The 72089-nt window shown below is 40.9% G+C and overlaps 1 protein-coding gene across 1 annotated transcript; it reads right to left on the reverse strand.

The window, feature by feature from the left end:
- Positions 1-4919: 4919 nt before the first annotated feature.
- Positions 4920-28521, reverse strand: LOC311508861 (uncharacterized protein; the record flags this gene model as incomplete). The annotated part of the gene is made up of 6 exons (XM_084573851.1): positions 4920-5081; positions 5186-5286; positions 5398-5569; positions 5697-5849; positions 6946-7052; positions 24405-28521. 6 exons carry the CDS (start codon positions 28519-28521, stop codon positions 4920-4922), a joined length of 4812 nt encoding a protein of 1603 aa, XP_084429977.1.
- Between the last annotated feature and the right edge of the window lie 43568 nt (positions 28522-72089).

A 72089-nucleotide genomic window follows, 5' to 3' on the forward strand; every position in this document is an offset into this window, starting at 1 on the left:
AAGTCTACGATGATCTCTGTAGTTTTTGAGACATTCAGGATCAGGTTGTTGGTCTCACACCAGTCCACCAGATGTTTCACCTCCTCTCTGTAAGCCTGGTCATTATTATTGCTGATGAGGCCCACTACTGTTGTGTCGTCTGCAAACTTCACGATGTGGTTAGTAGTGAACCTAGCAGAGCAGTCGTGGGTCATCAGTGTGAACAGCAGTGGACTCAGGACGCAGCCCTGGGGGGAACCGGTGCTCAGGGAGATGACACTGGAGACGTTTTTTTCCCACCTGCATACACTGAGGTCTGTTGGTGAGGAAGTCCAGCAGCCATTTACACAGGTGGGTGCTGAATCCAAGGGGGGCCAATTTGTTTATCAGGTGCTGTGGGATGATGGTGTTGAACGCAGAGCTGAAGTCCAGCAACAGCATCCGCACATGTGTGTTTCTCCCCTCCAGATGCTCCAGGCTCCGATGGAGTGCAGAGGAGATGGCGTCCTCTGTGGAGCAGTTGGGGCGATAAGCAAACTGGTACGGGTCGAATATTGAGGGTAGCCTGGAGGTGATGTGGTCCTTTACCAGCCTCTCAAAGCACTTCATCATGATGGGGGTGAGTGCGACTGGGCGGTAATCATTGAGGGAGGAGGTTGTATTCCTTTTGGGTATTGGTACAATTGTGGCAGTCTTGAAGCAGGTTGGTACCACAGCCTGGTGCAGTGAGGTGTTAAAAATGTCTGTGAGAACCCCCCTCAGTTGGTCAGCACATTCCTTAAGCACCTTTCCTGGTATGTTGTCTGGACCCGCTGCTTTCCGGACATTGACCTTCCTCAGGGAGGGGAGGGGAGGGACACACAGCAGTTAACATGCTATATAGTAATAGCACAGAATTGCATGACTAGTAGTAGATAGGAAATTAAAGGGCAAGAGCTCTGTGCCAGAGAAAAGAAAGTGGAGGATGCGAGAGAGGAGAGAGAAGAAAGAAGGAGGACATGTGTTTGGTGCATCGTCCCCCAGCAGCCTAGGCCTATAGCAGCATAACTAAGGGATGGTTTAGTCCAGCCCTAACTATAAGCCTGATCAAAAAGGAAAGTCTTAAGCCTGACCTTAAAAATAGAGAGGGTATCTGCCTCCCGAACCCAAATTGGGAGCTCGTTCCACAGGAGAGGAGCCTGATAGCTGAAAGCTTTACCTTCCATTCTGCTTTTTGAAATTCTAGGAACCACAAGTAGGCCTGCACTGTCAGACCGAAGTGATCTGTTTGGATGATATGGTACAATGAGGTCTTTAAGATATGATGGAGCTAGGCCTTTAATGGCCTTGTATGTTAGGAGGAGGATTTTAAATTCTGTTCTAGATTTTAAAGGGAGCCAATGAAGAGAAGCTAAAACTGGAGTAATACGATCTCTCTTGCTAATTCCTGTCAATGCTCTTGCCACGGCATTTTGAATCAATTGGAGGCTTTTTAAAGAGCTATTTGGACAGCCAGACAGTAATGAATTACAGTAATCCAGTCTGGTCGACACAAATGCATGAACTAGTTTTTCGGCATCACTCTGAGACAGGATGTTCCTAATTTTGATGATATTACGCAATTGAAAGATGGCAGTCCTGATTACTTGCTTTATGTGCAATTTAAAGGACATATCCTCGTCAAATATAACACCAAGGTTTTTTACAGTAGCACTGGAGGCCAAAGAAACCATGTGATTAGATAATGAATCTCTGAGATGCTTAGGACCAAATACAATGACTTCTGTTTTGTCTGAGTTTAAGAGTAGGAAATTACAGGTCATCCGAGCCTTTATGTCTTTAAGGCATGCTTGGAGTTTAACCAGCTGATTAGTTTCATCTGGTGTCATGGATAAATATAGCTGGGTGTCGTCTGCATAGCAATAGAAGTTTATGCCATGTTTTCTAATAATCTTGCCTAATGGCAACATGTATAACGTGAAGAGTATTGGTCCTAGCACAGAACCCTGAGGAACTCCGTAACTTACTTTTGTGTAAGTAGAATAATCATTGTTGGCATGGACAAACTGGAATCTGTCAGACAGATAGGATTCAAACCAGTCTAATGCAGTTCCTTTAATCTTGATCTCACTTTCAAGTCTCTGTAGTAAAATATTATGATCAACAGAGTCAGATGCAGCACTAAGATCTAGCAGAACAAGTATAGAGACAACTCCACTGTCTGAAGCCATGAGGAGGTCATTGGTAACTTTAACCAGAGCTGTTTCTGTACTGTGATGAACTCTAAAACCTGACTGAAACTCTTCAAACAGACCATTCCTGTTTAAATGGTCACACAACTGATTAGCAACAAATTTTTCTACAATTTTGGAAATAAAAGGAAGGTTGGAAATTGGTCTATAGTTGGCTAAAGCATCTGGATCCAGAGTGGCTTTCTTGAGTAAGGACTTAATTACAGCAGTCTTAAAAGACGGAGGCACATATCCTGTTAATAAAGATAAATCTATCTGGTTCAATATGGAGGTGTTAATTAATGAAAAAACTTCTTTGAGCAATTTAGTTGGGATTGGATCTAGAAGACAAGTTGATGGTTTAGATGCTGTAATTGTTGAAGAGAGCTCAGAAAGATCTACTGGGGAGAAGGATTCCAGATACTGATAAGGTCTTACAGAAGTTTCTAATGCCACTGTACTTACATCTTTGACAGCTGTCGGAAGGATGCCTTGAATGTTTTCTCTAATGCCAACAATTTTATTGGTAAAGAAGCTCATGAAGTCATTACTACTGAGGGCTAAAGGAATAGATGGCTCAACAGTGCTGTAGCTCTTTGTCAGCCTGGCTACAGTGCTGAAAAGAAATCTGGGGTTCTTGTTTTCTTCTACTAACGATGAATAATATGCTGTTCTAATATTACCAAGAGCTTTTTTGTAAGTTGTTAATCTATCTTTCCAGGCTATGCGAGCTTCTTCAGAATTAGTGGAATGCCAAATTCTTTCTAGCTTTCGAACTGCCTGTTTTGAACAGCGCAACTGTGAATTATACCAGGGAGCTAGTCTCCTCCGATTCATGACCTTCTTTTTCAGAGGAGCAACTAAGTTTAGAGTTGTACTAAGCGATGCTGCAGTGCCATCGACAAAATAATCTATAAGTGCAGGAGTTAAATTGTGGTTGCTGTCGTCCACATCATTGGTCACATCAGACATCAGAAGTCTAATGGCCTGAGGTATGAAGCTGTTGCAGAGCTTGGCTGTTCTGCACCTCAGGCTGCGATATCTCCTGCCAGAGGCCAACAGAGAGAACTGTCCATGATATTTTTTGCTTGTGACAGACGGTATTTGGCACCCATGTCTTTGATGGAAAGAAGAGAAATCCCAATAATCTTCTCTGCTGTTCTCACCACTCTCTGGAGGTCTTTCCAGTCTGCAGCTGAACAGCTGCCACACCATAGAGTGATGCCGTTGGTCAGTATACTCTCTATGGTGCTCCGGTAGAACGTGGTGAGGATGTCGGCGGGCAGATGTATCCTTCTCATCTTGTGAAGGAAGTGCAAATGCTGCTGCGCTTGCTTTATCAGACATGTGGTGTTCTGGGTCCAGGATAGATTGTTTGTTATGTGCACCCCCAGGAACTTGGTGCTTTCTACCACCTCCACTGCTGTGTTGTTAATAATCATTTTTCAGATCCACTTGCTCTAATGAAATGTTGGAACTATAGGAACAGTACTGTGTGATGTGGAATTTCTTACACCATGTAGCTCTTCAGGTGGTTAGTTCACATCAAACAGAAGCCAGGCAGAAAGCAGTTCAGCCTGTTTCAACCCTCCCATATTACCAGTCATGGTGGAAGAACAAACAATCTTGTTGCACCGCAAAATATTTTGTCCACTCCTATGTTATCAATATCAACAGTACATTTGCTTTATACAAATGTACTGTTTGTTATTATTTGAAAGAACACACTGTGAAATACAGTCCAAAGTATTCTCCAGAATAAACCAGCCACTCATTTACCTATTGCTCTTGAACATTTGTTGCTTGTAGAATTGTCCACAGCTTTTGAAAGTGTTACTGCTGCTTTGATCACTACCCCTACACTGAGGTCATAACAGAACGTGCTAGCGTTATTTGCACACTTAGAGAATCAGTGGTGTTAAAAGGACTTTGGGTGAACTCGTTATTAATATTTTAACTTTGACAACCTTCATTTTCATATATTAGGTAGACTGATAGTTGAGTTGAGAAAGTGCGTGCAGGTACAACAGGAGTGTCATTTTGGTTTTATTTGTCCATGGCATTATGGACTGTTTGAAATGTCTGTCGTCACCCAAAGCTTCACAATATTAAGCCTTCCACAGGCAGGAAAAACAATCACTTTATAAGCAGACACTTCCGACCAACCACCTCTGACGCTCAATGTGATGTTTAATCTTCGAAATTATAAAATAAAAATGCTATTGTGGAACAGACATTGGAAATGCAAACTGCTGAAATGAAATAAAAGGAATCCTCAATAAACCACACGAAATACTTAAGTGGCTTTAAAGATTTATTGAAGAAATTTGTTATTTTTGTTGTATTGATTGACAGGATTATTTATACCATGATGTATTTAACTGTGAAGATTACAGAGGCCAGTAAAAGAGTAACAAAGTAAGAGGCATAAAAGGGAAACACAAGAAAGACAAACAGAAAGATAACATTATTTTTGATATTATAGTGACTTTAAACAGCAGTTAAAACTGTGAGGCTTTAACCAACACACCTAATAATAAAAAACACATAGTCTCCATTCTCCACTCACCATGAGCCCACTATACTGAAACTTTTCTAGTTATACAACAGAGAATTTTACAGTGATTCAGCATCTCAGTACTTTTCACCACAGCAAGAAATGAGAAAAGACTGATTAACTTGTGCATGACCTGTTGAGATAAATTACACAAAGTCCAGATCACCTTTGGGTTAAATGTCGTTCAAGTAGTCTTCCCCATAGTCAATGATTTTTTTCATTACACTCAGTATCAGTGAATCAACGTCAGCCTCTGTGTCAATTTCTGAGTGGTAGTTCTTCACTGGAAAGATGCAGTTCAGTGGAATACCCAGCAGCACACTCAGTTCTTCCATCTGAGGTTAAACAAAATGTAATTGATTTTTTGCCACAATTCTGATATTTCGAAATAAGTGAATTCATTCCAAGCTAATGAAAAAGAAAAACACTTAAACTTTACCTGTTTCTTCAGCTGCTTGCTCTTGTAGACATTCTTTATGTTTTCATTCACCTCAGGATAGGCTTCATCAATTTTGGTAAGAACAGCAACTTGGGGAATCCCTGAGAGCAGAGAGTTGAAATCAAGGCTGACAGTTAATGTTTTATATTCCTGCTATCTGAAATAAGAGATTGTGAAACAATTACAGCTCTTTAAAAAACATGTTTTCTCACCTATGTCACTGGCTGCTGCTCTGATATCCCTTATCTTTAGTGTAGACTCAACATCCATTATTTTCAGTGTGGTGGCAGGAACAACACAAACCAGGACATGAACCTGGTCCTCTAGAGTTGGGTAATCGTTGTAGTACTGATCAGTCTTGGTCAAGGGAGAGCTGGGATTGAACTTGAAACAAATATATAGAACAGGAAAAGTCATTTCAAAAGTTTTTCAATAAAAATATTTTTTGTAGGTTGATTACTAAATGGTGCACACTGTACTGAATGTTTGATAGGTTCTGTAGTGATTGTACCTTGTAACCTTCTTTTATGTGTCCCTTCATGGCCAGTTTGACGTCGTCCACACTAATTCCTCCGTTAGTGCCCCTCTCAAGACCCATGGTGTCAGCAAAGATGAAAGGGTAAAAGGTTCCCGGTTTACTTTTCTGGATTTTATAACTTCTGTACTGTTAAAAAGAAAACAACAAAACAGACTTATTTTGACAATTGTACCACAGTTTGCGAGCTGCTGAGTGATTTAGTTTGAATAGTAATAATAAAGTTAAACAGAAATGATCTATAAATATGTACTGTAATGGTACAGTGCCTTCATACCTATAACCACAGGCTGTGTAAAATGTGGCAACATGTTTGATTAAACGTGAATCAACACACAGCCTGTTTCAAGTCACTGTGGAACTTTCTGTGTTAAACCAAATGCAGAGTGACATTTTTGCTACAGGATGCAAATTATTAGAAATTTATACAAATTATATGGAAATTAATCATTGGCTTGATCCTTTTAAACCTTCCCTTCCACACTGAAACGGTGAATTCAAACTAAAAAAGCTTTGTTAGTTGTGACCATTTGAACAACAACTGAGGTTTATGGAGCCAAATGCTTTGTCAATTTGAAATACACAAATGTAAATGAAACATGAAACTAATACTAATACTAAACCCAAAGGAAAAGGCAACAAACTATGACGTGTCGACATGGAATTTCTTATACTGTGTAGCTCTACAGGTGGTTGGTGTAGCCTGGGAGAAAGCAGTTCAGCCTGTTTCAACCCTCCCATGTTATCAGTCATGGTGAAAGAACAACATGGTGATCGTGTTGCACCATACAGGATCGTGTTGGACCAACCTTTTTTTCAAGGATTTTCTGCTTTCATTTTATAATGCTGCCAGTTACGTGACGCTATTAGCGTATAATAGTAACTATTATTGTTAACATGTTCTCTGATTGTCAAACATATATGACGACATTCACTTAACCTCAGAGACATCTACACCCACTTATGACTCACGTGCACAGGAGTATTATAGATATCACTGACAGATAGAGAGAGCACACTGTGTTATTGGCTAGGCTAATATCATTGTGTCCTATTCTTGCTGCAAGTAAAAGATCCTTAAGGCAACCTCGTCTGGAGTCTGTCTCGTCTCTTCTCTGAAGTGTTGGTAATCTTAAAGATTTATCTGACAATAATAATAATAATAATACATTTCTAAAACTTTAATGACTAATTACTGACCAATACAACAAAAAGTTTTTCATACTTTTTTAGTGAAGCTGTCGGCAGAGTTTGTTTCCACCAAAGCTCGAGACGCAGTTTTGCTTCTTAGAACGCTGTCCACAGAGTTGATGAAGCTGGACTTTCCAGCACCTGGTGGTCCATGAAGCAGAATCCTGAGAAGCTGGACTTCTTTATGAGGCTGATAGCCTTTCACCTGCTGAAGATCTCTCTCTCTCTGACTGTTTAATTAGAAAAGTGTTTTTCAACCTTTTTTGAGCCAAGGTACATTAGTTTTCATTGATAAAATCACAAGGTACACCACCAACCGAAAATATATTTTAAAAAAAATGAAACTCTGTAACCTATAGTGACAATATAAAGTAATTCTTGTCAAAGTGTCTTGAATAAGAATCAAATAAACACAAAGAAAAAAGTCATATATATATATATATATATATATATATCTACACAGACACTTGACAATGGCATATTATTTGCAGATAATAATTAATTTGTTTTCAGAAATGTTTTTTAGATCAATTAGGTGAAATTGGATAATTTCCCACAGCACACCTGACGATCTCTCACGGCACACTAGTGTGCCACGGCACAGTGGTTGAAAAACACTGAATTAGAAGATTAAAGTAGGTTGCACTTAAAGCCTAAAAATGTATGTTTCAAATGCTGCACATACTTGATGTACTTATGTACAAATAAATACAACGTAACACAAGTAAAGGTAGTGTCAGAAAATTATTTTCTACAATGCTTGTTTAAAACAACATACTTAACACTTACCCCCACTGTATTTTCCTCCATTCTGTACTTAACACTGACAAGTATAGATCACATAGTAGAAGTCACATGTCAAGTCAAAAATCTTAAATTGTATTTTATTTGCATCTCAATTCTCTATAATATGTGTATGTAAGTATCTTACATGGAGAAGGTTCCGGGGGATCTGATCCCAGTCGCGAAAAAAGTTTTTTAATCGAGCTGTGAACACCAAACACTTTCTTACATATAGTATGAACTATGTATTATGACTATGTATGTATTACCATAAAGAAAACCAAATGTCAACAGAATGTTTTAAATCCAGTTAATATTAAACATACAAAACAAGCTCAAATAATTTTCTGGTTTCTCTTAATCCATTTACACAACATTTAATGAACATTTGACAGGAAACATAAACTTAAAAATTCAAATGAGGGTTTTTAAAAGCAAAATAGACTTAATCCTGAGAATGGATACCATTTCACTTCTTCACAACAAAGTATACTACTAGATTTAGCTAAACAGATGTAACAAGTAAAAAGTCTTACCTCATCTGTTTTGGTTGTGAAAAGGAGCGTAGGTTTACCTAATGCAAAATACATTTAGTAATGATTGTGAAATCTGATGTTTAGATCATACGCCAAGTTCCATTTGATCACTTTTAATTAGTATGATACTTCATCATCATGAATATAGATTCCTAAAGTAATGAAGTACAAACACAAGCTCAGTATACCTCAGGGTTCCTGGTATTGCCGTGAAGCTGTTGATCTCTGAGGGTGGTGAGGTAGACTGATGTACAATGTGTGAGACGTGACAACTATAAACATCTCATCATACTTTTGGTTTCTTTTTCGGTCGTGTGATGGCAGTCTCGTCCTGGTGTATGGAAACTCAAGGTGGGGTTGGTTGCGTCTCACATTTAATAGCTTTTAAATTTTTAGATTAGTTGTACATTTATTCAGAAAGAAAAAAAAAATGCAAAATACGTCCCTATATTCAGGTCAGTGAATAACATCACAGAACCTGTAAGACCCACTACTGAGACAATACCTGTCTTTGAAGGCTTCAGTGCACTTCAAGTCTTCAATGTGACTCCATAGGACCCATGTTAATACAGATCCCAACAGGGCCTATTTCAATGATGATTCTTTCACATATACAAAAGTTAGTCATGGAATTCCTCATGTTTCTGGACAAGGATCAGTACTTTTCACATTATACATGCTTTCCTTAGTCAATATTTTCAGATTTTTTTGCATAAATGTCCATTCCATCTCATCACATAGTTTCTCAGCTGTAGGAACGTTGGAGTCATATTTGATGTAAAACAGCGGACCAGGATCACGGTGTTTCACCTGGGCAGTATGGTCAAAATGAGGAATATCCAGAATATCAACAATATATAATTTCATTTTATACACCACTTCTGTTGCTATGTGCATATGGTTTACCCAGCAAACAGTCACCCACCTAAATCATTTAATGACTATTACATTTACAACAATGAATATTTATAAACTGATAAAATGTGCATAAATGTCTTTGTAATTCAAAGAGCGAGCCCGTCTTTGCTGCAACAATGGAACCATAAAGCTAAAGACTAAATCCCATTATTTTTAGTTCTCTGTGACTGTTCAGTTCATTCAATTTATTGTATCCAACTGCAGTGTGGATGATCACTATGGCTGGTCCCCTCTTCAGCTTTGGCAAATAGTCACTGCTGGCTGAGGAAAACAAACGATTGCTACCAAATGTTACCACAGCAACCAGTATTTAAACATACTGTGCTATATCCTTGTAAGTATCTTCCATTGATAGTGTATATAATGTCATTAAATTTCTCTAAATTACCTGTTTTGAAATTCCCAGAAATGTTGTCTTTACAGCTACAGTGAAAAGTATTCTGGTCAAATTTACTGGAAATGTCGATTTGCCTTTTAATGGGCCGAACTTAAACTCAACAAACACTAGCTGCTGAAGTTGAGTGGTTCTTTCGCGTTGGTATGTCTGAACCGGGGACAGTAACCAGACTCCTGAATCTACATCAGTTTTCCATGATTCATTCATGAGATCTGAGGCAGAATTTTAATCCATTTCTTCTTGTTATTGATGTGAAGAGACGAAACTTCTCAACCAAATCAAACTGTTCTCCAGCTTCAATAGGTTACATGCTACTACTTTTTTCCACCTCCTGCAAATCCTTTATTGAACAATTCTGTCTCTTAATGTGTGTTATACATACAGTACCTGTATACGGAGATATCACACTCAATCAGTGGAGGAGGACGTAACCAATGTAAACATCTTATATAGAATTCAGCTGAACTAAAGCTTGCTTAACAAAAACATTTTCTAATGCTGGCTATTTGATCAACTGAAATGTGCTGAACTAAAGCAGAGATTTGGGGCTTAAAAGCCACTCTGTAAAGTTCACCTGTTTCTGCAGGATCTCATGTTGCAGTTGTTCCAATAGTGGTTTTTGTTTTCATTTTCTCCTTTCCAGTTCATCTGTGTCCCACCAATTAAGCACGTATAAGTCTGACCTCGACTCCAACTTATTTACACACCAGCAGAGTTAAAAGGAGGCCTCATAGACGTTGGGTACTTCCAGCAAACTACAGCTTTTGTCACAGTTACAGTTTTGATAAACGTTTTTAGTAACTTGATGTAGCTCTTTGTAACTATGTTACTGTCCAATCTGCATGATCTCACAGATAGGGATTCTGACTTTACTGTTTATCAGTTTTGTTAGATATAAAAGAGTTATGGTAGGGAAAAAACAGAAAGAAATGTTCTTCTTTCTGTCTTACCAGATACGGGGTTATTTACTGCTTTGCTTCAGCTTGTTCACTAGATAAGATGCACCACACTCATATTTTACCTTGAAGATACCAGTTAGGGCCGGCCTCGGCCACACATAGAAAACCACTGATACACGAAAGGCCGTGCTCCTCCTATTATACTCGGGTGGAGCCCAGATAGAATAAAACCTGTGTGTGCACTTAGTTAGGGGCTTCTCTTCTCCTACCCTTAAGGTGGTTAAGTTGAAGTCTCAGCGCTGACTCTGTACCTATTCTCTGCGTGTCTAATGAATTGTTGATTGGAGAGAAGTTGTCGTGTGATCTATTCATAGTTGAACTAACCTTTCCAATAGGTATAAATAACTTGGGCTGAAGGAGAGGAATATATTCCTCCTTCGACAGTTTTTATAGGGAGAAATGTTGAGAATAATATCAACGAATAGGTCTTTATTGTGAACTGTACTGCCTGAGAATATATAGTATTCTCAGGAAGTACAGTCTCTGCTGAGCCTTTTTCGGCCACACACAGAAAACCACTGATACACGAAAGGCCGTGCTCCTCCTATTATACTCAGGTGGAGCCCAGATAGAATAAAACCTGTGTGTGCACTTAGTTAGGGGCTTCTCTTCTCCTACCCTTAAGGTGGTTAAGTTGAAGTCTCAGCGCTGACTCTGTACCTATTCTCTGCGTGTCTAATGAATTGTTGATTGGAGAGAAGTTGTCGTGTGATCTATTCATAGTTGAACTAACCTTTCCAATAGGTATAAATAACTTGGGCTGAAGGAGAGGAATATATTCCTCCTTCGACAGTTTTTATAGGGAGAAATGTTGAGAATAATATCAACGAATAGGTCTTTATTGTGAACTGTACTTCCTGAGAATATATAGTATTCTCAGGAAGTACAGTCTCTGCTGAGCCTTTTTCAGTAGCTCAGTTTAGAATAACTGCCGTTAAGTCAGTTTTTATAGTAAGTATTTCATGATATTGTTATATAATTTAGGGTGAAGGAGAAGCATGGCCAGTTTTTCACCATCCACATTAAGACGGTCTGTTCTATGAACTTTATAACTGATTTTATTTAGTTTTGTTTCTTTATTTCAGTGCCGCCCAAAGTCCTGTGTTCCATGTGTCACTGAAGCCCATATAAATGAACTGTGTAGAAGCCTGTGTAAGCCACCTCTGTCAGTGATTTGGGATGAAACACTACCACCTCCTGTTCAACCAAATAGCTGCACCTCTGTTCCCTCTCAGCCTAAACAGACAATTTAATTCTACACATCACTTAATTCTGGGTCGTTTTTATGAGGTTTATACTCATTTCTATATTTTATTCATTATCTTTTCCTACTGTATTTACAATTGTCCCACTTCATAATGCATTACATACTGTATCTTATTCTTTAACAACTGATTTCTAGTAATAATTTTAAAATAATAACAATCATCTATTTAATCAAATGTATTATTAACATAAAATATGCTAGAAGACTTGAGATGTTTTTTGTGTGTCAGTTTCCTCTGATAACGGCATAAACTTGAAGTGAAACTGTAGCAAGCTTGCACAGAATCTAGACAGCCTTAAGCTTGATTTAGGGTTCTGCGCCGATTTGTCTGCGAAGCTTCGGCGAACATGATCGCCGTCACTTGGCATTTATGCTTGTGCGTCGGTTTCTTTGCAGTGCGTGGTAATTTACAGCCACAACGCTAGGGGGCGCTGAGTCGCGAAATCTCCTGAATTCGTGCGTGGAGTGTTTCATTTCCGGTTCCGGCTTTTTTCTATGGTTGCGGCAGAGTGAACAGCACCGTGACACCATTGACTGTATATACTAGCGTGACACAGGCGCCCTTGTATACAGAACGAACCGGAAAAGCTGAGAACCGGAAATGACGTAAAGCGGACCAATCACAGCCCTTGAGGTCTGCGTCGCATGTCCCTGCTGTCGGCGTCGTTTCGACGCGTAGTCAGGATTTTTTGGAGGTGCGCGTCAAGTGACGCAGACTCTCTGCGAAGGGGGTTCGCGGCGACGCAGACTCTCTGCGTACCGACGCAGACGATTTTTCGCACGAGCATAAATCAAGCATCACACTGCCTTCTATATATTCTAAATATTTCTAATCTTGAAAGTTTAAGATGTTTTTAGACCTAGGATGCACATGTGTTTTATTTTTGTACTTTTGCACACAGGAAGAATTATAAAACAAAGACAGTAACCTGACTTTTAAAAGCACAGAAATGTTCATTTTCAAATGTGGATTTCTGTTCCCAAACAGTGTTCCACAAATTCTGTCAAAGCTTAGCTATTAGGGTTTAGGGTTTGTGTTAATTCTCAGTCATCCAGGTCATGGGTTTTCTTGAAGTTGCTCCATCACTCATCCAAGAGGCTTCTTTAGTTCTAAAGGACTGGTGGGGAGTTTAGTATTTCATCAGGAGCAGCCTTGGGTGGTACACACTTGAAACTCACTTGACTAGGGTCTGTTAATAACAAGTACTCACCTGGAATCAGAGGGTGTTGTTCATAACTTGGTGGTGTTCTGGTTTTTGCTCTTGGAACTAAACTAGAATCCGGTACTGGGCCAGATTATCACTACTGAATCCATTCAAACACATTAATAATTTAAGGGTTCTTTTTTAAAATTATAAATAACTCCAATTTGAATATTCAGAAAAGAGCTCACTGGCAGTTTCCACCTCAAATGTCTCTGTGTGGAGTTTCACTTGAAAGCTTTCCACAGTAGTCACATGCACCCCACCTTGTCTCTCTTGATGAGGCTCTGATGTGATTTGATTCCACCAGCAACGCTAAAAGAAAACAATATTGGTGCATTTTGGCGTTGCATCGGTCAGCCAGCAGCTGGTTGGCATTGATGTACACTGTATGGGTAGTGGAGAGAGCTGGAAGTCTGCAGGGGGCTGAACTCAGTGAATTTAGCATAACTGAGGAAAATGATCGGCATGCAATGTCACTGCTGCGTGATGAATACACTCAGTGATCAGTGATACAATAGCTGTGGCCATGCGAAAGTAAGCTTTTATTTCATGTGAGTTTTGTCTGCAATTTATTCCTTTCATGAATGTGGTGTGATTTCATGGTCCGGTTTCTCCTTGATAAAAACAATATGTAAAGACAATATAATGCTCTGTTCTTGATTGACCATACAGCAGATTAGAGTAGAGCAGAACAACACAATTAGTATCTTTCTATAAATATGGTGGCTTTTGTGCACACATGCCTCTAGTGGATGTGCCTCAGTGTCTGAGGTTTTGTTTTTTGACAGAGTGAATGACTTGGAGGAATTCACCTCTCCTCTCTTTTACACTGCAGGATGTCAGTTCTACAATGCGACACCAACCTGATGCTGATATGACTTGACATCATTTTTGACAAGCGTTCGTTCAACATGACTGGGGTCTATAAACTAACAGTTAACACAGTAGTTAGAACCCATCATAGAAGACATGCTGTCATGAAGGTACTGGATCAAACTGCAGAGCTCAGACTTGCATATTTTAGGTAGATGGATAACATACTGAAAATAAGATCACATGTATACTTGACCTCATTTGCAGCTTTGATGCATCTTTAATCCATGAAGTTAAAACTTTCTGTAAAAGCGCCAGTGCCAACATTGACTCCAGTATGTTTCCATCACGGATGTGCTAGTTAATAAACTAACAGCTAAACCCATTTTGGGCTCCCCTGGTCTCTGTCCCCTCAGCCCTGAGTGGGCCCTGGACTTGAAGAGTTTTTTGAGAAGACATTTCATCACTCATCTGAGTAGCTTCTTCAGTTCTTTTTCATTTTTTTTTTTAAACGCTTTTTTGGAGACGACTTAAATGTCTCCCTGGATTATAAAACTATACAACAGAAATATCTTTTAAATTCTGTAACACTTCTGTAAAGTACTTCTAGATAGCAAACATCTTTAGTCACATTCTTTCACATTTGGTTTTGGTTTAATCCAGCTGTAAACAGACACACAGTAGAGATCCCCTACTGTAGTTTGTCCCTCTCCTTTTGTAGTCTGCAGATAGCACTCTGCAGCTCCATACCATTGCTGGGATTTCATTTGCATTAGGACTGCGTATCCAGGTAACTTGTCTATATTCCATAGGTGCAACAAAGCCGGACTGTGATTTTGCGTCTTATTTTAGAGTGAGCAGATAAGATAACCTGTAGGCTTGAGGAAGCAGTTTGGGAACAGTCTATTAAATGATAATGGCTACAGTTGGGGAATTTGGAAGCCTGACAGTGATTATTCCAACAACTCCTGCATTTGAATATTCAGAGGAAACGTCTTTGGGCCAAATTTCTGAGAGCCACAACTAAAGAGAATCGGTGAAAATGAGAGATGACACTGAGGAGAAACACTGATTTAACACGCTATTCTTATAAAGAAAAAGATTCTGAGACATTATTTTCTGCTAGTATTTTAAGCTTTCCTAAACAGAAAAGATGCATTGTATTTGATGGAACAGTTGGTTAAAAAAGAACAGTTACGTAGGTAGTAGATGAGCCGAATGTGAGTTTGAGAGATGGAAGGAAGCCAGTAAATGCGTAAATTGAAGGTTGTTAAACCTTGTCTCATTTTCTGGTTCTGCAATAGCACAGTATTTGAGAGCTGTGTTGAAAAGTACTATCTACAAGCTCCTCCAATGATACGTTAGCCTGGTGTAGGTAAACTCTACTCTTATTAGAATGTGACCATGGTAACACATCATTTGGATTTCATTATGGGGTGCGTTTAAATGGATAAAGAGAAAGAAATACCTCTGCATACACCTGGTTAGTCCTACAACCAGTCAGAGCAACAAAGTGCATTAAAGATTCTTGACAAATGTCTACTTCACTGTTTTAAAACTTCACATTGTATTTATGGTGGTCTTGTTATTACGAAATAACTGCCTGGGGCATTAATTAAGCTGACTGTTGAGTGGCAGAATGTTATTATAACTCTGTTACACTGATATGTTACTATTTTCAGAAGTCAGTGTAGTCTAAAGAAAACTTTTTTTTAAATTTAAGTTTTTGGAAGAACTCTAACTTAAATAAATGCTGAAGTGTTGAAAACATTCTTCATCTTTGAGTCGATGAACTGATATCAAACCAATCTCTAATGTGAGTGATCAGTTTATATCCAAATTGTAATTCTGGCCTGATTCACAATATAGTTCATTTTGGGGAATAAAGCACAGTTTTCAACTAAGAACTGATTCTGAGTCATGATGCCAGGAATCAGAAACAAGTGTGTGGTGAGATTGCCAACATTTCTACCTGTCTAAATGGCCATCTTCACAGGATGACGCTGATTGTGCATGATGGTCTATACATAGTGAAAATAAACATCCTGTTATTGTAAACCACAGAGGCAAAAGAGGTTTTGCTCACCCACTTGCTCTTTCTTAACCCTGTATTCAGACAATATATGACACATATGTCACGTACAACAGCACAAAGACACAAGAGCCAAAAGAAATGATCATTAGTGTAGTACTTTCCATATGTGTGGTGAAATAGGTTTAGACATGCTCAGTGAGGGATGAGGTGATGTGATAAATGGAGCACAGATTAACCAGAGTTCCTATGATGGATGGCCTCCATCATCAGAGAGCAGACAGAACCATGAGTCTGGTGGCTCTTGGATGAAGACACTCAGTGGGTGGTCTCTGAGGCTTTCTAGAGCCTTAACTTACATCAGTCACTGAAGATAGTAGCATCCTCTGGGGCTAAGCGCTGCTCCTGGAAGAGCCCGTTAGAGGTGACCTTGGACCATCCATCCTACTTTCCAGACTATGCAACCCTGGCTGACTCCATGCAGTGCAGGTCATTAGAGTAAAGTAAATGACCATAAATGTATTGAATTGTATTGTGCCATAAAAGTTCATGCGGTTATGCAAGGTGTGTCAACATACACCAATCAGCCACAACATTATAACCACTAGAAACAACCAAGAGAAGTGAATAACATTGACCATCTTGTGACAATTCAATGTTCTGCTGGGAAACGTTTGGACCTGGCATTCACCTACATGATATTAGGAAGGTAGTCATAATGGTATGCCTGATTTAAGAAGGCCTGTCCCGCCAAGCCTGCATTTTGATTGAGAAGGTGTGATTAAGTCTTTAAGAAAATGTTAAACATTTTAATTGCAGTACTGTCTCTCGTAACTCAACAGAGAATAAGTGTGATAATAGAAATTAGGATGTGTTTGGAATATACTTAGTGGTATCTTATCTCTAGTGTTTTCGTAAAGGAACCATCTGGTATATTAATGAAAGTGCTGCTGCTGCTCAGACCTCATGCCCACAGTGGTTGACCATGGTAAGCATTTCTACGTTGGATTTTTTTGTTTTGCATCATATTTGATACATCAGGCCTTTATGGCAATTTACTGATCGCATTTTTTAGAACAAAAGAATATAGATATACTAAAAATACTGTTCATTGTATTTTTAATATTTCATTTGACCATTATATGTACAATATACTGTATAACGCCACTACCGGTCCTTCTAACAAACGTTTAAATGTTCACCTTCTGGTAACGATTTACTGGAAGTCCAGCTGGAGCAATGTTAAGTAGTTTCCCCTTAATTTGTTCTTGCTCGACTGACAGCTCTTTTTATTATGGTTACCAATCATTTTGTTAAATGTATGCAACAATGTTCTGGGACACAGAGACATGCGACCTACAACACGCTTACTTATTATCACATTAAAATGCAGGACTCCACCCTGGAGGTGCCAAGAAAAACTGAGGAGTAATAAAATGCCTTCTCATTACTGAAGATATTTGACCCTTATAAGGAGAGTAAGAACAAGGACATGGACGGAAATAAATGGATCATAAAACAAACCTGGGCTTGCTATGAATTGAGTGGCAAATACTGCTCCAGTGTTTACATCTGAGTGTAACTTTTCTTTATTCCACATGCTGTGCAAATGCCAAGATGGATGGTGTCAGTGGAAGAGGAGGAGGAGGCGGTGAGGGACTCAGCATGCCAGTCTGGTGAGCCAGTGATTATTAAACAGCCAGCCCAAGCCCATCTCAGCCTGTGTCAATGCACACATTTCTGCCCAACTCCTAGGCCTTGCCCTGCAGAAGCCCGTGATGGCATTTAGATGTCAGTATTGTAGACAAGAGAGAAGAGAGGAGACAGAGAGGGTAACATTTTAAACTGTGCTGCTAAAACCAGCTATTAGTTTAGGACATGTACGCCTACACTTTTTGTGTTTTGTTCTGGGTTCATTATAATGCACGCATAACTGTGTGCTGAAAGCAACAAAGCATGAAACATAATTTCCTCATTAATATTGCATAATCATGCAGCTTTGTGATATTACCAATCAAGCTCAGGGACAAAAACACAAATGGAGCCACATCAGTCTACTGTTGAGCACCCAAACACCACTTAAATTTCTTCTTCTTCTCTGGCAGGATATCAAATTAATATTACCCCAACAGTGTGCAAGTGCTTCGCAGCTGATTTCTTTCCTTTTTCTCCTTTTTTTATTCATTTAAAATGAGATTTGTTTCAGTCCATTACCCTGGCCTGCTGTGAGGCTTTATGGTTTACAGATGGTGCAACAGCTCATCTATGACAGACAAGGTCATTGCTTTATACTGTTGGTATTCTTAAACATACTAAATGTGTAAATATGACTCCTGTCAGCCTGGTAACAGTTTAGACTATTTGCCCTCTGCTCTTTTATATATATGCTTATTTTCTTTCCACCATTTTTCTTTTGCACTTCAGTTAAGCTGACCCACAGAAAATGCTTGAAAATGAATGATTAAGATGAAAACCCCTGACATTTAGAGCTTAGTAGGATTGAACCACAAAAACTACATATTTATGTTAAATTTAAGTTTAAGTTCAAAATTATATGAGCTGCCTTTATAGCCATGGATGTTGTTTGCTATCCATTGTTTGTTAACAGCTGTTTTCACCAACAAGGTTGTACAGAATAGTAGCTAAAAATCAGTGGATATGGAAGCATTGTCACAGATTGATCGGCATCTTCTACATTTTACTCATTAGACTGGTGCTGTTTATATTATTTTCTCATAGGTTAAAGCCAACACAAGCCTAACCGACAACTACAAACTACAAATCAAAATAGATGTATTAAATAACATTTCAGAACAAGACAGAATTGGAAAAAAAGTCATAATCTCAGTTTATATAAAAACCTCAGAACCATAAACATTCACCACCAACCATGATCACCCTTTCAGCTTTGCTTCCCTCATTGTGCTCCATTGGCTGTAGGTGAACATATAACACTTGGCTGTACAATATCTGATTTCCCTTTCAGCAGAAGCTTTATGTTTCAGGGTTTTGTTTAAAACAGGAGAAAGCATCTGCTTAGTAAATGTCCCATTTCCTCCAGTATACAAAGGAAATTTATTTTAATCTAAAACGTTGTTGTTGTAAAAGCCTGTCTTTAAATGGCCATTCAGGGCAATGTGTATTTACCTGCTTCGCACCAGTGGTGCCACAAAAAAGTCAGGGTGTGAAGATAATACCTTCCCATCCTGTATCATACCAGTCATGAGTACCATCAGTTCCCTCAAATAGCACAGCATGATCTTAGCACCTGTGTCAGAATCCTTGAATTTACCAGAAGTCAGTTTTCAGTTTTCACACCTAAAACAGACCAAATGATGCTTTTATTGCTAAAAAAAATTGACCATGATCAAATGCTTCCAGTGACTTAATCACTACCTCAACCCTCATTTAGCTGCTATGCTATTCCTCAGAAAAATGACTTGCACTAAACATAATCTGTTTCAGTGTAGCACACCAACAGAACAGATGTTATCATTAACTCCCCGTTTATACCTATTATAAACTTGCTATCAGTATCTTAATGTCTAGTCTTCATATGGACCATTACAGTGGCGGAGAGAGTTCAGTGCACTGCAATTTAAATCATGCACAGGCTAATTAAGACACCACGTGAGATGCAAATAATTGCACCATTAGCAAATGACACAAACGTACTGCAAGCAGCACAAATGACAAGAGAGCCCAAATAGTGATGAAAAGGCTCTGAATAACTTACTAAGTATTATTAATGCCGCCACTCATGAATTGACAAGGTAGTAAAAAGCACATGACTTGAAATCCTGAAGTCATAAAACTGGATTTGCTTTTGTCGCGAGTGTTTGCAGCACATGTATAGAAACACAGAAAGACACTACAGAAAATGCAAGTGAGACTGCCCTAGTGTTGAGCTGCTAACGGTTCAAGAATGCTCATTGATAACATATGATTAATACTTGGTGTAGATTCAAAGGCGAGCAAATACGTGCCATGGTCTCCACAAAGATGATCAGTGTCTAGTCACCAAGTCTGGTCCTTACATGTTGCTACACTGTATGTCACTCAATCCATACGTGAGTGTTCACAAAATAGTCTCCTCCACAAGTACATAAAAACTGTTTTTGAAATCCCTATGTTTAGCTGAACGCTACTTGACCATACCTCTACTAGTAGTAGAGCTGAAATTATGAAACCCCAGTTTAATCGTTTAATCGGAGTTGGACAACTGACTGTAGACCAGACTGCTCTCTCAACCATTTGCTATGTGGACATACAAATGTCTTAGAAAACATTTGTCAAATCATGGCTGCTAAATGTCTCTGAATGTGTTTGTTTAAAGAAAAGCTATGGTTTAATTTATTTGCATAATCATACAGTTTGAGAGCTTCTGTTTAGTTTACACTGGTATTAATCCTTCCTTGTAGGTATCCCTTTCTGTTGTCTCCATGTTTCCCATGTCCTAATCTTTCTCATTCAGATCTTGATGTAAATTTAACACCTGTACCCAACATAGTTAAGACAGGTATGAACTGTGTCTGGTTTCAACATGTCAACAGCGAGATAGAGAAATCTGAGGATTTACGATCATTGGGTTATACAATAAAACACACCACAATAGCTGGACTTATGAATGCTTGCAACTTACATCAGGACAGGAAAGAAAACAAGAGAGCTCCAGATTGCCGTTTAGCTGTTTAAGATGATATTTCTAGCAAGAAGCAGAAATAGCAAGATTGTTTAATAGAGCCTCTTTTTGTTTCATTGTGGGAACACTACACCTGGAGGGTTACTGGTCCCAGCCAACAAAGTGTACTTAACAGCAAATAAACGCATATGAACATTTTTACACTTTCTTTTCTTACAGATTCAACAAGCCAGGCATAACCAGTGTGAAGTGAAGAGGCAAATCAATCTGGACACAGCCAGGCCAGCTGTATTGCCGTCATCTTCATCTAAGGTAGCCATGTGCGGTCTCTAGCTTCATATTCATATTGCAGATATAAGCACGGTATCTTCTCTGCTACCTCTTGGAAGGATATCAAACAGGAAAATGTCATGGAAGTCACCCACCTAGACCAGACCACGCTCACCCCATGTCAGTGACAGTCCTTGGCAGCAGCCATCTCCAGCAGGATGCTGCCTGACACAGGTACACACACAAAAACACTTTAGGAACAACTAAAAAAACATGAAGAACAGCACAAGGTGTTGACCTGGCCTCCAAATTCACTAGATTGCAAACTGATCAAGTATCTGTGGGATGATCCACAGAGGCCCCTCCCCTCAACCCATAGGACTCAAAGGCCCCCCACTAACAACATCCTGTTGCCAGACACCACAGGACACCCTCAGAAGGCCCATGTCCATTCTCTGATGAGTCACAACTGTTTGGGAGGCGCAAGGGAGACCTACACAGTATTAGGAAGGTGGTCATAATGTTATGCCTGATAGGTTGTACATCTCTCAGCATGGCTCAATTGTTGGTGTTAATGATAAATTATGGCCACAGTTGGGGAATGTAACTGATAGGAAAGGAAAGCTGCCCCCAGCATCTTAGATAGGGATGTCCCAATCAAGTTCTTTTACCCACCAATCCAATGCCGATCTTTAAACATTCAGATACAATCCTTATACAATCTTAAATGAACAAAATTTCCTCCCCTGGAGATTCATAAAGGCTTTTCTTATCTTACATGGACTAGGTATGATCTCCAACAGATGGCGAAAACCTGTGTTCCCTACTCCAGAAATGGGCTGGTCATCCAGTGCCATAAACTGTAATCTTCTCTTCATCGTGACACTGACCACGTTTACATGGTCTTTAGTATCCCGAATTTGATCGGGATATTGAAGTATCCCGATTTCGTGTTTGTCCATGTAAACACCATATCCCGAATTCAGAAATCGGGATATGCTCATTTCCCGATTTCAAGAAACCCGGCTTTGCTACCTGGAGTACTCCGATAGAAGCCGGGATACTGGAGCATGTATACACCTTATCCCGATTTCTGACGGCTGCCCACTGTCTGCGCAGGCGCGAGTGACGCCAAGTGACGCACTAGATATACAAACAACATGGCGGCAACGAGAACGTCTCACTTTTGGAGCGACGAAGAGACAGAATTTTCCCTTAAAGTAATGAAAGAACTAAACATAACGACGTGTTTAGATGGCAGAAAACACCGACATGCTGATGTATTCAAATCTGTTGCGGAAAAGCTACGTGACGCTGGTTTTCCACCTCGCTCCTTTGAACAAGTTAGGTCGCGTTGGAAAACATTGAAAAAGACGTAAAACACGCATGCGCAGATAGGATGCAGCGATCGGAAAACGGGATACTGTTATTTATCATGTATACGGGGATATGAATAACCGGGTTTCTCTGTGTTCCATGTAAACACCATATCCCGAATATGCTCAAAGCCGGGATAAGCCTCAAAATCGGGATACTAAAGACCATGTAAACGCACTGACTGTCTTGAGAGTACTCCATGTATTCCATTTTGTGATTTTTTTTGTAAGTGCTGAATCAAGTTGCTGGTATTGAATGATGATCTCACACTACTTTGCCAAACATCCACATCGCATAATTTACAATTTTCTGTCTGACTGACTTAATTTTCCAGAGTGAAGTTCTTTCATACAGCAGACATGTTGAGTAATGTGATTTTGGTTCTTCTTCAGTTACTACATAATTCCATGTGTTCATTCATAGTTTTGATGCCTTCAGTGAGAATCTACAATGTAAATAGTCATGAAAATAAAGAAAAAACATTAAATCTGTCCAAAGTTTTGACTGGTACTGTATATATATGTATAGGAATTGTAATTGTAATTGTAATAATAGTGCATTGGGGTATTTGTTCATATAGAAATAGAACTGCAAATACATTACTAGATGATCGCAAGCGATCATAAAGGGGTCCATGCCGTGGCGAAGTCGTCCCCGAGCTGGATGCAGAGATATAAGTCACCAGTAGCGCTCTCTATAGACCGTAATGCACGAAACTTGGTGGGCTTGTAAGAGGTCATCCACAGATGGTTTCTGAGATTTAACCCTCCTGTTGTCTTCGCGTTTACTGCGCACGCGGGCTGTTTTGACTGATTATAAAGCATGATGTATAAACACTTTAAAAATAATTTTTTTTTTGTTTCACCTTTTTATTGAACTTGTTTCCAACACATTAACATACATTTTATGTTTAGTTTTGTAATTTATGGTATGATTTACAAATCATTTTTGAGTAAAAACAGCATAAATTCTGAATTATTTTCACTATGCTTATGATCAGAGGCATATGTGTTGATCCATTATCACAGACTGGTATATGTCAATGTTCAGGCAGGATATTGTTTTGAAACCTTTTTGATTTTTTTAATGGTAGCAAATAGTCACACCCGTTGTCCTCACGGGTCAATTTGACCCGGGCTGTTTCAATTGGTTACAATGCATAATGTGTAAAATGATCACACTATTGTTGTTATTCTGTACATAGTTTTGGCAAATTTCATGACGAGTCATAAGCACAAATTTTCAACTGCTTTTAGACCTGTATTTATGAAAATAAACCTAATTTACATGACATTATTAGTTATTTGGCATAACTACTTATTGGCATATGTCAAGCATTAGTCAGGACACCCCAAGGTCAAAATTGACTGATGCACTTGTTTTCATAAATAAGAGAGCAAAGAAATATAATTTAATAATAAAGTGCAGCATTTATTTTAAAATGAATGTACATCGGAGATTGGAAATATTACACTGCATGTGTGTGTGTGTTCGTGTGTGTACATGTATATGTGTGTGATTTTGGTTTTGTGGGGGGGTGTGCTGGTGTGGGGATGTGTGCTGGTGTGGGGATGTGTGTGTGTGTGTGTGCGTGTGTTGTGGGTATGTGTGTGCGTGTGTGTGTGGATGTTTGTGAGTGTGTGTGTATGTATGTGTATGTATGTGTATACATGAATGCGGGGGTGTGTGTATGCGTGTGTGTTAGTGCGTATGTTCATTCATTCATTCATCTTCTATACCCGCTTATTCCTGTTAAGGGTCACGGAGGTCTGGTGGAGCCTATCCCAGCTGTCATCGGGCGAGAGGCGGGGGTGACCTGGACCGGTCGCCAGTCTATCGCAGGGCTAACACAGAGAGACAGACAACCATTCACACGCACACCAATTAACCTAATGAGCATGTCTTTGGATGGTGGGAGGAAGCCGGAGTACCCGGAGAGAACCCATGCAGACACAGCGAGAACATGCAAACTCCACACAGAAAGGCCAGCCGGCCCATGGATTCGAACCAGTGACCTTCTTGCTGTGAGGCATCAGTGCTAACCACCTTGCCACTGTGCTGCCGTGGTGCGTATGTATGTGCGGTTATGTGTGTGCATGTGCACATTTGTGAGTGTGTGTGTATGCGCGTGTGTTAATGCGTATGTGTGTGCGTGTACATGTTTTCATGTGCGTGTGCACGTATGTGAGTGTGTGTGTGTGGATGTGTGTGTGCGGGTATGTGTGTGACTTTGGTTGCGTGTGTGTGGGGGTGGCTGAGTGGATACTTACTTACTTACTTTCTTACTTACTTACTTCCCGAGTTCTGTTGTTGAAGTGTGAGTGTCAATGCCTTCAACTTATTGAAAAAGGATTTCTCCCTCTCAGAAGCCTCTCGGAGGAGTTCAATTTCCTGCTCCACGTCTTGCTGGAGAGTTTCTTGCTCAACATGCAGTCTCTGGAAATGCATCTGGCACTCTGGTAAACCCTCAAAATGAGAAGATGTAACAGAGAGCGGTTCAGTTTCAAACCTCAGGTTGAGCTCTTGATATAAAACTTTTAAGGTCTCGAGCTCATTCCTTGTTTCCTCTTCCTTGTTCATGAACAGTTGTTTTTGGCTTTTCTCGTGAGCCAGTTCTTTCCATGTTTCATCCAGTTGTTTTTCCACACTGAGCCTCAATGATTGCTCTTCTAAATATTTAGCCCTCTGCTCCTCTGAGTAGATCTGTGTTCCATGGTGTTCATTGATCAAATCCTTTACCTGGATCCAGAGAGTCTTTTTTTCACTTTGCTCTGATTCTAGATTTACAGAGAGCTCACAGAGGTGTTCTTCCTGCAAGAAAATGGTCTCGTCTGCCTTTTGGAGTTGAGCCTTTAGCTCCTCAATATCTTTGAGCAGGGCCTGCAGCTCTCTTGTTTCTTCAACTTGTTGTTGGAGTTTGATCCTCAATGATTGCTCTTTTAAATATTTATCCCTCTGCTCCTTTGAGTAGATATTTTCTCCATGGAGCTCACTGGCCAAATACTCTATCTGGTCCCAGAGAGTCTTGTTTTCACTTTGCTCTGCTTCTAGATTTACAGAGAGCTGACAGAGGTGTTCTTCCTGCAAGAAAAGGGTCTCCTCTGCCGGTTGGAGTTGAGCCTTTATCTTATCAGTATCTTTGAGCGGGGCATGCAGCTCTCTTGTTTCTTCAACTTGTTGTTGAAGTTTGATTCTCAATGTTTGCTCTTCCAAACATTTTTCTCCCTCTTTGTGGAACAGCCTGCACTGCTCCTCGGAGTAGACATCTGCTCTTTCGAGTTTGTCTGTCAAATCCTCTACCTGGATCCTGAGTGACTGGTTTTCATTCTCCTCTGATTCCAGTTTTGCAGAGAGCTGACAGAGGTCTTCTTCCTGTAAGAAAATGGTCTCGTCTGCCTTTTGGAGCTGAGCCTTTATCTCCTCAATGTCTTTGAGCAGGGCCTGCAGCTCTCTTGTTTCTTCAACTTGTTGTTGAAGTTTGATTCTCAATGATTGCTCTTCTAAATATTTAGCCCTCTGCTCCTCTGAGTAGATCTTTGCTCCGTGGAGCTCATTGGTCAAATATTCTACCAGTTTCCAGTGAGTCTTTTTTTCATTTTGCTCTGATTCCAGGTTTGCGGAGAGCTGAGAGAGGTGTTTCTCCTGAAAGAGACTCTTCTCCTCTACTCTTTGGAGTTGGGCCTTCATCTCCTCTGCATATTTTAGCAGGACATGCAGCTCTCTTGTTTCTTCAGCTTTTTGTTGAAGTTTGATTCTCATTGATTGCTCTTCTAAATATTTGGCCCTCTGCTCCTCTGAGTAGATCTTTGCTCCGTGGAGCTCATTGGTCAAATACACTACCTGGTTCCAGAAAGTCTTTTTTTCACTTTGCTCTGATTCTAGATTTAGAGAGAGCTGACAGAGGTGTTCTTCCTGCAAGAAAATGGTCTCGTCTGCCTTTTGGAGTTGAGCCTTTAGCTCCTCAACATCTTTAAGCAAGGCCTGCAGCTCTCTTGTTTCTTCAACTTGATGTTGAAGTCTGATTCTCAATGTTTGCGCTTCTTCCAAACATTTTTCTCTTTCTTTGTGGAACAGACTGCTCTGCTCCTCAGAGTAGACATTTGTTCTTTCGAGTTTGTCTGTCAGATCCTCTGCCTGGATCCAGAGAGTCTTTTTTTCACTTTGCTCTGATTCTAGGTTTGCAGAGAGCTGAGAGAGGTGTTCCTCCTGAAAGAGACTGTTCTCTTCTACTCTTTGCAGTTGAGCATTCATCTCCTCAATATCTTTGAGGCGGGCCTCCAGTTTCTTTGTTTCTTCAACTTTTTGTTGAAGCTCAATTCTCAATGTTTGCTCTTCCAAACATTTTTCTCTCTCTTTGTGAAACAGACTGCTCTGCTCCTCAGAGTAGACATTTGCTCTTTTGAGTTTGTCTGTCAGATCCTCTACCTGGATCCAGAGAGTCTTTTTTTCACTTTGCTCTGATTCTAGGTTTGCAGAGAGCTGAGAGAGGTGTTCCTCCTGAAAGAAACTGTTCTCTTCTACTCTTTGCAGTTGAGCATTCATCTCCTCAATATCTTTGAGCCGGGCCTCCAGTTTCTTTGTTTCTTCAACTTTTTGTTGAAGCTCAATTCTCAATGTTTGCTCTTCCAAACATTTTTCTCTCTCTTTGTGAAACAGACTGCTCTGCTCCTCAGAGTAGACATTTGCTCTTTCGAGTTTGTCTGTCAGATCCTCTACCTGGATCCAGAGTGACTGGTTTTCATTCTCCTCTGATTCCAGTTTTGCAGAGAGCTGAGAGACCTGTTCTTCATGCAAGAAGATGGTTTTCTCTGCCTTTTGGAGATGAGCCTCAAGCTCCTCAGTATCTTTGAGCCGGGCCTCCATTCTTCTTCTTTCTCCAGCTTTTTGTTGAAGCTCAGTTCTCAGTGTTTGCTCCACTTTCAGACATTTTTTTCTCTCTTTGTGGGACAGACTGCTCTGCTCCTCAGAGTAGACATTTGCTCTTTCGAGTTTGTCTGTCAGATCCTCTGCCTGGATCCAGAGTGACTTGTTTTCATTCTCTTCTGGTCCCAGTTTTGCAGAGAGCTGAGAGACCTGTTCTTCCTGCAGGAAGATGGTCTTCTCTGACTTTTGGAGATGAGCCTCAAGACCCTCAATATCTTTGAGCCGGGCCTCCAGTTTTTTTGTTTCTTCAACTTTTTCTTGAAGTTCAATTCTCAATGTTTGCCCTTCTTCCAAACATTTTTCTCTCTCTTTGTGGAACAGACTGCTCTGCTCCTCAGAGTAGACTTTTGCTCTTTCGTGTTTCTCAATCAGATCCTCTACCTGGATCCTGAGTGACTGGTTTTCATTCTTTTCTGATTCCAGTTTTGCAGAGAGCTGAAAGACCTGTTCTTCTTGCAGGAAGATGATCTTCTCTGCCTGTTGGAGCTGAGCCTCAAGACCCTCAATATCTTTGAGCTGGGCCTCCAGTTTCTTTGTTTCTTCAACTTTTTGTTGAAGTTCAATTCTCAATGTTTGCTCTTCTTCCAAACGTTTTTCTCTCTCTTTGTGGAACAACCTGCTCTGCTCCTCAGAGTAGACATTTGCTCTTTCGAGCTTGTCTGTCAAATCCTCTACCTGGATCCTGAGTGACTGGTTTACATTCTCTTCTGATTCCAGTTTTGCAGAGAGCTGAAAGACCTGTTCTTCATGCAGGAAGATGATCTCTGCCTTTTGGAGCTGAGCCTCAAGACCCACAATATCTTTGAGCTGGGCCTCCAGTTTCTTTGTTTCTTCAACTTTTTGTTGAAGTTCAATTCTCAATGTTTGCTCTTCTTCCAAACATTTTTCTCTCTCTTTGTGGAACAACCTGCTCTGCTCCTCAGAGTAGACATTTACTCTTTCGAGCTTGTTTGTCAATTCCTCTACCTGGATCCTGAGTGACTGGTTTACATTCTCTTCTGATTCCAGTTTTGCAGAGAGCTGAAAGACCTGTTCTTCATGCAGGAAGATGATCTTCTCTGCCTTTTGGAGCTGAGCCTCAAGACCCACAATATCTTTGAGCTGGGCCTCCAGTTTCTTTGTTTCTTCAACTTTTTGTTGAAGTTCAATTCTCAGTGTTTGCTCTTCCAAACATTTTTCTCTCCTTTTGTGGAACAGACTACTCTGCTCCTCAGAGTAGACCTTTGCTCTTTCAAGCTTGTTTGTCAATTCCTCTACCTGGATCCTGAGTGACTGGTTTTCATTCTCCTCTGAATCCTGTTTTGCAGAGAGCTGAGAGACCTGTTCTTCCTGCAAGAAAATGGTCTCATGTGCCCCTCGGAGCTGAACTTCAAGCTCCTTGATATGTCTGAGTAGGGCCTGTTTTTCATTCCAGCCAAAAAAGTAGTACAAAAGCCTGCTGGCCCAGTTGTTGGTGACCAGGGTTGGTACATACGGGTTTAGAGTCATAGCACTGCCTGAAGATACTCTCAGTAGTTTTTCACTTGTTGGAAACAAAATGATGTAACTTAACTCAACTCAACTCACCTGAACTCAGCTACCTAACTGGAACTACCTATACATATATTTGATGATGTCTTTGATGTCATTGAAAATTATGCCTTTGATCTTTGACGTCACACGATGACGTGATGACGTCAATGAGTCACGTGACTACAGGCCACACACCTCACTGGTCAACAAACCTTATACTGTAAAATCGAACAGTACAAGTCTGTTAAAGAAAACTGGTTGTATTAACTCGAATTTTTAAAAAAGCTATTTCAACACAAATGTTCTAAGTTATTATAACCGATTTTTGAATTAAAGTAAATAGTGCTCAACCACTTTACTACTCAAATAATTCGACTGTTATGTGTGACGTCACGTACGTGCGTACGTGCTTCTTCAGCAGGCCGCACAAGCTGACCACCCTGAGAGAGAAAAATCCGCCGTGATGGTAAGTTCTTCGAATAATTAAGGCTTTATTTAACTATAGAAGTTAGCGCTTTAAAAAAAAAACAAAGTTACAAAGTGCTAAACACACAAATAAACTATATTAACATCTATATTTAACATCATATAGGCTACTTACGTTGCTGGCTGTGAACGAGAAATGCGGAGAAACGTTTTCAGCTTGTGAATTACTTCGATATTTGGACGTTGAAGCAGCTAAAGCTGCTGGTGAATTATTTGTTCGGTGAAAAAGTCCGTAATGTCGATTCCCCGCTGGACGAGCGGTGCTGAGACAAATTTGCAGCTTGTGAACAACTTGATATTTTACTTTAGGATATTTAACTCTACTTTAAGTTTAGGCAGTTATGGAGATATTTTTTGAATATTGAGATGAAACGTGATTTTCTTAACCCGCTCAGATTAGGCCTACACTATTCTTTGAGTGCATCTCTCTGGCGAGTTACTATTTGGGACTCATTTTAACATCGTCTTTTATTTTATGCATTACTTGTGTCAGCAGTTATTTTATGCGTTTGAAACGTAAATGTGAATTGAACAAACGTTTGTCGGGTTTGTGTATTGCCGGGGGACGCCAGCGCGAACGTGTGGCGGATGCAAGCTGGTAGCCTGGCACCAGCAGCGGTAACGTTTTCATTCTCGCCAGAATCGGTTTGTGTGCGTTTAAAAGCTGTAGAAATGTTCGCCTGCTTTTCAGACACTTGAGGCCACGCGAAAGGCTCTCTCTCTCTCCCTATGTCTGTGTATGTGCATGTTTGTGTACGTCGGTGCGGAGCAGGGGCGGACTGGGTGGGATAAGTGGCCCCTTGAGTCGTTGACAGACCGGCCCACTTCATGCGCGGCGTGGCCAGCCAGCCAGCAACACAAGTTTCATATAGCCTACCTTGATGAAAAAAAAAATTGCATTTGATGTTGTTTTGGAACATAATCATATAGTAATCATTAACCTGAACCCTACAGAAAAATAATTACTGCAGTAGTGATTTTACAGCATGTAGTGATTTTAATGCAAACGGGTCACACACAATCAAATTTGGCCGACCAATTTGCCAGGCTGTTAGAACTGAATGACACCGACTGTCTGGTGTTCTAGGGGTGTTCTATAGAACAAACACAAGGAGAAAAATCTGGAGGCTTTGGAGAGACAGCTTACTGACAAACTCCCAAGAACTCAAATACACACTACTAGGCCCTGCCCTGTTTGGCCTCACCAAGTATTTCATGTAGTTTGATGCAAGTGTTTTTTTGTTAGTTTGTTTCTGGGGATAAAGGCCTCCAACATCAACTTAAGTTGACTTGTTTACATTTGCACAATATGTTTTCGAATTAATGTGAATTAAAATATACATTTTGCACAATGCAACTTTTTCTGTTGGAGAATGTTTGTTTTTATGTTTTAATTGTTTTCACTGTTTTTAACAGAATGACATTTCAGTCACAGTTTTGCACTTGCCGCACCTTCTGCTCATGTTTAGTGCAGTTTATTGCTTACCTTAAAAAATATTTTTTAATAAAAATAATTTATTGAAAGTGACTTTTTTGTGCAATGTGATTTATTAATTTTTAATATTGACTCTGCTAGATAGGTGGCAAGCCAAAACTTCTTTCAGATAACACATTTTGAAACATAAAAATGTATGTCAAAAAAGAAAATTACAGGGTGCTCGCAGGTCACTTTGTCTTGGTGCAAGTGTGCCTGAAGAACGTCAAGTAGCTTCCCTTTTTTTTTTTTTGGATAAAACTTGTTCTCCTTTAATTTCTAAACTTTTTGCAGCATAATACAATGTACAAAACTGTAATAAAAAGTGAAAAAATAATCATGATATATTCCTGTAGATATGTATTTTACCCCAGTGAAAGGTGCTGGGGTAAAATTTAGAATTTGATCATGTAAAATGTATATGAACCCTGCTTGAGTTCCTTTCTCATTGTACATGTGGAAATGGGAAAACTACTAAAACTTGGTAGTTTTCACTACTAAACATAGCCCTGAGTTCTACTGTTGTTTTTCTTTGATTTGATTTCACCAAACGTTTAAGTGATCACAGATCACTTTTTTTGTCCGACCACATTTCTATCTCGAAGACGATGGTTCCCCACCATCCTTCCAGTTTTTAATAGTGCGTTGGACAGTTCTTCACCCAATTTTAGTAGTTTCTCCAATCTCCTTAGATGTTTTCTCTGCTTGATGCATGCCAATGATTTGACCCAGACGAACATCTTTTCCAAGACCACGGGATGTGTCTTTCGGCATGGTTGTTTGAGAAATGAGAAGCTACTCATTGCATCAGGTGAGGTTAAGGAACTTGTTGTCAGCTAATTGATAATCACTCATGCAGTAAATATCCAATAGGAGGCTCGTACCTCTTTGGTTAGTTAAATCCAGGTGGAGACATTTTTTTTTTGGCGAGGCAGTGTTAGAACTCTCATCTCTGCAGTTATGGGAGGCTTTTTCTTGTGATGTATTAAAGAATATGTCCTGACACTCAGGAACAAGTTGACATCCACGTCAAACGTGCTGCTGTCCCTTTGCGCTCCCTGCGTATCTACATGATGATGACTCCAGGTTTCTGAAACTCTGGGATGTAAGTCAATATTCTAATTCTTCATCTTCGAATATAATTGTGATTGTGTTAGTGAGGAATAATTAATGAAAGTCTCTTCTTTAGCTCAGATGTCATTCAGTCTCTTGTTGCAAGTTTTGAATAGCACCATAAGTATTGTAGTTACTCCAGGGTATAGAATGAATGCAAATCAGAAAACAAGTGATGCATTAATCATGATTCAGTCATCTCTCCGTACTTTTTAGAAAGCGTTGTTTATGATGTCCTAGGGCTGGGCGATTAATTGAATATCAATTTCTATTTTTGCTTCCCTTGATCATGAAAACAAGATAATCGTAATAAAACGAACATTCTGCTGCACGCCTTGTGCGGTAAATGCAGCGAACCCTTCCATCTCCATAGAAGATGGCAGAAAGGCAGCCTTTTGTCGGGAAGAAAGGTGGAAGTCTTCCTTAAATGTATTCTCCCCTTACTAATATAATTAAGTGGGAAAGTTTTCTTTTACACAATAACATTCATGAAGATAGGATTCAGTGCAGGACGTTTGGATTAGATTATTAGTATCAGCTAAATGTGATGTGTAGCCTATAAGCATAACAATGTGATCATCACACTAAATAATAATGTGCCGAATGTCTGGACAAGATGAGAAATACTTGGCTATAAATGTTTACCTTACAAATCAAAAACAAACGATTGACTGTATGTAGGAGTAGGACTCATTCTTACTCTCTGCTACAATTTCGTAAGATCTGTTTCAAGCGTTAAATTAGCAAAATCAGCCAAGCTTGAATTGAAAAGAATATGGTGCCAGACTTGAAGCTACAACTTGAGTGAATTCTGAGCTGCAGATATAAAATGCTGCCACATGAGAAACACACGTTCTGTGATGAAGATAAACATTTGTTTTATTTCACATTTCATATTGATTGATCACTGTGAAACAAACCATGGAATGTGATTAATGTTTGACTCTTTGACTGTCTTCTGATATGTTACTGACACATTTTTCAGCAAACAACTTTTTTAGGTTGCCTATGCAATCTTGGGTAATGGGTAACTTTTCTGTGTTGTCCAGGCAACTGAGTCTAATGAACCCAACATCAGTGACGTACCGGCTGGACTCCTCTTGAGCGGTGCAAATGCAACAAACACGTCACCAGTTTGGCAATATTATGGGTTATTTTAAGTCAGACAAGAGTCAGACTGACGTTGTCTGCAAACTTTGCAAGGTCGTCGTCCCTGCCAAGTCTGGCAACACGACAAATTTATTTTATCACCTCAGCCGCTCTCATCCACAGCCCCAAAGAGCCACAGCCACAGCCATCGACATGCCGGTACAAGTGGAACAACACACAAGCGGCAACAGACCACCATCGAGAGGTACACGGCAGCAGTACCATGCGACAAAACATCAAAGCGATATAAAGAAATATCGGATGCAGTGGTGTATCGTTTAGCGAAGGACATGCTCCCACTCAGCACAGTTGAGAAGTCTGGGTACAAGAATCTTATTCATGTCCTTGACCCCCGTTGCATTCTACCAGGCTGAAAGCACTTTTCCAAGATGGCTATTCCTAAGCTTTACATGATGTGCAAGGAATCTGTGGAAAAGGAGAGTTGTCAGCAAAGCACTTTGCGACCACCTCCGACATGTGGTCAAACTGTTCATGCGAGCCAATGACATTAGTTCTACCTCAGGTGTACACTAATTTTTTATTTACAAAATACTTTGCACATTTTGTTGGATTAAGCATTTCTTTAATGTCTATATTTGCACATTGACCACCAGTGTTTATTTATTAGACTGTTTTTCATAATTGTGTTAACCTCTTTATGAAGGTTAAAGGTTACATTTAATTAATCAATAATTATCGATATCGACTGATATGAAACACTTACATTGTGATGCATTTTTCAGCCATATCGCCCAGCCCTAGCTTTTTTGCACTGATGTATGCCCTGCATCTAAGTTACCCAAAAGACTTGACCAATACCTTTGACTTCATCCAGAAAGTCTTGATGGGCTTGGAAGATGGGATGTTGAGGCCCTGGGTGTTGACCCTTAAAAATGACCTTTTTGCAGTGGAGTAATCACTATGGTACGTCTGAAATGACAGTAGTGCCTGTGCGTATGAAAAGTCTTTCAAGGAACTGAGCAATTTTGTTATTTGCTCATAGAGTAAAACTGAATTTATACAAGGGCGCTTGACCCTTTTAATGAGTGTCACGTGGCAGAAATGACATATTTCAACAGGAAAAAGTGTCGCTCCACACTTTTTTTTCCATATTGCACCTGCAGAATTTTCTGATGTCGCAGACATCGTCATATTTTGTTGCGTGATGTGATTGATTAACTAAACAAGCCAGATGAAAGATAGCATCTTGTTATCACGGAGATGACTGAAACCTTTTGCCAAAGCAATAATTGAAAACGTTGCGCCACTCTTAAAATTCTGTTGCGCAACATTTTCAATTTATATTTCGGCAAAAGGTTTCAGCCGTCTCCATGGTAACCACACATAATCTTTCGGCCAACTCATTAACCAATCACACTGCACAACAAAATATGACGTTTTTTTTGTTTGTGTTTACTCACTCATCATATAGCTACTCATTCATACACTCATCGAAAGTGTAAAGCGCCCCAGTATAAATTAAGCTTAATGTGTGCTTGTTTTGATCTTAAAGTTAGAATGTGTTAACGGTAGGGATGCAACGATTATGGATGTTGATGGAACAATTATAGTCTGAGGAAAAATCCTGGTTTTATGATTATAAAGCTTATTATGATTATAATTACTTACTGTTAATAAAACAGGGACTTGCATTTTGTCTGTGTTCATGTGTTTTTTAGTGTTACTGGAACATCTAATTTTGAGTTGAAATCAAGCAAAGTTTTTAACGATAGAGGAGTTTGAGCAACTCAATTGAACTCAAAAAGTTAGGTAAACATAGCATGAATTATTTCTTACAGAGAAATTACTTGATACTTGATTTTTATTTGTATTGTAAAAAACAAAATACCTGGTAATATGTATTTAAATAGGGGAGTTTCTCTCACTCACAAAATTAAGTTATTGTTACTTAAAATTACTAGCATAAGCTACTTAATAAATAACTATTCTTATATTTACAAAATTTAGTTACTTTTACTCAAAATTTCGATGTAATCAGTTTTAAAAAAAAATGAGTTGAATTAACTTATTGGGTTTTACAGTGTAGAAATTTGCTTGTTACATGGAGTGCACACATTTTTAGTTTGTTTCCATTTTTCACTTTATCAAGTTGTTATGGTAACTGCTATTCTGTCAGTTGTCAGGTATGCAGATTTTCCTGTGCTGTCCCTCATCTGCCATTGGACACTCATCGCCACCCCTTTGATGGACCACTGCCTGATTGGTTGGGGGCCCTGTCTAAACCTTGTGACCTGGACTGGAATAGAACGCTGATAGTTTGCCCAACACTGGTGTATGGCCACGTATTGTGACTTATTGTTATTACAAAATACCTTGAGAATACTTCAAAGGTATTTTGTAATTTAAATTCTTATTTAAAGAGAACTTAGAACTCTGTTATTTAAGCACTTTATTTTGAGGTCTAAGAGCTTTGCTCTGACTGCCTTTTTTTATAGACACATTTAGGTTTGGGGTGTTGTGTATTGATGTGTTCTGAGTTTAGATAAGGAGTTAGGATTTTCTTTTGAGATTTTCTTTTTAGAAAGGACTCGGTCCATATGTTTTGTTTTGTTTTACCAATTTCTTTGTTTTATTCAACATCATTTGTCCAGCCTTAGCGCTGTGCTTTCTGTTTTATAAATTTAATCATTGAAAACAATAAACCTTAACAAAATCCTATTCAATCTGGTTTAATGCTGCTTCCCTCATCCCCTAGCAGAGCTGGGTCGTAACACGTTATTCGACCTCCCTGGTCGTGGCTCCTTCCTTTTGAGCAAAGGGTAGAGCTGAGGGTTGAGCATGCTTATATGCTGGAGCCAACTCATCAGGCTGTACCATCTGCAGATTTTGCATTGGAGAACTTTAGGTGTAGTTTGGTTTAATTTGTGTCTAATTAATTTCTACGTGTCTCGGATAACATATAAAATGTTGTGGTGGTGTGGTTTGCTTCAGGCTTACAGATCATCTCCAGCCACAGAGTGTGCTTGTCTTACTATAGATGTTTCGCTAGATGTGATCCAATTATGCAACAGAGGTGTAAAGTATTTGTCATCGCATGCACTAACTAATACATTCTACATGCTGCAAGGAGGACACCTCCCTGTCTGTGAGTTTCTGTGTATATATTTGGCACATCTTTCATTTATGGTCACTTGCCTTACTGTGATGATGTCAGCCAGGGTTGCGTAGTCCAGCACTCCCACTCATTTCATACCTTTTCTTTAGTCAATATAAATGGAATGCTAATTACTTAGTGCGCTAAAGTTTTGCAGCAGCATGCACGTTTCAGATTTGCCGCTTGTCAATCCGTTATTTTATTGTGTCAAATGCCATAGCGAGGACTGATGATAGACTAACATCTAAAAGCCTTTTTTAATGGCATGATGGTGCACAATCTACCTGCACTACCTTAACAATCTACCGGTCATTCGTGATCGACACCCCTGACATTGCATTAGAAATAATCTTCTTGTATCATTTCTTGTTCATTTATTTAAGTTTATTTTATTGTGTGAAAGTCTGTTTTTGTTGCCCACAACTAGTTTCTGGTGCCCCCAAGTGGTCAGAAACATTTCATGATATTTGTTGCATTTGGGGAAAAATGGAGATTTGCTGATATTTCAAATATTATAGCATATTGTGTTCATAATGAACACAATATGCTATGACTCTGTTGTAAAATTCTGAAGTGAGTTCACCAACCCCACTCTGACTGTAATCTGTGCAGATAATTTATCACCAGAGGTTTTTGAACCCTTTCTCAGGAATCAAGGCCATTTTATCCAGCAGTTGGCAGACTCAAAGAAGACAGATAATGTTTCTTTTTGGGCACGCTGGAGGCGAGGACAGGGCCAAATAATAATCAGTAAAGTTTCCAGTTACTAAATGTGCTGATCATGGTTTTGCTGAAAGAAATTTGCTAATTATTCCCCCACCGTCCATAAACCACTATCAGCAGCTCTCTTCATCATCATCAGTCTCGAGTTAGATTCCATTAGCTATGTTTGGATAGGTACAATACCCACTTCTTTGTTTGGTGTGATTTAGTCAGGGCAGCAGACAGCTATGTGACTGTTCACAGACTGACTTTGGGATTTGGGTACGGTTAGATTTTGTTTCAGATTAGAGGAGGGTTTGGATTATGTAGGCCGTGGTTATGATTAGGTTTATGCCTGCAGGAAATTCATTTAAGTTAATGTTGTGTCCTCTGTAGTGGTGGATACACAGTGTGTGTGTGTGACCTCCGGGTCCAGGTGTTGATCAGAGAAAATCCAATCTTGTTGAAAACCACAATTCCACATCGTTGTATAAATCAAGATGGTTTCCATGGATACCACATGCTCTTGCAAAAGACTGGTGAGTGCCTTATGATCCAGAAAGGTAAATTGAAGTTGCAAACAAAGCTGTTTTGTGAGTCAACATGAGTTTCTTTGTCCAGTTTTTGCATCGTTTTAACTCCGCTGTCTCCATACAGACAAAGTTATCTGTCTATCTATCTATCTATATTTATATTATTATATTCACTGACATTCTCTGGCCATTATGCTGTCCTGCCATACATAATCTGCTTGTAGAAACTCAGTTGTTGAAACCCTTCAAAACAACGTGTGCTTATTTTACATTTTTTGGGTGTTAATGCGTATATGTAATTACGCATTATTGCGTGGTGTAGCTATAATGCAAAAGCAAGCTGTTAGCCCCTAACCAGCTGGATAGATAAGTCTATTCCCTCAACAACCATTTCCTTTCAGAATAAAAGAAAACAATTAAGGGAAGGTTTTAGATGCCATGGGACAACTCAAAAGGAAATACATTTAATTGACCAAAGAAAATACTGGTGAGAAATTATCAAACCATACTGATTAAAGTTTCTTTCTCACAGGCAGGAGGGCCAGTCCACCTCTTCTTACTCAATAACCTTTGACTCCTACTGTAACAGAATACTGCAAAGATGTGTATTTAACTCCAAACCACTCATTTTTTGTTTCCTATGATCAGAGGAGATTTCTCCAAAAAGTAAGATCTTTGTGCAGGTGTAAACTATAGCCTAGGTTTTTAATGGTGGCTTTGGAGTGGTGCCTTCTTCCTTTCCGAGTGGCCCTTCAGGTTATGTTGATGTATGATTCTTTTCCCTGCAGATGAAGATACTTCTCCTATCTGTTTCCTTTACCTTCTTTGCTGTTCTGGGAATGATTTGGATACAATTTTCATACAAATACTTACGTTTATCTCTAGCAGACAAAACATGTCTCCTTCCTGAACGGTATGATGACTGTGTAGTCCCATAGCGTATAGTTTTTTTTGTTTTGTTTTTTTGGTACAGATGAACATGTCAAAACTAGAGTTTGTTAACAGGAGAGGTTAAAAAAAAAGTGTGTGGATATACTATGACCTTGATGACTGAGAACCTTCACAGACACACACTGAGAAGTTTGTCAAGAATTGAGTATTATTTAGTCAGTTAAATGTGCATTTCAGTTATATATCGTCATGCTTGGTGATCTAGAGGAGAAGTGTATTGTAGTCGCATTTATTCCTTGACCGATAGGGTGTTACATGTCCTGGTGAAGAAAACAAACAGTAAAATAAAATGTACTGTGGCCCAGTTTAAACCCTGAATCTAAAATATTCTGAAATCAGCTTTTAAAATTCCAATTATGTGATTGTATATCAGATTGCTGGTTAAGTGACATGCATGAAACTTCAATTTAATTCCAATTTTATTTCTCTTGATGGTTTTATTATGATTGTTGCTAGGCATCTGACCTGTTTTATTTCTGCTGTTGTTGTACAGCACCTTGTAACTAGTTTTGGAAAGGTGCTATATAAATAAAGTTATTATTATTATTATTATTATTATTATGACATGCAAATGAGCATACTGGTTGGGTAAATCCAGCTCAGCTCTCTGACTTCTGAGGACTTCTGTGCATGACCGTTTCTTGCCATAGGCGAACTAGGTGAATGCTTAGGTCCCCCATGTTGCAGTAATACAACATCTGCAATTACAAAATAGGAATACAATAGGAATATGTGCTCATGATCTATTTTGCTTGATAACCTACGGAGACTTGTCTTTGCAGGAGCAAAATATTTTAGAGCTCCAGACGTTAAGGCAGAGGGATCTTCTGAACTACCTGTCCAGGAAGCCCCAGGACCATGACATTCCTCAGGAGCATCACATGAACACATAAAGTGTTATAATTACTTTAAGTATATTAGGTTTAATGCAGAGACAATTTTGAGACTGATGTTAAATAAGCATTATTTTTAGTGCTGTTTTGTTTTTCCTCATTAAGTGTAATAGATTGTGACATCTTAGTGGACCATCTAAGGGTTAGGAATCTCTTCATGGCAGTTTGACAAACTAGGGACCCCGAAACAATATCTTGCTTAGGGCTAAAAACGACCCTGCTTCTGTGCATGGTAAAAGGCGAGATAGCTACTATAATTTGTGATTTATTTATTTTTTTAATTGTAAAACGCATAATAGTATTGGTCTTAGTATATTTACTCCTCTAATTCAAAGAATAATGGTCATTTTGCAGGGCAGGCCACATCTCAATGAGCTTCCATCTCCACAGGTGTCCACGGTCTGTGATTTGCTGAGCAACACCGCCACCTCGTGTCCGTCGCCGCACCTGCACTCCCCCGCTGAGCGCTCAGACGGGCTTGGCGCTCCGAGGTGTGCAGCCTGCTGCTTCCTCTCAGCCTGAACGGAGCGTTTTCTCCCGCAGATAACGCGGGCTTACAGCCGTCTCCTCCGCTTCTCTCTAGGAACACCCCCCCCTTTTTTTTTTTTAATCTTAGGAGACCGAGACCGGCCCCCAACACCCTTACACTGTGCCTCTTCTAAAAAAAAAAAAAAAAAAAAAATCCGCGCTGATGGTGTGCCTGTGTGAATAAAGAAGACAAGCTCGGCTCTTCAAGTGGCTGCGTTAGACGCCAGGTAAGACAATTTGTCATCAATTTGCCAGAGAAACGTGTCATTTTACGACTTGCTGAGGTGTTGCGGGGCTGTGGGCTGCTCGGAGTGGCTTGTGGGAGTGAACAAAAGATAACGCACACGGTGGATTGTTCCAGATTGACTGCACCTGCTCTAAATGAGGCTGGGATGGGCGTAAATGTACAGACCACTTCTGAGGTGCTGTCCGATCCACAAGGAGGTTTGGTGATGCATTGGTTATTTGCAAAGCAATGCTCAAATGCGCCTTTACGCACTGACAACAGTAGTTAGGACTGTAATCACAGACAAACTGTCAGTTGGTGACAATCACAAGGCAAACAGCAGAGCTCCCTCCTCCTCTGCCATTCACAACTTGCCTATGATATAACTTTGATCAGTTGGATGCTCCTCACTGTGCCAGTTATATCTCCATAAATGAGCAAAAAAACCTCACACTTAATATGCAGAGAGGCAGCCTGAGCCTGAGAGGATTTCACTTTTTGCTGTGTGCTTCCCTCCATGATGGCAAACTTTTATGTGAGGCGGCTGTTGGTGTGCACTCCTGGACTTCCAGACAGACAGCACAGCACAGCACAGCCGGCCCCATCCATCAGGCATGCCCTCTGCTTCCTTCATAAACGTCTGCAGGATGAGGATGCTCCACCATCCACGTTATCAAAATATTACCCCCGGAGGGCAAACCGTTGTCTGAGGTCTGCTTTTATGAGACACAGACGTGAATTAGGGCTCATCCCGATCTATTTAGTATCACTCACGGCCTGCTCTCATGAATGCCTGGAACGTTTTTAATAATAGATGGCGGAATAGATTCGCAGGCTTGCAGCACTGATTGTTTTTTTTTCAGTATGAGGCTGTAAAAGAGTCGCCTGATGAGAAACCAAATTGGAGCCTTTTTTCCTTTACCAAAAAAATCCATAGTAATCATACTAAATGCTACAACGGATTGAATATAAACCTATGGTGATGCCATGGAAGGTTTTTAAAACCCCCAAGGCAATTGTAGAATAACTGAAATTCTCAAAATTGCAGTGATCACTCAACTGATGTATCAGATTTCATGGGGCGCCATATACAGCTGCTCTCATGTTACACTCTTTGTGTTTGTTCCACACAATAATAATGGCTCCTTTATTGCCTTAATTGAATTACACGCCCAAGTCAGGACGCACCAATTATCTCCCTGATTGTGTAACAAGTGAGATGCTGCATCTGGTATCCCTTCATCCCACAGGACCAGTGTGAGGCCAGAGCTGGCTGCGGGCCCGCTGATGGTGTTAACCCCCTCATTCATTCAGCCACAAGCTGCAGAATTGAGAGGGCTAAGGATTTCATCCCCGGGGAATACTAATAACCTCACCAGAGAGATTTGTCTAAGCCTTGTTCACCATCAACCCAGTAGGCAGGCGGGGTGGCGTGCCAGGACTCTGCAGTCATGTTGGGGCGAGGGGGGGGTGTAGTCTGGTGGGGTGAATGGGGCAGCTTAAGTAAGCACTTTGATTAGCCCAACAGAAGTCATTAACTGGTGAATCCTGCCCTGAAGACCGGCGGGCAGACTGCACGGCTGCCAAGGCAGGATTATTAGTGCTTTTAACATGACCACAGGGTTTCTGTATTTTCTGTCAGACAAATATTATTTAATTATTAATGAATGCACTCATCATTTGATCAGTTGATTGTTGGCTTGGTTTATAAAATATTTTGAAACTATTTAAAATTTCAGTCCACTTTAACAGCCCAAAATCTAAAACATTACCATTTTACTCTCACATAGAGGAAAGAAAAAGCAGTCAGCCCTCTCATTTTAGAAACCACAGCGATACTTGATTGCAAAATGACTGGAGCAATTAGTTGATTGTTAAAACAGCCGTCAGCCCAGTCACTGGCTAATCGCTGCAACTCATTATGTATCAGTTTTATTAGTTGTGCCTTTTCCCTGCAGCTCAATTCGCTTATTCATGTGAAACACATCAAATGCTATCGGTCCACTCTTCCAAGGCCCTAATTCTGAACCAGGGCACTTAAAAAAACAAACAAAAAAATACAGCTACAGCTAACACTTAATTGTACTGACTTTATTCAAGCTCATCATTCTGAACCCCGCTGCTGAATTGATGTTACATTCATAGCACTTCCACAGCCTCGCTTGGATGAACATAGCTCCCTCTGATAACACCTTTAGGTCTGCTTGATAGTTTCCTTCCTTTTAGGCTGACAACAACAGCTGTGGCATTTGTTGCATTTGGAAATGCTCCAGCGTCTCTTTTATAGTGGCTTTGTTGGTTTTGTATTTAGTTTTATTTGCTCGATTTCCGTCTTCTGTCTTGTTGAACTTTGCTTGGACCTTGTTAAATTGACTTAGGCTTAACTAAAGTAATCTTCTCTGTTCTCTTTTGCTTTTAATTGTCTTTTAGACGGTTGTCTGCCTTCTGGTTGCTGTAATTCATTCTTCTCCAAGCTATTCTGAGGTATTCTGGTGTTGGGCGGCTTTTGAACCTCAAGACTTTTATAGTAACAACCAAACTGCTTCCATACGGTAGAACAGAGTACCAGAAAACAACTACACCATCTTGTCATGTTGGGAATCTGGAAGGTTGAGAATGATTTGAAAGAGGATAAAGGTGTGAAAGGGGTTTAAAACAGTCAAAACCATTAATATATTATATCTTCGACGCAGAAGAAGCTAGGCATTTTCCATTTGTGGCAGCACTACAGGTTTGTAATGAGTAGAAGAACAGTATCCAGGTACTTCTGTGAGCTTTGAGGTGACCAGATGTGGAGCAGGTACTGTGTGCGTTGGGGTTGTACAGTTCATTGAAGCTGATTGCGAGCAGTCGGCTGTGGTGCACGAATCCGACAGAGGCGGCGGTGAACCCCCAGGGAGCCGACCCCCATCAGCTTTGGTCCCTCCACTCAGCTCTCCATTATCACTGTCACTCCCATCGCCGGCTCCTTCCAGCCTCCTGCACGGCTTTGATCATCCTCTATTCAATCTGAACCTCTGTCACTTCTCCCTTTTCTTCCCTTTCCTTCTTTAATCTTCTTCAGCCCGCTCTGCCTTCCCTCGATATGTTCCTCGCCATGTGGATACACGGCGCGTTAGATGTAACAACTTTCTTTTCCCTTGTTTCTCTTCCTACCTTCCTTCTCTTTCATGTCGCAGCTCTGGTTTTACAACTTCTTCCCATGCCCTTGGGTTTTGTCTGAGTCACGAGGGTAGCGTTTCATCGAGATCAATGATGGCTTAAGATATTTCATTTAAGGTGTCAGATTAAATTAGGACCAGCCGCTGCAGACGAGGATTTAACGGCCTTGATAGAGCGCAGGGACACGCTCTCCCATCAGCATCGATTAGCTCCATTGTCATTTTAGGCGGAGGCTCGTTTGATTAATCGGATCCTAAGTAGTACCTGGAGGGACACCATCAGCTGCTTTCGTGGCCATTTTTTTCTTCTTAAACTGATTAATCAATTTCTGAACTTCATCTCTGCCATGTCATGCAATTGCCTTGCAGTGAATCAGGGCCTAACCCGTAAAAACCCGCTCTCTTTAGAAGAAGCTACTTGCGGATTCTCCGAAGCAATTTTGAACCAGCAAAGACTCAAGAATTAGAGGCTGATTTAAAAACAAGGATAGAAGACAAAAGCCGCGTGTAATCTGAGCACAGAGGCAGGGAAACAAACTGCTGTTTCTGTTGTTTTCCTGAGAGGGGAAAAGCCCACTGTGGCGCCAGACAAGAGAGAATATAAAATAACGAGAGGGGCAAAGAGAGCGTAGGAGGGGGGGGATTATTTGTCACCAGTGAGTGTTCGGGACAGAGAGATTCATGACATTGACGGCCTTTGGAGCTCTGCTCTTTGAGGATGCTGAATGAACTTGTCCTGACAGATTCTGCCCTGCATCCATGAGCAGCCAGAAGCCGTCGATACATTCCCCAGTACAGTGAGGGATTGTAAGGTCAACGTTTTAATAGGAACAAGCGAGATTTTCACATCCTCTCTCTCACATGAGGCAGCAAATTCTCCTCAAACTTATCCCTTACATTTTTTTGGTGCTTCTCGAGATGCCGGATAAATAATCACATCACAGTAACATAATGACATCTTAACTTCTGAATTCCTGTCTTTACATAAACAATTTGCTTGTTCCCCATTGCTTTGTGTCAGACAGTTGTTCGCTAGTGGACTTTCTAGGCTACTGTTGCCTGGGTAACTATATTCATCCCACCCAAAATGTACCAGAATGAAGCAAGCGGAACATAAAATATTGCTAGTGTACGAACGGAGCTAAGGCTTCTTAGTTGACACCTCAATCAAAGTTTAGATTAGAGGTTGCAGAAGGTCAGATTTTTAAAAGTTATGTGATGAAAGTCAAGTCAACACTGACTAGTTGCTGATGACATCGCTGATAAAAACACAGTAGAAAGTAATGCTTTGCAACAATGAAATCTAGACTCTAAACCTGAATACATATGCTGAGAACAGACAGCTCATGTGCTACATACTGTTGGCTGCAGATATGTATAGCCTGTATAAAAACAGGCTGCAGCTCAGCACCATCAATAGCATTTAATAGTACTCCATAGCGTGTTGTATGATGGGATTGTGTAGCCAGGTTAAGCCTTGTCCATGTACAGCAGCTGAAGCTCTAATAACTTTGACAATGAAATTCACCATCAAATTGTTGATGTGCAGCCTCCTCTCTGTTACTGCAGGACGTTTGGTGAACTGTCAGATGTTAATTGACGGCTGTTGTTTCTCTGCTAGCATTAGCGGATGCCTTTCCAGATGATCGTGCATCGCAGTAGTACGTTTGTTGTATTTCAGGACTGACTTACATATTGTGCATGTCACGGTAGAATGGGCTTCATCTTTAGTGAAGTTCCTCCTATCATTGCTAAAACCTGCTGGATTTTAATTAGAATTCCATGGTCTCTTCCATCGCCATGTCACTGTTCTCTTTGTGTGTATAAGCCCGTTTAATACAGCTTCCATGAAACTGTTGTGTGTATCTGCAGAAATCCAAGTTTATATCTGAGGCTACTTAAAAAAGTAGTAGAAATAAGCAGTAGAAAATCTAGGAGTTGACAAATATATTACTTTCACACATTCGCTCCATGCAAGATCGGCGTAGTGTCCCTGAGCAAGACTGAACCTCAAGTTCCACTGTTGTGTGTGTGCGCGCTTGTGTGAGAGAATGGGTATATGTGTCATTGTGGCTGCAAAGTGCTTTGAGTACCAATAAGCAGAAAAGCATTATATAAACACAAGGGCATTTAACATTAGCCTACCCACTTAACTAATCACTGCAGTGAACGGTTTTAAAGCAGAAAACACCACAGATTGTTAAACACTGTAAAACCACCCTCACTATCTACAGTATCTCATGTGCTAGATGTGTTAACTATTAAATTCTCTACATATTTCATGATCCCCTATGGATCAATACTAATAAGTCTTTGCTACTTGTACCAACATACGATTGACCAATGTAATTCTTTGCAAAAAATTTAGCTTGTTGTTGTCCACATGTAAATTGAAGCACTGCTATACTTAGGCTCAGCTCCAGACCTGCTACCATGACTAAAGACTCTTGAGGTTTTTATCTGCTAACGCACTGGCTGTCTTTAATGGGGTTCATCCCTATTTTAAAAGTGAAACGATGCATGTTAGAGTCTCCGACATTGTACATTTCAGGGATCCCATATAGATACGTCAAGGCAAAGGCAAACGTGACCTTGCTGTGACACCGCGCAAACTTTCCCAAACCTGGAATTGCGTTTGTCGTCTCTAACAAGCCATGATTCAGCAGCCACCTTGGTGACAGAATTGAACACCTACTGTGTGCTCAGACGACAGGTGAAAAAGCGGCCGTCCACAAGTCATTTTCGATGGAAGCTGCAACACGATGCTACAAAACACTCTACAGCTGCGTGACTGACGTGACGCGCCGCAAATCAAATCAAAGTTGACATTTTTCAGTGCGCCAATGATGCGGGTGATGATATAATGATGCAACAGATGGTGATATAATGTCAACGAGCGGTTGAGCAGCACTTCAGCAGCTACTCGGATGTGGCTGGCAACGCTCTTCAGTTTTGTGACTTTGTCGCCCGCAGTGTGAACAATCCTCCACCGGCCACTGTCTCTCTTGACCCTTTTTTGGCCCAGATAAAAGCCAGCGGAGCGTGCATCTTTTTTCGCCAGCAAACATCCCACTTGAGTTTCACACAATCCCACACACTCACTATCTGCTGAACACGGAGCTGTTGAGCACAAACGTGTTCTTTGACTGTCGGTCAGCGGCACTAGGTGAGCTCATTCCTTCCTTCTTTAACGGCTGCAATCTGTAAGTGGGAAGCTTGGATTTATTTCTGCTCTGCTCCAAAGTGTTAATTGTCTCAGTTAAATACTATAAATGCTTCCGTCATTCACTGGCCAGCAGTGGTTTTGATTCAAACCAGCTGAGCACCGATCGAGCTAATACGATACTGCTGTTAAAGAGTGCTGACTGTAGTCTTGACAGCAGCGGTGCATTCCTTCTGACTGGCAGGCCTTATAACACGCTCTTTACTTTGACGCCCAAGATGGCAGCGGCGAGGCAGGGACAGGCTTCAGTCGAACGAGTACAAGGAAAGAAAATATGACACTAGACTTGAAGCTTGGAGCTGCGGAGGGTGAGATAACTGAGCCTGCATCCACTTTCCCTTTTGCAGTAAGTGTATCACTGGGCCAAATGGACCTCTTTATTCAGTCCTGACTCACTCCCATGTGTTAATATGAAACACAGCCGCTGTGCAGCGCACAAATTGTGTCAATCTGCATTTTTATGTCATTTGCTCAAAGATGGATCGCCCATCAGCGCGCGTGTGGCGGGCGGAGAGTCAAGGCAAGGAGAAATATCCACACTTGGTTCTTATTTACATCAGACTCATTCATCTCCCCTCGCATTTTAAGCTGAGTTTGACATTGAAATGGTTGCGTATTAAGCGCAGAGAAAGGAGACTTGTGGGGCGTGTGTCGTGCAGGTTTTTTTTTTTTTTTCTTTCCTCTCTTTGCTCCCTCTTAGGAGCGAATCAGAAATGATGAATGGCATGGCAGTTTAATGATCTTGTAGTGGAAAGGCAAGTGCTGAAGCAGGCACATTACACGCTAACTGCGGTGAGATGAAGATAGACTTTTGCTCGGAGTGTGCAGCAGTCACTTGAAAAATCCTTTTCCTCAATTAAAGGACTGGTGTGTGGAGTAAAAGGGTCTGATGAAGGAAGAGCATTCCCTTCCAAGCCTGCATTCATAACAGCCCTTCTTCTTACTTGACATCTCTTTTTTTGTTTTTGCTGTAAACACGCAGTAGCAGAATTCATCACATTCGCCGCGGCTCCCTTAGGATTTGCACTCCTGACTCACTCTCTCAACGCACATATACAACCGTACACCTATTCTGGAAATTAAGGGGCTAATTTACATTTTACAGGCTTCCCTTTGTTTCTGCACGTCTTCAACATGAAGCACAGTGTTGTTCTCTCTAGGCACAGCTACACCACATCACAGGCTCTCATCACGTGTCAGCCGGGAGCTTCTGTACCAATTAGGATTACATCTACATTTTCATCTTGCCCCACGGTTCTTGGTGGCGTTTAAAAAGCCCGTGGACACATTTTGGTTACACGGCTGTCTCCCTGCGCCATTTATCTTTTTCTGTACGTGAAGGTAGCGGAGCCTGAAGACTCGGAGAGCCGCTAATCTGCTCTCAGTGCATTTGTCTTTTGCACAATGCAGCATGTTGTTATGCGAGAATTAAATCTGCTGCGTACCCCTGAGGAGTCCTGAGAGCTCAGGCTTTGGAATTTAGTTTAGTATTATTTGGTGCAGTTGCAAGTTTGTGTTTAAAGTAAGTGGTGTGTGTGTGTTTGTGTGCGATTCTACTTGCGTAACCAGCCATGCATGCGTGTCTTGGACTGTTCGGCCGCAACCTCGGCCAGGGAATGTTGCTGACACTAGGGGAAGGCAACTGCCTTTTTTCTCCTCGTGCAGGAATCTGCATGGCATCAATCGCATCATCAAAGCGGTTGTGGGTTGGTGCGAGGGGTTAGCTGCGGGTAAACCGAGCAGAGTTCGCATGAATCATGAAATTTCAGGGGGTTATGCGAGTTCACTTTAGCCTCGCAACCCCACATGTTAATTTTTCAATGTACCTTTCAAAGAGTGAGCGGCGCCGTACTTGCCAGAGGATGCTCTCAATCGGCATCAAGACTTCAACAGCTGGAGGGTACACAGAAAATCACGGCTCTCGCTGCATGTAACATAATCGGCTTCCTGAATGTGAGCCCACACAGCCTGTAGAATTGTATTTTCTACAATTGCAGCAAGGACTTGTATCAGTGGAGGAAAAGGAAATGTAGACAGCCACCCTAGGGAAAATATCTGATGGGAAAGTGACCTTGTTTCGTGAGGTAGCCCATAAAAGAAGCCACGTGTATTGGCTACACTACGCCTTCATCAGTAACATTGGATGCAGTTGATGTTTTTTTAGTGTCAAGCTGGGGCTGAGCATGGCATTTTACAGTGAAGGAGGTTCACCTCATCTGAAATGGAGTAGTTCTGCTAAAGAAATGATAATATTAGTTTGTCTTTATCTTTTATTCTGTGAAGGGGATTCAGAGTACAGGCATTCTGGAGTAATTATTCAAAGCCGCATAGCGCAGAACTGACAGGAAAGTCACATCTTTGGCTACCACAACACACAATCTCGAATCTGTCCAAAATTCTGTACGACATTTGGAAAACATCCATACGTCTATCAAAAATTGATTTTCCCCCACAGTTCTCTCTTTCTGCATTCTTGTTTCTTTAGCAGATGTGTGTGTGTCAGCTACTGGGAACTTTCCCAGTGTAAAGGAAACATGAAGGGCCACTCTTAACCATGTACTGACATGACCCACTCTTTACCTTGGGTTCCTTTTAAAAGCAGTACATGGATCAATCCAGCCAAACCACAGTCCATGATTATAGCACATCCACAGAGGTGTGAGCTCATCAGCCTCCTGTGAAGGACTACTCGAAGCTATGCCCTATGTTTTCGGAACTGTGAAAGTACCTGACCTTTTCCTTTTCCAAACTTCCTTTCCAACTTCGCCGGTGGTTCAGTATAACAAACTCTTTGGTGTGTCAGGGGTACCCTAAAGCCTATCATTTGCTAGGTTTACATGGACATTAGAATAAACAGCCCTACCTGAAGAGACTGCCACAAATTGTGAGTTAGGGAAAGTTGGCCTGGAACCCCTCCGTTGGTGACGGTTTGTGCCCTGGGAAAAATCTGCCTGCCCAATCACAATGTCTCTGTGGGCTTTTGTAGTGGTGGACAGAAGAGTAAGAGTGACGTGGTCACAGACGTCACCTGAGAGCCTTGAGCTGAATTTGCTTACAACAAAATGTCTCTGATTGGTTGTAGGACTATCCAGTTACATGCAGAGGTATTTTTTTCTCTGTATCATTTGAAACAATCTTCATAAATAAAACCAAATGGAGTGTTACCAAACACATATTCTCATAAGATTGAGCCTGCTGTGCTAAAGGAGTGTCGTAAACCTTTGATAATCTGTTAAATAAGAAAATACTGGTGCCTTATACAAACATAAAGGCTTGATCCAATTATTTCTCTATAGGTGTAATGAATATATTCTCAGATCATATAGTCTATATTATCTGTTCATCAGATCAGGTCATTTTATTTAGCGGCCATGTAAACAGTTAAGTCAGAATCTCCAGCTAGAACTTTTTCAGTTGGGTGGAAGAAGTATTGTTCATATAAACACAGAACTGTAGTATCCAGTGAATATCTGCTTGTATTTATTAACCACCTTGTCTATTGTCTATTAATTAACTATGCTGTAGCCAAATCCTTGTCACAGGAAGTATCCACCAGCCATTTCTTTTTCATATCTTTGAGCTTTTCAAAAGTTTTAGAAAACTCTCCACTTGTGTCTTGTGGCTGCATTTGCTCCAAAGATGGGAATGTGGCACAAATACAGAAAGTCTATGAGGCCCAGGGGCAGCAGCAGCTCATGCATACCCAATGAACCCTGGTTTGTTTATCATTTCCTCTCTCATTTCACTGGTGCTGCTGCTAATGTCCTCTGGGCCCAGATGACACTGCAAACCCTTTAATCACCAATTGATACACACACACACGCCCATGCACACACGCGCGCTCATTAACACATATCACACGGCAATTCCAATTACTGATTCAGCATCAATTATTTTCCCAGACTCTGCTCATCAGAAGATACTCATTGCAATTAGGCTCTGCTGCTTTGTTAGCGACCAGACTGACAGGATGCGTACAAACTCACTTTGGATACAGGAAGCAGGTTGGCGCCTGGAGGGCTTTGAACTTATGAAGTAGTAATTGTGATGCACGCCATGTCGTGGGCTAATAGACTGGTGGCCAGTCATTGATCTGTGTGCAGTAAGTTAAGAAGTTTTGATGAGACCTGGTTTCTTTTTGATTCCCAAAATGGTACATGTGCAGAAGGCTTATGTACATTGGGGAACACAGAAGAAGGCAGCGTGCAGACCTTTAATGCATTAATCCATTGAATAAATTTACAAAGCAGCTATGTAAGTCAGTTTACAAAGAGATGGTATAATCTATATAGAAATAAAGCACATGTTAATGATAGAGATGCATAAAGCACCATGTCTTATCTGCCTTTTCACATATTCTCTTCATATGTGACAAAAGTGGACAGATGCATGTTTGACCTCCTCCCAACATTAGCTGGGGTTTCATTAGAGGCTGGACCGTCTTCACAGCTGGTGCGCATTACCTGGCTTCACTGTCAGCAGAGTTTGACCGTTGCCGCAAACCGAAGGAAATGCGAAGGAATGAATCTGTGACCCATCTGTGAACACGTCCCGAGCAACGCACGAGGACCACGAAGCAGCTCGAGCTCGCAAATGATGGTGGACTGAAAAGAACGACTCGCACGACACCTCTGCTGGCAATCTGGATCAAAGTCGAGGCTGGATATCTTGAGATGTCCATGAAAGCACTGAAAACTTTCCCTTCTCCAACATTATTCAGTGAAATGAGGTGGGGTAGTCTCTGCAGGGAGGACTATACAGTATAGGCCATGAAGAAATATGCTCAGTGATATTGGTAAGTGTCAAGCTTTTATATGTTCAATTAAGTGTCAGGTCCCTTGGACTCATCCATTACTAATGACCATTGCACTTTAGAAGCTGGGTTTTCTCTTAATTAACCTTCAAGTCCAGCATATCACTGTATTTTAACTGAAGTGGAAACTCCCTTACATGTTGTTCATGCCCCTGACCAAGCAGCAAGGGAGGACACTGCAGTTTAAAGGCAGAAATTGTTCGTATATATAACCACATCACCATATATGTCTAAGCATCTCAGTGTCCTCACAATAAAGAAGGATATGAGACAGAGAGAGGTAGAAAAGGGTTTTGTAATAAAAGATTTTATCACTGTTGGAGGTCTGCATCATTGTTTAATATGTCCCTGACGAAAGAGACATGTCACCAGGCCAGACTGTTAAGCGCTGGCATGTGCCCACTTGGCAGAGCTTTCCTCTACATCAACCCCCCACCCCACCCCCTCCCTCACTCCCTCTGTTCTCCCTCTGCTGTCTTCAGTTAATGTGCGGTCTTATATGGCGGTACACAAGCTAACCATGGTGCAAGAAAGCAAACAGCCTGTAATTGTGTCATTATCCGGTGTTAGAGGCAATTATAATAAAGGAATCAATCTGAGAGACTGATGAAAAGACGGCGAGCTGCTAATGTAGGTGAGGTTGGTGGTGCTGTTAGCTTTATATCTACTTAAAATTGAATTTATAGTAGCGCACAGGTTAATGCAAAAGTTTTTATGTGGGCTTTTTAAATGAACATTGTCCACACTCTACCAGTTATAGTAAATCAGTGTTGGTAGCTTATTGATAGTCTGCTGAAATCTATCTTAAAATAAAATTATAGTCCGCAGCCATGTTAACGACTTTGTGAGGCTCTGTTTGGAGAGATAACAGCAATTCCTTTGAATCCCCCGCAAATGTTAGCATTAGCCCACAAATGTACGTACACATACGTACGTACGCTGAAAGTGTCATTGGGTCCCCACAGCAAGGATCCATAGGATGCAGGAAGACCCAGGAAGTTGAAAATAAAAATGAAACTTCCACCTATTGGTGCACAACTTCTGTGCGTGAGAGGTTCTGCAAAAAACAAGACCCCTCATCCACAAAAACCCTGCAACTACTATGTTCATTGTTCGACGTGTGTGCATTAGCAGCATTAGCTAAACTAATGAGGCACATGCTCTGTTAGCTGTGTGGCTACCTTAGCAGCTAGCTTCAATACGGTCCCAATATTGAAAAGTGCATTTAGATCTCAGTATCGCTTTTGAGCACTGCCATGTATAGCTATATAACCATTTATAATGTCACCAAAAGTGTCCATCACATATAATAAAAGTGAAAAAACAGTTTCAGCAATAGATAATTTTGTTAATTCGCAAGTATGCTATGTTTTTCTCTTTGCGCAGCTGCCATGCATAGTGTGTAATATGTACATTTGAGTTTAATGATGTCATTTGTATTTGTTCATGTAATCATAAGTTTAATAAGGGTAGATCTTAGTGGTTAACCAAATCAGCTAGAAAAAAGTGCATAGATTGGTCAATAGATTAATCGATTAATCGAAAATAATCGTTTGTTGCGGCCCTGATTTCTTTTCATAATGCCAACAAACACTCAGCAGCCAGCTTATGGATCGTACCATCTTTGGAAAATACTTGTTTGCGTTCCATAACTTAGCTGGAAGAACCACTCTGAGAAATAACATACCGTGCGGGGATCATCCTTTAGGAAAACCCCTCATTTTGAAATGGAAGATAGCTAATTATCCTGGAAAATTGCACTTGCAGTAACCATGTAATTGCCATATTTCTTCTCTTTAGTAATTCCAGGCTTGGCCAGAGCTGTAGAATATCTGGCCTGACATTTGCCTGGACATTCCTCCTCATCATGAATCATCATCACATGGGGTAAAGTGTCCTCTTTTATCTGTAATGTTCCACTCTTCAAAACCAATGCCTGAACCACTTCCTACTCTTACCTTCAGTCCCCCTTGATTTCTACCTCCTTTCTCTTTGTACTCTCCTACTCTCCTTCACCCTTCAACCAAGCTGGATATGATATTCATTAGTATTGATCTGTATGTGCACCCCAGGAACAGAGGTTATTTCAGAAACAGGTGGCTGAATAGCGAGGCAGGTCAAACTGCTGCGTCTAAACACATCGTAAAGATTTTGATCACTGACCCTGCAGGTCTTGTCAGGGACACTGCTTGTTCTATAGCTTCTTATTGAACCCGGTTGAAGAACAACAGGGTATTGGCATTTCTTTGATGCATAATGTATTAATGTCAAAGTGGCCAGCAGTCAGGTTAGCACCAGCCTTCTTGTCCACCTTTCATGTACTTTTTAATTTTTCATTTCTGGTATTTTACTGACGCTCTTCTGAGTGAGCTGGCGGGGGACCAGCTAATTAATGAGGCTGTTCAGGGATACAGGCCCGCAGTGATCAGATCTGTGACCTTTCTGTTGTAAGATCTTCTTCGTAGCATGATACCATGATGCTAATTCAGAAGGGTATTTGAGGAAGTGATCTTCTGCTCAAGGGGGCATTTCTTTAAATTCAACTCCACTATTCTGCCTAATGAGGTCGAGCTGAAAGCAAGGAATCCGGTGGTTATTTTCTGGCAAGTAGTAAGCGGGTGAAATTTGGTTCCACTATGTTTTCTATGGATAAAATACCCAGATTCAAGTTAGCGAAAAGCAATGTACAAAGCATTTAGGTAAGTGATTTTTGTTTCAGTTTGCTGAAAGAATGCCAAAACTCACTTTTGCCCAGCTTCTCACACATGGGTGTCCTCTGTTTTTAGTCTTCCATGATAGAAGAATAGTTGTTTCGGCCAAATATTGAGATTAATGTAATGCTCTCGATGTGAAGACAGGAGGCAAATGGGGTGGAGTAGGGTTGCAGCAGAGAAGGACATATTTGAAGTTGGACTGCAATGACATTATTGACTGTTTGAGATCGTGGCAAAATCTGAATTGTTAAACTGGGAATTTCCACAGTCAAGTGTGTTTCAGAAGTGGGAAGAGAGAGAGAGTTGTGAATAAGTGAGGATAAAACATGCTTTGATCTTCCTGACTGAAGTTATGCAGAGCTTCATAATCCAAATCAACAAATTCAATCATCTTAGAAGCTGAAACAAAGAATTATTTATCACTTTTTCCACTATACTTTGACAAATAAGTAGGCCAGGGATCTGATTTAAATACAATAAAATACTGGACTAACAGAGTCAAGTGATCAGACTTGAATAGCCTTTGAGTTTCACTTCTTTTTGTCAGCCTGATGTTGTGTTCAGGTTTAGCTGCTGTTCACCGTCATATCCATCCCTGCACATTGACAGAAAAGTTGGAGCAAAAGCAGATTTTTCTTCATACTGATCAGTCATGTCATGAATAGAAAGAGAGCTGCTATAACCATTTGATTTGCTGCACAGCTGTGGATGTTGATTCAAATGTGACCAGACAAATTGAACTCAGTCGCAAAAAACCCAATTTTGCAGTTCCTCTGGTGTTTGGAGAAGGACTTTACGGTTTATGGGCCAAGATCTTGAAAACTTTGTCCATGCTGAAAAGTGGCAGGCTTTTGTTTGTTGACCTCGCTCACGTCAATGTACTTCCTCGCTGATTAACCAAAGCCCTCATCTGGCAGAGTCACCAATTTGTCCTGACCTCAGGGTTGCAGCCATATTTGCCCAGCCACAGTGTGTTGTTGGCTTGTTCGACTGAGCACCATATGCGACAGGATGCTTGTGCTGGTGGCTGTTAAAAGCTCGTCAGCCTGCTATGGACACTATTTATAAGGCGGGCCTGTCATCTGGACTCATGTAGGGGATTACTGGCATCAAGGGGCAGAAGGATGAAGGCAATTTGTTTTGTTTCCGTCCACTCATCCCACTCTGGGGTTGTTTTCCACACTGGAGAAAAATGGGCAGCAGCCACCTCTTTTTAACCGCCGGTCCAGCGTAAGACCTCAAGATGAGATTGGTCCAAAGTGGCCGCTTTTGACTTTCATGTCCAGGTTCACCAGTCTCTTGAGGCCTGAAGTGAGATTCAAATGTTTTTGTGCCATCAACAAAGGCTTTGTTTTCAATACTAATATACCTCAGAGAGCTTGAGTAATTTGGCGAGATGTGCATTAGCTGCTTAAATGTAGCCCCCTTGTGTATTGGAAGTGACTGGTTCAGTACGCGCTCTGTCCCCCTGAAGTGCGTCAAGGCTGCAGGAAACGTCGTAAAGCTTCCACGGCTAATGTGCACCGATTTTCCAATGAAACGCGAGTAAAGATGACATTCTCACCTGTCATTCACAGTGACTCAGTGGCTCAAATGGCAGTTTTCACAGCTTTGTGTGTTGTACGGTGGTTGAACCTTTCACACACCTGCCACATCAAAAGTGTATTTTTCCTTCAGTTTGTGAGGTGTTGGACGTAAAGGCTGGCCAGTAAGGAAAACTGTGAAACTGGTGTACTGGGATGAGGTTTTCTACTACTTCAGATGTCACCAGGGTCGTCTCAGCTTGGGCTTAAATAACAAATCAGTCTGTGTTGCTATTGGAGGCATGGATTAGTGTACCAGGCTTGACTAGCATTATGGAAGATGTAGGGTCCATTGATCCTGAATCCATGTGAGAGACTCCCAGATAGAGTCCCAATATCTCGGCCTCTGTTGTGAAATAATGAATACCTTCAATACCTATGTCAAACAAGAATATCATTATTACTCAACTTTTTTCCTACATCCTCTTTTACAGTTTATAACCGCATTAAGAAACAAAAGCATGCATTGCTGTCTGGTATCAAGTGTTATGCAAACCATGCAAAGCAACTAGTCTGTGAGCATTGTGGCACACTTAGAAGTAAAATCATTTACATTTAGATACATCAGGCGGCCACAAACAAGGCTACAAGTCCTAATATTACTCCACATTTGTGTGTATCTGTTGTGCGTGCTCATTGTGTAGACTTGGCCAGTTATCTTTCCCTTCCTGCCATTAAAACAAACATGGAAGCATAGCACGTGGGAGTGGTTGGGCCAAGGGTTTTTGCAGCTCATTAATACAGGACTGTCGACAGAATAGAAGTAAGTCCATCAGCAAATCCTAGGCCACATGGCAAGGCATTATCTTCCAAGCGTCTTCCCTTGATTTATTATCTGTCTGTTCTAGTCCATTGTTCTGTGGTTTTATTTCAAACATCTGCAAACTGTAACCTCGAGATCCACGTGGAAGGCAGAAGGTTTTGCATTCAAGTACTTTTTTTTTTTTTTTTTTTTAACACCTGGCAGAGGGGAAGGTGTGTGGATTTACTCTGAGTCATGAAATGGTAATAAGGGAAAGAAGCCGTGTGTGTGTGTTTGAGATAAAGAGTTGCGCCGCAGCCCTTAGGTAAGCTTTTTGGAACTTTGGAGGTTGCTGTGAGACACAGTGACGTAATCTCTATGAGTGAGTTATTTACAATGAGAATGACTTCATCTCTATCTGTCTGGATTGGTTTGGCTGGTACCTCTGATGGCACAGAGAGAGAGAAGACACTGCTGGGCATGACAATGATGCCCCCCAAAATACTCATTGCACTTCTCGGAAAAATACTTCTGAGTAAGAGCGTTTTTCAGAGAAGTGCAATGAGAGAATTGCTACTTATGTCACGTATCTGTACATTAAACACATTTAGTGCATTTACTTGAACCAGATGAAGGTATAAATGTAGTGCTGATGTTTTTAATTGACTGAAGTGAACACAGTGGCTGTCCAACACAATGACTGAACAAAGGAAGTGATCTTGTGAGTCTTGATATGAGAGACCACCATTACAAGAGGACAATGCGTTTACCACAAATGTTATATCTGCTTCGTTGAAAGACTTTAAGTACAAGACAAAGCCTAAAGTGGCTTGAAAATCACCATTGTGTTTTTGTTGGCATCAAAATTGTAACTGCTTGATGATTGCCGTTCTTGTCTGTACTTGTGTTCTTCTGGAGTTGTGAAACATCTCTCCCCAAATACAGTTCCTATAAAATACCATCTGACCAAGTACAGTCCAAATACCCCGATGTGTTCCTGCCTTGCCTTTTTTTATCAAGGATGCATCTGGATATAACTTGTGTAAACTTGGTACAGCCAGGTATCTCAGAATGCATGTTGTGGGCGTCATCAGGTACGCTGCTGTTCCAATTCCATAATGACCGTACTGCGTCCTCCCATCATCTACATTATCCTTACTTCAGAATCAAACTTGTCATGTTCCAACCACCAAGTACGCAAGTCCAGAGTTTGGTGTTATTAAATGTCCCCCATGTGGTAATTGCAAGGGTGGAGTTCACTAACAGAGATCCAAGTTGTGTGGCATGTTTGACTTTGTTAGTCAGTTGAAGATTTGCTCCGGCCACTGTTTCTGGCAGTTCAGTGGTCGGTCACATGTCACTAACAGTGCGTGTCTTGTGGTTTTGCAAGGCAACTGTAAATGCAAACACATTCATATAGTTCGTCAGTGGACCATAGGCTCAGTCACCATTGTGTTACCTCATTTTTGCGACTGATAATGACTCATGTGAGATAGTTAGTTTAGCTTTGCATAAACATTGGATGTAAGACAAACAAACCTAGACCAACTCTCCAAAGTGCAAATGCGTCATAGAGCCTCCACAAAACCACTGTGCCCAACAGCAAGTAGTCATACAGTTTTTCAACATGCTAAATGGGGAGTGTATTACCACTATTGGTACCCATTTTTTCATTCATAAAAAATCTTTGGACAGGTTATAACATTCTGTTTCAAGCCGTTGCATTCGCTATGCTAAGCTAAACAGTATTCATGATCTAGTTGGCTAGGTGTAGAGCTGTGATTCTGGAATTGTTGACAAAACACAAAGAAAGTGTGTTTGCAAAATGCCTCACTAGGCCTTTAAACTATTAATCCTTGTGATTTCCATAAAACCCTGCTGCTTTGTAGTAGTTTTCATTTTTAGTGCCAGAGTCCACCGTCGCCACAGTGGATTTAAATTCAGATCCTTCAGGCGCAGAGGATTCACTGAAAACAAAGCATGAAATCCAGTGTTGTTTCTAATTGTTTTATTACTCCTGCTTCACATTAAAAGACAAAACCCCTTTTTCTGGATCAATCTGTAATTATTACAGGGAGTAATGGAATGTGAAGTGGCAGATACACAACTAATAGCAACTGGCTTCTTGAGTAACACATAGCTAGTTAGGAGACTACATCTGGTACTACTGGTGTCTCTAAATCTGTTGACTCTGAGGTTTGTCTTGCTCAAGTCTTTTGAAAGAAGCACACTAGACAGAAGTTGAACATGTGGTCATCTGGTAGCACGGTGTTCTTCCAAACCATGAAGTCACGTCATCACAAGGTCAGAACACTTCCTTTGTTTAGTGGTTGTGCTTACTTCATTTCAAGGCAAATTAAAAACATCAGCTCTACAATTTACCTCAGTCTAGCTCAAGTAAATTTGAATGAGTTCTTAATGTAGGACAGCACATCTGTTTGTGTGAGACAATGCACTGCTGTTTTAAAGACCTAATGGAAACAACCCATTTAAAATGATGGTGAGATCAGATTAATCATAGTGATTAATCACTATTAAACTCTACATTTTCCAGTAGTGTAATTATGATTATCATTTTAACCGCAGTCATGCAGCCATAGTGCTGCTTCCCGATGAAATAAAATGCCTCAGCGTGGAGGGTGACATCACAGCCCCAGCAGAGCTTGTCATGCTCCAGACATGTCATGGGATTATAAGGAATATGAATCACTTAGCAGTGATATTGCGTGCCAGGGCTCCAGCAGCAAGCATTAATACCCTGTAATTGCATTAAATGTGATTTGCATAAGAAAAAAAAAAAACAGAATGAATTCTTTATGGACTAGTTTATATGCATTCATTAGTCTTTGCAGTCATTTTTCAGTTACCAGACTTTATGCTGTAAGTATTTGCAGCTGCAATCACCCAGTTTCTTCCTGTGGGGACCCATGGGAAATTTACCTTAACCACAAATGGAATTAGTATATGATTATGTTAGATGAGCTTAAAATTTCATCATACTGTTAGCAACAACATCTCTGTTAAAGCACGTTGCAGCAATTTGTGTCAAGCGCTTGGGGACTGATATAAAGAAACCAGCGGTTGTATTCATTGTCTTTTACTCTGACAACGTACAGACACGCTGGCCTTCTGGTCCTTGGAGGACTTTCTGGGATGTTTCGGTTTTAAAAAAAGTCTACCTAATTACGACTGTCGCATTTCCTGAGGTTTAACGAATCCACAGACTGTTCAGTCTTCTATTCCCAAATTCATCTTATCATCAGCGCTCATTTAGTGAGCTTTGTATAGTCCAGATATGTTACCACTACCTGTTATTTGCCTGAAACTCATACTAATCCTTAATTGTGAAAAAGCAGAAAGAGTCTGGATTCAGGCGTTCTTTGCTGCACTGTTTTTAGTTTCCTTTTTTTTTTTTTTTTTCAAGGACATTAACAGTCCTCGGCGGGCTTTCTACTAAACATACTATTAATGTTCACCACCACAGAGGAGCTTTTAATGGATTTCTCGGCACATCTCTGTCGAGATTGGAGGGCTTGTGTGACATTGTTAATGCACTGCAGGATCCTGGCTGCTGACATTTAATCCACTAATCAAAGCAAAACATTTAGTTATACTTCAAATACATCATCCTTAAGCTATGGCCAAAAGCATCTACTGTATATGTGCTAGAGTTAGGTTTCAAGCAGTCAGAAATGAGCTTTTCATTGATTTCCCCCTTATCTTGCCATTATTAGATTTCTTACATATACCTTGCATGTTCTTTATTGTTTTTTGTTTTTTTTATTGCATGCTCATATTTCCGCACAAATGCACTGTTGGGATCAAACTGTAGAGTCCACGCTTACGCTTCGACTGAAAATCCATACTGGCTTTGTGCCTATGGGAGACTGGAGCCACAAGACATGCAAATACACACACACAAATCCGTTTGCTGTCTGCCTGCCAAGACTCAATGATGGTCCACCGCCTGCTAATAATGCCAGTCTTCGATCTATGTGTGAGCACATTTGTCTGTAGATGTAAATTTGAGCATGCAAGTGAATTTGAGTGAGTATAGATGGGTAGGCTGTAAGCTTTCTAGCAGCTTATCAGGAAATATGTATGTGTGCAAGAGGGCAGATATGTGAAAGTGCATGGGCAGGTGTGCCCTGTCCCCCTTGAGGGAAAAGGGGGCAGCTCTCCAATGTGTGATAACTCGCTCAGGGCTATGACTTTGAACAAGGGCGCTTTCCTGTGTCGCCGAATGAAGCTCATTCGTCGTAACACATGCTCGGCTACAGGAGACAGACAGGCAGACAGATGCAGAGATAGAGACGCAGCGGATGGGGGGAGACGTGCCATGCCTGCAGTGAGTGGATCGGCCTATTTGTGGATGTACGTCCTGTCCCGGAGCTAATGGCCGCTCGCTGGAGAGCTGTCCTTAAAACGGCACACATTTATCCACTCAACACGAGGACCATTGACTGGAGAATTAGGCCAGACACTATCCCTGTTGTCGGCTGAGGCGCTGCTAAGTTTAGATGCAAACAAAATAATTGTTCTGTTCGTTGAATGCACTGGGAGTTGCTGTTTCTCTACTGTTCTGGGAACAACTTGATGATGGGATTTGGTTTCTTTAGGCACTGTTTCTTTTTTAAACAAGCTCAAGAATCTCCTTTGAAGAAAGAAGTTACCCCAATTTTTATTGGAAGCCATTAAAACAAACCAGTCAAGCATGGACATTGAAATGAAGTTGGGACGCAGAAAAGTGACAGACATCTGAATGTCCTCTTTAGGAAAGCAAATGATTGTGTCCCTCGTCTGCAAGGCAAACACAGAGCAAACCAATTGCTTATTTAATCAGTTCCGAGAACATTTTCTGATCCTGTTTCCTTCTGAGGATTGATGTGCACTAGCTCTCAAGATTCTGTCATCTGTTTGTTCTTTTTGTACTATGAAACTTTTTGACTTTGATTTTGCCCCTTTAATATTCACGTTAATCAGCCATGCTATAGATTGCACTAGTAAATGTCAGAGCTTGAATTTGGTTTTGGACGTGCGTCTTTGCTGTGTGATGAGATTTATGCAAAAAGGTCCCACCCAAAAGGTCAGGTGGACTCAGAATTTCAGTTTTGTCTACATTTTTGGCTAAGACCGAAAGCCATGGCGTTGGAAGTGTGTCCTGCACCTTTTCTACCACATTTCAAAGACGTCCATTGAATGCCCAAAGGAAAGAAAGGTAACACACACAGTGAAGAACTGGCTCGTCTCAATTTCACCGATCCCAATACCATATCTCACACTCTGCCTGTGTCTGATGCTAAAACATTTGGCTGCTTCTTTGGAAGGATGGCAAGGGATGGAGCGGGAGAAAATCAGGCAGGAGGAGTCACCATGGTTACTGCCAAGCTCCATAATCTATTTGTTTCTACCTCCAACTTTTTCTCTTTTATTTTGCTGTCTCTTCCTCTACCTTCATGCATCACTCTTTTCTTCCCATGCTCGGTGGGCGTGACGTCCACGTGGAGCTGTGATTTACACGCTGCCGCTGACGGATAGCCGCATTACTGCCAGACGTGTCACTGCTAGACGAGCGGCAGTGGCGGCATTAACGGATACGGGTGTGGAGAGGCGGGGAGTTGGCTTTTGGAGTGGATGGGTATATTGCTCAAGAGGGTTGGAGGTCGTATCTGCAGATGGGGTGTTGCAGCTGGTATAAAAATAGGGGCTGAAATGGGAAAGAGACCTGTCATCTCTCCCAGTTCAGCACTGGTGAGGCTTTTCAATATCAGTAATTAGATTTGAACACAGCAGGAGGGGGGATGTCACACCGCGGGCGGGCAGAATTTGTTGATGATGCAGTCATTGAAGCATGTTGAAATAACCTGCTTAGATGGTGGCTTTAACCCTCTCCTTGTCACTGAGAGTTTATTTTGCCAGCAATCAGCCAGAGGACAATTGTCTTTAAATAACCAGTGTGTACAATTGTTCATACGCACCAAAAAATGTAGGGTTGTTTTTTTTTTTTTTTCCTATCCAAACACTGGGTTGCGTTTTGGGTCATATTTACGGGGTATTTCCAGAGAGCGGGGTCATTCCTAGTGACCGTTGACATGTGGCAGACCAGAGCGCCATCTTCATATCCGCACTTTTGGGCTTTCCCGCCACTGAAGACACAGCTCGTCCTCTTCGTGAACTTAAGAAAAATACAGTGAAGGTCTGTTACACATTTACTCTCACTTAAGACACAAAGGACGGAAAATTATCACAGTCTATGCAACGTTTAACCACGTCAGCATTACATTCGAGCTGCTGTAGCTGATAGTTTAGCTGACATTGGCTGCTAGCTAGCAAAAAAACAAAAACAGCTATCTTTAAAGAAACTGTTAAAATGTTGGAGCTTTTTTTGGTTTATTTATTTATGTCTATTATCTGCAGGTTGAAATGGTGGTGTGATGAACGCGATGCTAACGCCATGCAAACGCGATGCTAACGCGATGCTAGCGCATTCCGTTTGCTAGCGTTAGCACTCACGTTAGCATTACACCATTACAAAGGAGGATAAATAGACAAATCACAGTTTCTCTCAAAAATAGGACGCCACTAACTTCTGTATGTAAGCCAGCCAGGTTGCCCTTCTTTCTGGGGCATTCTGGGCCAGCTTTCTATCAGGCTAAATTACTAAATTAGCCGTCACCTTGCCAACAGGAAAAACTACCGCAGATGTTGTAGATTAAGTTGTACATGTAGCCACTAGATAGCTAACAGCTAACAATGCGTTTACTTTGTAATGATTGTAACATCAACACTGGACACAACATCAACTGCTCAAAACTATGTCTTGTATTTTCTAAGGAAAGATTTTTCCTTAAAGCAATGCAAGTTATCTTGCTACTTGCTCCATGTTTTTGTTTCAGGTTGACTGTATGGACAGCTCTGACAGATGGTAATAAACAGATTGTCAACTTCCTGACTCAACTGATAGCTTTACAGGTAAGCAAATTATTTATTTATTTATGCAAGTAGCATACTCATCCCACCCACCCATGTCTTTCTGTAATGTAACAAACGTGTCTGTTTGTTATATAACTATTATTCACAGCATGTTGAGTCTACATGCCAACATATTGGCTGCTGAAACCAGAATTTCACCTCACCTTCTGGCTGCTGTGTTTTCGTTTCTTTAAAGGAACCTAACTTTTATTTTTTACATACTAAAAATGGGTCATGACAACTAGTTCATTTTATGATTTCAGGGTTTGTCAAAATAATAAGATGTGTTTGTGTCTTGTGTGTTTTTGTCAGGAAAAGAAATCCATCCATTTCCAATGCAAGAAATGATAGTGGGTAAGAAAAAATAAATGTAGAGCACACTTTGCAAATATTACTTTTAGAATGTGTTTTATATTAGACTACTGAATAGTTAGATCTCAGATATGTAATTCTGCATCATACTGATAACTCGTGTTTCCACAGCCACGAGGGAACTTGCCCTGAAGCTGCTACACAAGTTGATCAATGAAAACGTTGTCTCTCATTGACCATAATCCTGTGAGTACTATGCTGATATTTAATGGGAAATTTGTTTAGTTTTAGGGCCTAACATGGTATTCCTGGACTTCAAAATACTCCATTAAATGCATCTGAATATGAAATAGAACTAATTCAATTTATGGGGTTCCATACAGTGGTATACTGCTGATTTCATTGTTATTCATATGCTTCGAAAAGTTCCTGAAAACGGTTGGTTCAGCACAGCTTTGGGTTTGGGATTTGGTCCTGCGCAACGCTGTATCAAATAGTTACAGAACCCAATTTCTCATTTGAAATTAGGCGAATGAACACAGCCAAAATGTTCAGCCTCCTGCAGAGGATCACAACACTATGCTAATTTGTCAGTGTTTATCCCAGGAAGGTCATTAAACTGAATAACTCAAATGCAAATGATCACTACTGAACGCATTTTTTTCGGGGGTGGACACCGTTGATTATTGTGTGAGGAAATTAGAACTTTCTCTGCAGGGACGCTGAGTTTAGTTACAGAGCATAAGTGGATGACATACTCTTAGCATTGTCAGCATGGCTCATGTTTGTTGGCACGGGGTTAGGTTTTGAATCTGCGCATTCTCTCTCATCAACTGTAATCACTGCCCCACCCTGCTGCTCTCTTTGCTTTTATAATCACAAGACACCACCCGCTAGACACTGCAGGTAGCTGCTCTGCTGTCTTGACCTCTGACCCGTGAATGCATGGCGTCCATCGCGTAGTTCGATGTTCATTTCTGATGCGCCCACGAGGTCACCACTTGCGAGGCCAGAGGTTATTAATCATATGTGTGAAGTGGGAGGGTAAAGGCTCGCCTCCGTTTGGCGCAGGATCATCAGATGCACTCTTACTGTGGCTGGAATTAGCAACTGATACAACTCGCATGTATATATGGACATGAGTATGGTTCCTAGGAGTCTGAGCAATGCTTGGTATAAAGGATCAGTGAGAGGGGAAATAAAACTGGAAGGCAGATGGTGAGGGGTTTGGACTGTGAACAAATATTTCCGAATGAGGATGTTGCTCACTGGCCACTAGCACAAGACTTTGTTCATTTTCACATCCTGTTTCCTATGCTAATCAGTGGAGCAGAGGATTATGGGAGCTGTGTTAGCTCTAGCGTTTGTAATAATTGGACCCTGTTCATTATTGTTTGCAAAAATGTCAAAATGGAAGATTCAGAAACAGGCCATGAAGTGTTAAACGTGAATGATGGAGGCCGGATATTAGGAGGATATGAGCCTTATTGTAACTGCCTGAGTGGTGAATGAGTGGCCTGTGCTGCAGGATTTTATCTGCCTCCCTCCTGCGCAGTCGGCCTGGTGCTGAACCTGATGTCCTGCTAGCTCAGGCCGTGATTGGATTCCTCTCCAAACATCCAGCTCAGATAAGACAGAGGCCCCGAAATGTTTCCCTCGACAGATAAGACACAGTGTGTACACGATTGAAGAAATGGGGGATAATCGATAGCGATGAGAGGGGGAATAGTCTCGTTTCAACATGTTTTTCAGATTTAGCTGAACTAGTATACCAAATTAAATAAAGTAAGACACATCTCCTTGTCTGGCACATTTTAAGCTCTGATGGATTTATTGTTTGCCGCTGACTGATGTGCCTGTTTGCAAAGCTTCTTTATGGACATAAAAACCATTGGCCGTTTGACAAACCTTCTTGTTTTTCCTTGTGATTTGTCCAAACTGCTTGATTCCTCGATAAGGCTGCTAAATGCTTTCTTGGCTCGTCCAGTCTCACATGTGCTGTTGAGGCTTGGCACCAGCCCACACAATATTTTGGTCAGAGTCCCTTTCAGATCACTGCGAGCGAGGCTGGAGTCTTGCCAAGAAGCATCAATACTACACTCCCGCTTCCATAGATCGGTTTCATTGCCCCGGACGACTCTGGAAAGCTGTTGATTACAGTAGCTTCGCAGTTGTCGCACAGCTTTATCTGTCCACAGATGACTGTCAAAATGTAAAAATGGCGGGAGCAGCTGAAAAAGATGGTAAAGGCTGTCAAATGGGCTCTTTAAGTTTGGCTCATCTTTCTATGTGTGCGTGTCGGTTTAAACAGATTACGCCGGCGCTCAGGGCGAGACGAAGTGTTTATGGCTAAGCACAGAATTTTGGGAGATTACATTTACATTTTATGCATGAAGTGGTGGCTTATACTCGCTGAGCCACTTTGGATGATGAGGGTTCTGCGTCTCTCTCAAGGACACAGGCTTTAGGGTAACAAACGTGGACTATCGTGGACATTGAACTTGTACTTGTGGTTAATTTCAGACCTCCCTCTTTCCAGCCAATGCAAGTTTTTTTGTGAGTGCAGAGGGTGGTGTCCTCTTCATGAAGATGAAAGGTAGTAAATTTGTAAGACCCAGATAAAGGTGGCAATCTGATAGATGTTGAGTTTTGACCTTTTTAGACCCTTTCTCTTTACAAATTGGTGTTGTACCTTAATTCCTTACATATCATAACCACATCCTCAACATTTCTTTGCTTTCCTTGCCTCAACCATAGTGGGTGTTGTAGAATATAAGAATTTAAAAATGTAGGAAAGCAAATAATAATACTTTCATAATTAAATGGTAAAATGTACTCCAGGTTTTTTTCAGATGATCTTGTGTTGTCCTTTAAGTAAGAGACAAGTTTTTAATAAATAATAATAATAATAATAATAATAATAATAATATATTTTATTTATAATGCACTTTACATCAAAGAAGTAGTGTTGACAATTCATGTTGGAGCCACAGCTTTTGTTGTATGCAGCTAAACACACGGTCTGGCCAGTAAAACAGGAAGTATGACATGTCATACCCTGCTAGCAAACAGGCACATCACGTTTGTCAATCAAATACTCTCAACCAAGGGTGATCAATACGTTGGTCGTAATCGACCGGTAGATCGCAAAGGTAGTGCAGATAGATCGAGTGCCAAAAAAATGTTTTAGATGTTAGTCCGTCATCTATCCTCACTATGGCATTTGACACTTGGCTGACGTACAATGTAATGACTGATTGACGGGCGGCGGCCAGTCTGAGATCTCCCCATGCATGTCTGGTCAGGCGAGCTGCTGCAAAACTCTGGTGAGCTAAGCAGTTAGCCCTCCAGTTTATATCTACTAAAGAAGGGATATGAAAATGAGTGGGAGTGCTGGATCAAGTAAAAAAATATAAATATATCACATTGTGTTGTGCCATGAGGGTCATGTACTTATGCAAGAAACATTTTCAGTAGTCTTTACAGCTGTATCAGAACCAGTTGTGTGTGTGTGTCATGATTTGGAAAGATGATACATATTTTGAAAAAGCTATCCTTCTCACTCACTAAGAGTATTCATGTTAAATTATTTGTTTCTCCACTCTGAGATTTATTATTTTGGAAAGCTGCACAAAGCTCAGATAATAACTCTAACACTGAAAATGTATATTTCGTATGTAATATACCACACGCTAATTTTTCGCCACTGGGATGTTGGAATCTTCAGGTATAACGCTAAATAAAGACATTCTAGATCATTATTGAGTAAATATGTAGTTCAACTCCATATGGCTCCTTGTACACCAACATGATCATATCAATTATTAACCACATGCTGATGTGTTTTTTAATAACAGAAATGTCAAGAAACCCAATTCCACTTCCTTCAGCTTTATTTTTGGAGCTTTTTGTTAGTTAGTTCATCTTCTAGTTCTAACTTTAAACTATCTTTAACTGCACACCCAGTAAAGGGTATTATAGGACCTATAACGGTGATATATCTCCAACATGCTTTTAATGTGTCAGCCGTAGCTGACGCCAGCCTATATGCCTAGAACGGAAATGTCAAAGCCCTATATTTGCTTCTTTTTCATTCCCCCTCTCAGGTTTGACTCTAAGTGAACAGCCATGGATTGTCTGAAATGGAGCCCTAATTGGATTGTCATATTTTCACACAGGGGAATACAAGTGAGACAGAAAAAGGCGTCATGCAGCGGCCTTGTTTGACTCCCCTTTTTTTCTCCTCCTCAATCCCCCCTCTTTGCCCAATGAGATTTTTTCAGCACGACTAGTCGGAGCTTAAGCCTTAATCTCCTCTGCAGTACATGAAAAGAAACCGGCTATCGCTCCTTTGGTTTTCTTCCCAGTCCAATTTCTAACAGATCAATTCTCTTGCTCTCTCCTAACACTAAACCCCCCTACTGCTCTGCGCTGTCGGGAGAAGCTACTGTTGCATCTGCAGCGCCACAGTGCCATAAGTCATCTTTTACAGCTGCCCAGAGGGTCATATAAGCCCCGCCACCGCCCTTCTCCCGCAAACAGACGCACACATGAGCGAATGGACAGTAGAAGGTCAGGTCAGCAAAGAGCAAGAGCAAAAAGCACAAAAGGGTGGGGGTTCTCCCGTGATAACAGACATCCCAGTCCTCTGGGACACGGACTAGCAATGGTGTAAATGTTAAAGGGACAGGAAGAGTCAAGAAAGGTTTGAACTGGGCTGAAAAGATTGAGCTGTTGTCTTACAAATTGAAAGCTTGATAAAGCATGTGGTTTAATTTTTGTGCAGAAAGACAGTGACTGGGAGATCTATAAAGCTGTACCTAACCTCAACAAATCCTTCACAGCACTTGTATTCACGATCAAGCTTCACTGGTGGTACGTTGAGGTTTAAAGGGTACACATCTTAGGTTATGTGGTAGTCAGAGGAGTCTAACCAACATGTGCAGCGGGCAGAGGGCACGTTTAAGGCTACACTGGTGCTCACTGCGAGAGTCCTCAATAGATATTGTACTTTTACCTTTTGAGGATTGTCAAGTATCCCCTCTCAACAGCAACACTGTAGGTGGGAGTGTGGTGGGAGGGCACAGCATTACAGGAAAGATAACCGTAAAGTGAAAATCATACTATGTCAGCAAAAGGAGTAAGCCAGACCTGACAGTGGCTGCCAGTGGAGGTCCATATGGCGGTGGGCAAATGAGAATGGAGTCATTATGAGGTCTTGAGATGGGGTGGCGGCGGTGGTGGGCTGATATGCCTGTCTACAGGAGCTGTTATCAGACAGGAACATGGCTGCTTCAACTGCTGGGGGATTAAGATTAGGCCACATAAATGAGGAGGAGCAGTGCTTGGAGCAGGAGAAATCAACCCAGTTTAAGTGTCCTTTAAGATAATACGAAACGCTCTTCACAGTGTCAGCGCCCCATCGTTTTGGACCTGACCCCTGACCTTCCTGGAGTGCAGTGAAAGTAGATGAAAAGCACAAGCAGAGCAGAAATCTGAGGGGAGTCAGCATCATGACAACTAAATTTAAATGCATTCTGAGCACAGGATGAAATGTGTTTTTTAAATTTGGTATCAGTGGCTCAGCATGTTAAAAAAGTATGGCACTTTATGATGAACCAGTCTGGCTGGAATTATAAAAAAATAAATTCTTTCCTGGGCCAGATTAGTGGAAAATGTGTAAAATGAGTTGTATAAATCTGTCTTGAACCAAGGAATCCTGGAAAAAACAACTCATGGTCCTCAGATTAGCTAAAGCCACATGTGCTTTAAAAGACAATCAAAGAGTGAGGCAGGAAATATAAACTTTCCGTGGAAACGGGGATACTTGTGATTATAATCTATTAGATGAAACTACTTCAAATAGATTTAGACCTTGTTAGATGTCGATTGGTGGCAAGACATTCAACTGGAGAACTGTTTTTTTAAAATGGTTAGTTTCAGTGATGTCTCCAGCTAAATCTAAAAGGGAGGGCGATGCCAGCAATGTTGGCCAGTGTTTCTAAGCCGTCTAAGGTTACTCATTCAGTGGGTAAATCTACAGTGGTCTATGTACTCATTGTCACGTTAGTAATCATTTGATGGTTTCCATTTATCAGTTCTCCAAAGTCATCTGATTCATTTAATTTCATTTTAAGTGTTAGGTGCATTTCATTTTACGTGTTAACTAATGAATGCAATGAATCCAACCATTGCACTAACTATATCACAAGTACAATTACACAGTTCACTATTTTAAATTATTCATTTAAAATGAATATTTGCTTATTTTTATTTTTACGATTAATTACCGTCTCATTGAAATCAAGCATGTTCCAGAAGCATTCCTGTGCTATGGAAGGCATGACCGGTGGATTCAGACATTAATGACCCATTGTGGAACACCGGTCACGAATTCATTACGAAAAGGTTAAGGATAAAAATAAAAAGTATTATCTTAAATCTTCCTGTACCCCGTTCATATTGCATTGCAGTGTCTACAGTTTAACAAACAAATTGCCTCTGTATGACAGTCCATCAATTTGGGAGATTTACAGCCGCCAGCAGTACTCCATGGAACACAACTTGATGCTAATTGGCCTATATTCAGAGGCATGTGGACACTTATGACATTGACATTGACATCAAGCCAAACACTGTGGCCAAAAATGGCAGAAAAGCAACTCCCTTTCTTTTCTTCCATTGTCTGGGCGTCCCCCAATTGTCGCCCCAATAGAGAAATCCTGTCTGAAATCCTTTTTAGATAGGTTGCAATTGTCAGACAAGTGCATTAACACTATTAGCATTATGCACCTTTTATAAGTGGATCCCTTTTAGCTTGTATTGTGCACATATAATATGCATTACCGACAATAGTTTTGGTTCAAGCTACGGTGCTAATTACAGCAGTTGCTGGTGTGAATGTGCAAATAGGCGCAGTGAAGACGGTAAACTAGCAAGTGACAAAAATGAGCCTAGTGCTCTAGAGTTGTGATAGAGACCTCACTGTGATGATCGCATTTCAGAAGTGTTTGTTCAAAGCCGAAGTAGTAATACAATGTAATTTCTTTTAAAAATGGTTTGTGCCTCCTCAGTGATAAATCAGGTAAACATGCTGTATGTGAAGTTCGGCATCAAAGAGACAACAGTTCTCTAATGTCCACGGGCCGCAGACATGGGTCCTGCCTCAGCACACAGACCTAATCAATGCGCTCATGGCTCCCTGCCTGCTGGCTAATGAACAACTAATGTGCTCCTATCCCGCTGTTCTGCAAAGCTCCTACTTTGAAATTGCCACAGTGATGATTACCTCTTCCATATTGCATGAGTTTGGATGTAAACAAATTTGCTCCACCCCTCGCTCACCCGGCTGTCTCCCCTCATGGTGTGCAGAGGCCTAATTTATTTCATACAATCAAGATACTTTTTACTATCAGATGTCATTTTGTTCTCCCTGCAGACTCTGGAGTAGTCGTGGTGTGCTTGATGCAACAGGAGTTTGAATTCACAGCAGCCTGCCATCTCCATGTTTTTTTTAGCACCAAGACTATGCTTTGACGTCACGATCCCGGAACTTATGCGTCTGTGTTCAAGTTCTTGAAACAAGCTTGTTCGGCTGTTTCCACACTTGGTGCTGCTTTCCCCTTCTTTTAGCGTCGCTGCAGAGTCAACACTGATTCAGCACAGCATCAGCATACTGCTTTTAAATGTCTTCGCCTCTGAACATCCCCCTGAATAGACATTTGCAACCGCATTGTTTATCCAGTAGGCTAATTAGCTAATTGTTAACCCCATGCAAAACAGACTGGTGTACTCGGCAATGGCGGTCATCCATTAACTCTGCCCCAGTGCTTTTTTCACATCTCTCTAATCCACATTTGCATGTCACTGCCAGCGCTTTGGTAATTGTATAGCAAGATAATTGTTTGCATACTGCACTACATAAGAACTGACAATGGAACCAGGCTTGGAGCCTGTGTCATGGAGGAGCAAAGTCATTTATTTTTTCGAAGCCAGGTCCTCAGACGACCTTAAAGGAAAGGAAAGAGTCCATGGGGCTGAACAGCTTATTGGATTGATGACTGATGATACATTAATGACTACAGCATGTGATCTCTCTCTGTGCTCGGGCTTTATGTAACAGTGGCAGCACCAGACAACAAAGGCGAAGTTACATGGTTTGCTTTCTGAACAAATTGCCACTGCGGCCTGATGCTCTTCTGTTTGTATGAAAGACTCTGTCGTGACTGCTGTGTTTCAAAGAGCATATGTCCTGCTAGATGGGAAAGAAGTGAGCATTTTTGCCCAATGGGGCAGCTCTATGATTAATCTGAAAGAGACTGAATGCAGAAATCTGAGAGCACAGCACAAATCTGTCACATTTTTTAATGGAAACCTGAGAATAATGTGGCTTTTGAAACATTTTAAAATGCAAGGAGTTCTGAGATTTAAAATGTGGAAGTATTATTTTTAATTCTGAAGTACTTCTACAATGGAAATAAAATTTTAATAAATCAATTAAATGTAGCTTTTAAACAAAAGCTACAGCTGTATGAAGAGCTGAGCTGAAAAGAAGAGATGATGAGGAATGCCAGCTCTTTCATGGGATGTACCATCGACTGTGGAGGACGTAGTGGAGAGAAAGATAAGAGCCAAGCCGTCATCCGTCTTGGAAAATGCCTTCCATTCCCAGAACCTTCTTCTGCTGCTGGTTCATACAGCCATGATGAAGAGGTGCTTCTGCTGGTTGTTTGTACCGTCTTTGTACCCTAACCTGTGAGACTGTACTGTCAGCTGCCTGTGGTGTTTGGAAGAAGGTTTCTGAGAGTAGTGAGAATGAAAACTAAGATGTTCCCCAGAGCTGTCAGAAACTGCA

This window comes from Chelon labrosus, assembly GCF_963514085.1.
Source record: "Chelon labrosus genome assembly, chromosome: 23".
Taxonomy (NCBI): Eukaryota; Metazoa; Chordata; class Actinopteri; order Mugiliformes; family Mugilidae; genus Chelon; species Chelon labrosus.